Genomic DNA, 72,089 nt, shown 5'->3' with positions numbered 1-72,089 from the left:
TGCAACGAAGGTGGTGAACAGAACAATCGCTTCTTGAAACGAACGTACCGACGAACGTACCGTCGCAAACACACAGTAAAGCTTGTTTCACCAAACACTGATGGAAAATATGCGACAGACAGTATGATCACCGTTACTTGATGCCAAACAGCCCGTAATCCGTTCGTCCGTTCACAAACAAAAGCTGACAATGCTACACAAAACGCAAATGACCGCCGGCCGTCGCCTAGCTCTGCTGCCGATAGAGCCGCTGCGAACTGGCGCTGCTGGGGAGGGGGGGGGAGGTGATTCTTAAAAGGAAGAAGGAAATGAAAATGGAAATTGGGTGTGGAGTGCACGATAACTGTCTCTCAAGTGAGGACACCTCAACCGATCTGGCGCGAACTAGTGGAGGAAAAGGGGAAAGGGGGAGGAAGGAACAAGTATTCTGAAACAAGCCTCACCCTTCACTTGACCGAGCTGAGCTCAGCGTCACCATTCAACAGAAAAGACACAACGATTTTCACAAAGTGATCCCGCCTATTGCTCAATATTTAGTGAACATTCCTGCCAATAGGTGTGTCTGCCATCGACACTGAGTCAAGGTGGAGCGCCGAGTGAAAAGATGTTCTTGAATGCAGGGGTAAACCACTGATCTCCACTAGGAGCATGCGCTGGCATGCGCGCTTCGACAACACCCGCTTCGAGCCTCCGACTGCGCAGCATCAGTAGCATGCTTGCCTGGCTTGCCTGCGTTTGCTTCTGTTGTCGTTCGCTGTTGCGCGAGCGTTGCGCGGCCTTATAGCCTTAGCCGCCTGCTGATAGAAGCCCGCGTTACGGAACGAAACCAATTATTTTGAGGGCTTTGTTTTCTGCGTCTCTTCTTTCACTAAAGCGACAGTCACCGCTCTTTAGACATGCCGTTTTGGCGTCTTTGCGCTCGTGGACAAAACATCTGAAGAGTCATTTAAATAGTCGTTGCGCGCTCACTTTCCCCCACAATGTCTAAAAATGTCTCAAAGTAGACGTTGTGGACTTCTGTGGCAGACTACACTCTGGCTATGTCGTAGCTGTTGAAAACGGTAATAAACAGTACGCAGGCATATTTGAGAGGCGAGTGCTTTATTTTGCAAAAATGTCTATTCTTGATCTTCTCGTAAACCAAGACGTCTATAGCCGTCCGTAGCCGTTTCGAGACGTCTTTTAGAGGTTTTGTGTTACATGGGCTGTCGAGACGACGCGAGCGCCACCTCGTAACTCTGCTCAACCAATATATAGGGACGCTCGGAGCTTATCGCCTATCCTCGATGGAAAACTCTTGCGGAAAGATAAAATAATGTCACTGCCCTTAGTTTCATTCCGGTGACTTAGTGGCAGCACTATCAGCCTGAGAAGCTCGGCCAACGTTTATTGCTTCGCACGGTGGTGGTGCTATCGCGGTATCTTGTATCTTTAAGATACACGATACATTCTTCAATGTATCGGAAATACAGATACAGATATTTGTTTTGCGAGACGTATCGCGATACAGATACAAGATACTCAAAAAGTATCTAAGATAGTATCGAAGATACATCTTCGATACTGCCCAGCACTGGAGCGGAGGAGGCCAATACGGCCCCAACTCAATCACCTCTCTATAACCATTTAATGATTCATAATGTTTTGACCACCATGCACTTTCTTTTTTTTCTTCGAAAGCGCGGCTTGCATTCAATGTGATCGCGAGCGCGGGCAGTGGCGGCCAACGGTAACTATACGTAGCTCGTAATGCTCAAATCAGCCAATGGCCATGGACTTGGGGCTTATGGTGCGGTCATTTGGCTTTATGGCATCATTTGTAGAGAGAAGAAGGAATGATTTCTAGCCAACTTTGAGAATTATAAACTCCAGGCCGCGTGCTGAGCTGTAATGTTTTGCTCACATGCACTCAGGAGCCTCGACAACCGATCGGCATTGTTTTCTGACTACGCTGAAAAAGTGTTCTAAGGCCTCATTAAACAATATTGCTGCGTTCCATGCGCGTTCGTATTTTGACAACTTGATAGTACTGGACGCAAGATATCAGGTGTATCGCGTTCCACTGCCGACATCGACACATGTTTCACCTAATAACAAATCAGGTCAAACATGTGACAATGTCGACAGTAGAACGTGATACGCCTGATATCCAGCGTCCAGTACTATCAAGTTGTCAAAATACGAACCCCTTGCAGGGGCGTAGGTTTGGGGGGGGGGGGGGGGGCACGGACCCGGTGTGCCACCCCCTGGCTACGCCACTGACCCCTTGGTGTGACGAACGGGGAACGGGGGGGGAGGACGCTCTCGCCACCGTGCAGCGCTATTGCGGCTTACGTAGTAGGATTCGTTTTTAATTGAGACGTTGGGGCAGCCGTGGTGGTTTTGTTCATAATGTTGCTGCAGTTCCTGGAGCTGGACCTGGAACTGGTAATTGGTCAAAACTCGCCTCCAAAACAGTTTTTTCGCTGGCGATGGCGTCGCGGAAACCCCTTTCAGAACCACTGCATTAAGGAGACTCCTGCCATTACATGACATTCATATGTTTTTTTTTTCCCGAAGCAGTTCCAAGCAGTGACGTCGCTCTGTGGTAGAACACCTGCTCGCCACGGAGAAGGTCTGGGTTTGATTCTCACTCAAGCCGAAGATTTTTATTATTTATTTTATTTGCATCTTTCTCGATTTTTCGGTCGCGGACAACGCTGATTTTTCGCTCGCAACCAACGACACCGACGCCGACGACGGAATTTCTGCGAAACGAGCTCTTTAAAGGAGTACTGACACGAATTTTAAAATTTTTCGGACTGTTGCTCTAAATAAAAATGTTGGTGTCGAGAAACCTAAAACGAGTATTGTGGTGCCTGGGAATGCATCGAATATATTTTAATTACCGCTGCCTTAAAAAGACACTTTCGTTTTCGATATCGAGGGGGCGGCTTCTCAGTGACGTTTCATAGCAGTGTGACGTCACGGGTATACAGAAACTCGCGACGTACTGGCGGCAAAACCGTCATCTGCTCGTGGTGAACATAAACAACGATAAGTGAATTGCCGTCCAATGACCCTGACAGACGATTTAGGCTGCATGCAGGACGCAGAACTCGCAAACTCGGGGGAACTGTCATGATTCGTCGGGATAATGTCCATTGCAGTGGGGCTGGCTTGCAGATGCTCAGCGACGAAAACTTCGAAGTCAAATTAAAATATTTTATACGTGTTCTGCGACTACGGTGTGTGGACAGCGTTGACACTGCATACCAAGGAAACGAAAAATGTCCCTTTTGCGATGTCTCAAAATTGTGTCAGTACTCCTTTAACGCTGTCGCGTTAAAGAAACGCAAGCTCGGGCATAGGCCTTATCACGCTGGCCGTTGGCCGTGCATATGTGTGCATTTTGACTGTCATCGTCGACAGTCAAGTTAATTCAGTCTCTGTGCGCTCGAAAACGTTCAGCTTTTCCTTAAAGCTTATGCGTCGTCAACGGCATCGCCGCCGCTGCCGACCTGGGTATGGGGTTAGGTGTTCTGTGGTTGCACCACGACGAGACGCGTTATCCCCTTCTCCGTTAGCGTCACATTCGTCACTTCCTTGTCAAGGCTAGATTCAGTCTGAGGTAACAGAGAGGTCGCGTTCCCTGCGCACCGGTTTCCGTAAGTTTCTATATCGCCATTAAATTCGATTATGAATATCTGAAGTCACGTAAAACTTTTGTGATTGCTAAAAAAATGGGTATGTCATAAATTGTGGCGCACTACAACTTTCTTATATAAACTGCTCCCAAGTCAATTATTAAAAAGTGAATTGACGAATTCTTGTTAATTAGCCGCTTCAGTGTCATTTTAGCAGAGACAAAGTATTTCCGCCTCGACGTAAAGTTCGTGTTTGAAAACGACAGGAGCCTGACTTTCATAGGATTTTTATTTTTAAAATCTGTATTGTCTAGAAAAAACACCCTGTACTATACTTCGCAGTCTAACATGCTGTGATCCATGCTGCGTTAATATTGTTAACGATTATGCAGACATTGCTGAAAAATATAATGAATACTTTCATTCTGTTTAGAAGAACAGAGAGCTGAGCTAGTTGGTAAGTATTCATTCTAAAAAGACAGGGCGTGCAAACACGGGCACAATAAGGAAGTCAGGACACCACAAACGCCGTGTTTGCACGCCCTGTCTTTTTAGAATGATTTCACTCTGTGTTCGCTCCACCGGAACCAACTTCCACCGATATTGCTGAGATTCGCACTGATGATATGTTGCTTATGCCAGGCATTGTTTTCACAACGGAAGTACGTAATACTTGCGTTACTGCTTAACCTAATGGGCCGGCCCTGATATCCCAAATGAATTTTTAAAACGATATGCGGGATGGGTATCTAAGTATCTCTATCATTTTTAAGGCGTTTCTGGAGCAGCACAAACTACCATCTGATTGGCTGGCTGCCAGGATTATTCCTATTCATAAATCCGGCGACAGACATCAGCATTGAAAATAATAGTCCTATTTCTCTACGTGCTGCAAGAATATGAAACATGTGCTATTTTCAAAAAGCTTGTTTAATTACTTTGAAAATGCTAATAGTACTTTGTTCCTAACCATATGGCTGCAGACAAAAATTGTCTACGGTTACCCAGCTCATCGAAACTATACAAGATTTTTCTAGCTAGCGTACTAAACGAGAAGACTGGACTTCTCGAAAGCGTTCGACCACGTTCCACACCCACAACTTCTTGATAAATTGCTCAATCTTGGCGTTAACACTAATATTACCAAATTGATTAAATTATATTTAGTAAGAACACGGTTTGTACAAGTAAATGGTGCGAAATGGTGTAACGCCAGGAGTCCCTCAGGGATCGATTGCCCCAGGCACGTAGGCAAGGGGGGGGCCCGGGGGGCCCGGGCCCCCCCCGAAATTCGTCCGGCCTTCTATATTCCCGGGCAACTTTTTTTTTTTTTTGCCATGGAAATACTTTCTCTCGAACAATTAGGCCTTGGGCCCCCCCCGAAAAAAAATCCTGGCTACGTGCCTGGATTGCCCCGTCAGTTTCCTCAGTTATACATTGCTCACAAGATTAACCCCAATATTAAGGTCCGACTTTTTGCAGACGACTGCCTAATTTACACCACTGTAGCCATCCGCAATAACCAAATCGCTTTAAATTCTGCATTACAACGTATTAGTGACTGGTGCGATACGTTGAAAATGAAAATAAACTACAGTAAGACTATGTATATAACGGTTACCAATAAGATTACAAATATACACTCCTTCGATTACGAGATAGATGGCAAGGCTCTAAGCCGTGTAAATAATTTTAAGTACCTCGGACTTACTGTATCGAATGATCTCAACTGGAAAACACACACAAACAACATATGCTCTTCAGCTGAAAAAAAGCTCTGGTATTTGAGGCGAAAGTTAAAACTTGCTCCTGCACAAACTAAATTAACTGCGTACTTAAAGGTGCCCTGCGGCACTTTTCCAAGTAGCCATGGAATGGCTTCACTAAAGGAGCCTATTGCTTCACGAATCGACCACTGCAAAAATTTTTAGAATCCGTCCAGTACGAGCGGAGTTACAAAGATTTGTCGCACGCTGTAATTGCTATTTTCTCTCGTCCCGACGAACGCGCTGGAAGATATAAGTTGAAGCTAAGCAGGGAGGGCTCGTGTCACAGCGCTCGTGTCGTGTCTACTCTTCCTGGGTCCCTGTTATTTCGCGCTGTTTTGCCTCTACCAGTACGGTCCCTAGAATATACTACCGGTCGATTCCACGAAAGATAAAAAAAGGGTGTATATTTGATGTTTCCGATTTTCCTGATAATTTTGTATGTTGTGCACATATGACTGCACAGCACGAAATCGCAATTCGTTTTCAAATAAAAATTATTTTTCAACAGAGGAAAATTCGACAAGTGTCGCCGGTTGACGACGGCCATTTTACGAAGAGTGCGTTTTCGTAAATTCGCAGTCATGCTGGCAGCTACTGAAGCTATATATGACAAATATCTTTCTTTTTGGCAAAAGTAGAAGTAAAGAGGAAATAGCTCTTATCATTTCATGGAATTCTGAGCAAATTATGTATTTTTAAAAATTCACGAAAACACTGCGTTTTTGAAAATCAGTCAAATTTGGGACGCTATGGCTGCTTCTGTGAACATCTTAGCTTGTTCATATTTGCAGTATAAATAGCCCTTTATGTGAATAATGAACCTCTGCATTTGTATTTCTCTAATAATTTTCAAAGTAGTAAATTTTCATGCTCGAAACACCAAAAAGAGAAAAGTGCTCCTCAATTCGAAAATCTATAATAAAAAAACCCCAATCTCAATTTTCTTCAAAGTCCCCCAAAATGTTCTCAAAGGACTGCAGAATGATATTATGAAAAAACATGTTGCATCACTTTTATTAGAACAAAAGCAGAAAATGTCAAACATTGTGTTTCCAGAGCGTGGTGGCTACTGCGTAAAGGACATCTCTAGTAACAAAAAAAATACAGTAACACGTCTTTTTTCTTCTCTGAGCTTCGCTAAACAACAGTGTTGCAGGGCCCCTTTAAAGGGCCCCTGACAGCCGATTTCTTGTTTGTGACATTTATGTTGTAATAAGTAGGTCTATGTCTTGTAATCACGGAATGACACCGTAAATCCTCCAACGTGATGTCTAAATAATCCTTGCAACGTTAATTGTGGTCATTTTTAGTGCAGGTTCAAAACGCGCGCCGAAAGAGGATAAGAAACTAGCGCCGCGCCGCGGCGGTCGCGCCTCGGGGCACGCGTGATGACGTGCGCTCAGTATTGGGTGACGTCAGCCACGCGCTTCTTGAACTGCCAGTTGGAGAACACACACACGGACAGCTCACGCTGCCTGCCGACACGTACCGAAGAAGGAGAAGGTGGGAAAGCAAACATGCTTCGCAATATACCACAGTGCATGCACCGCGCATATTTCTGTCTGTGACGTCGACAACACTTGCTCTACCTCTGCAACGTCACAAGGGGCCTACGTCTACGTCATACCAGTGGTTATGTTGATAGGAGTTCAAAATTCAGATGAGCACTCAGGCTTACTTTAAAACCAAATTAAAATATCTTAAAGGCAACGCTCGTCACTCATAATCGGTCAGAAGTGCCCCCGCATGCAGGACTATCAAACAACACAAGCATCTCGAGTTTCCAAATTCGGTGTCAGGGGTCCTTTAAAAGCAATCTGATAGATAAAATTGGAAAAAAATTAAAAGAAGAGCACCAAGGCTCATCTTGTCAAAATATCGATCAAACGAGTCCGTAACTGAAATGATTGAGAAACTAAACCCACCTCTACTTTCTCAACGCAGAAGGATAGCTAGATTGAAAATTCTGTATCTGATTAATCGGAACTGGTTTAATTTTAATGCCCAAAAGTATATAAAACAGCGAGTGTCCCGAACAGTCAGAAGCAGCCACCAAGACCATATTCTACCAATTCCAGCACGAATAGATGTACACAAATACTCGTTTTTCCCCAGAACCATATAGGAGTTCAACTCACTGCCACATGAAGTGCTAACAATAGACAGTATATACATAAGCAAGTTTGAAACCGGGCTAACTAAACTTTTCACTTCGGCTGGACACACGTAGCTCGTGCGGATGTCAATTTACCCAATTAAAACTGTCATTCGTGGTTTTAGTACAACTGTTTTATCTAGCGGCCGTGGCAAAACTGATGACACCATGATGCACTTTTGTCTATGATTCTTCTTGCTTGTATTGTACCTATTCTATCATTGTATTGCGTGTCCTGCTGCATTGTGCCTTTTGCGTGCATTGTACCTCGGGTCCAACCTCGACTACGGCAGCACTAGTATTTTTTTTTTAATATATTGTCTCGCAACCGCCCTGTGACGGCTTTCGGTCAACATGCAGATTGATAAATAAATAAAAAGAAATAAGTGTTAATTTTCTTCTTTCATTTTAAAGCTGAATCGATGGAAATACATATGCAAACGCAGTGCACGAAAATGAACGTGTGTAAGCTGAAGTACAAGACGAAATTACTCTGCGTGCTGATTGCCAAGCTCTGCAACTGTTGTACATACAAGTACTTAGCACGCTGTAATTAAACTGTCCTAGGCACATCTGGATACTTGTTTTATTAAATTGATTTATCTATTCTTACCTATTTATACTATCAACTGCACAGAAATTGCTTACTTTCGTTTCGTCAATGAGCGGCATTGAGAGGGACAGAAGCGCTTCTGAGCCTGGAAGGCCAAGGTGGACAGTGACAGTCCCAGCCAGATGCCGAGGTAACCGCTCAGGTAGCCAAGGACCTCCACCCGCTGCACGATCGAGAGAGAGAAAGAGCGACATTCGTACGTGCACTCTGCCGCAAGTCTTTCATTAATTATTCCCACTGACTTAATCGTTCGGGGGGGGGGGGGGGTCTTGTGGGCATGATATGGGCAGTATCACCTGGGAGGTTGTGAACCCCAGTTTCAGTCTATTCACGCCTGATATACTTACACTACAGTTGAACAAAAAACGTCGTGCTATATATAAGCACATAATACATAATTAACTGACATTTAATAATAATAATAATAATAATAATAATAATAATAATAATGCCTTTTATTTCTTCAAATTTCGGTCCGCGTATCCCGTATCAATAGGGTGCAGCGCATGGTTACCCGAAGCCACCACTATGCGTTGCACTTCAAGTGCGGCAAGTGGAAAAACGAGTCTGCAGTGCCTTCGTGCACGTCGAACAACGGGCGGATGAGGATGATGTAGTCGGGGGTGCAGCCAGGCCTCAGGGAGAAGTCGAGATCAGGAGCCGGAGCTGATAACAGGAACGTTTATTTGCATGATGAGTTGGTAGCGTGTAGAAGCCTCGTGGTGGCTTCTAGTAGCCTGTCGTAGCACCGTCGTAGCATGCTTGGAGCGTGCCGACGCTCGCGTTATAAAGCCTGGGCCTTCCCAGGATTCCCTGCTGGAGGAAACAATCATGTCCAAGACAGTCCAATCAAACACGTTGTCTTCATCTCCGCCCACTAAACGAAAAGTAAGCACCGCCTCCTTCGCACTCCAGGAAAGAGTGAAGCGGCGCACCTGGACGACGGACGGTGGCTGGGAGGCGAACAAAAGACGCAATACACACAATGAACAGATTACTGCGGCGCACATTCCTGAAAATGGGCCGTGACGTCAGGTGTGCTGTCAGGTGCAGTCGTTCCTTGCCTCGGTAGCGCCATCGGCGCAGCGGACGGTCAGCTCCTAGTCGGGTCACCATGCCACAAAGGAACCATACACACAATGAACGGATACTGCGGCGCACATTCCTGAAAATTGGCCGTGACGTCAGGTGTGTTGACAGTTGCAAGTCTTTCCTTGCACATGAAACAGCGCGCTTAGACAGGACAGAAAGTTACAAGAAGCACACAGACACAGCGCTGACTAACAACTGAGGTTTATTTTCACGAAACGTGAAAAAGGGTTGGGGAGAAAAAGAAAAAGATAAAAAGAAAAAAGAACGAAAAAGAAAGGAAAAAGAAAAAGAAAAAGGAAAACCACGTCGCAGCATTAGCACGGCGAAGCGCCCCCCCCCCCCCAAAAAAAAAAAAACAGGTTCTTTACCCCAACTCCAGACTCAGCTCCCGAGAAAACTGAGTTCTTTTTGTGACAGGCCGACAGACGGAGAGCTGATACAACCCTCTCCTCGTTGGTGAATTTCGAAGGCTTCCCGGAGCTCTCTTCTCAGCTTGTCTGAATACCGGCCCAAGACTTTGCACTGTTCGAATGCAGGTCGGCAAGCGCACTCAGAAACGTGGGCGGCTAAGGTGCTCCCGGCGGAATTCCGGACGTCACACGCGTGTTCACGTAGGCGATCATTAAGGCATCGCCCCGTTTGCCCTACGTACGAGCGTCCGCAGGACAATGGAACCTCATACACCACCTCATCCTTACACGCAACAAACGGCTTCGCGTGCTTCTTGGTGCAAAGTCCCTGAGCGGGATGACTGCAATTCACTTGTCGGCAGAGCTTGCTTAGTTTGTTGGGGGCCGAAAAAACCAAATCAACGCCCGCTCGCCCTACTATTTTTTTGAGCCTGTGGCTAACACCATGAATGTAGGGGACAACTGCCATTTTCTTTTTTTCTCTGCGGGGCTCCTCTCCAGGTGGTCTTCGGAACTGTCTCAAAAGCTTGTAGCCTATGCTGCAAAGAAGCGAGTCCGGATAACCAGCCAGGCGCAGACGGCGTGTTTGTTCATCAAGGCTCTCTTGGACGCGGTGGAGGCAGGTTCTGCTCAACGAACTCTTGAGGGCAGACATGGCCACTCCCCGCTTGACAAGCTTTGAATGTGCCGATGTGTATGGCATGAAACCTTTTTGTGACCGAGGGGCATAACTCCAACACAAATGCTCAGCACTCAGATGTAGCCTCAGATCCAGGAACTGAAGTTTGTTGTCTGAGGGTAGCTCCTTCGTTAGCACAAAGTCCCCCAATTTTTCTGCGAAAACTCGAAGAATGTCGTCAGCATCTTGTCCATTCTCTTGCACCTTGTGGATGATAAGGTAGTCATCCACAAACCGGAATACCTTTTGCACTGTGCTGCCTTTCAAAGACGTATGAAGGTCTCTGTCATGGCGGGCTAGAACAAGGTCACTCAGCGTAGGTGCGATGCATGAGCCAATGCAGACTCCCTTGTTTTGGATGTACACTCCTTCTTCGAATTTTATGAACGTGGAGCGTAGGTAGAAGGACAGCAACTCCATAAAGCCTTCAACGTTGATCCCGCACTCATTTTGAAAACGGATGGCACCTGTGCTGTCAATAGCCTCCTCAACTGCTTCACAAATGGATGCATGTGGCAGTGAATAATATAGATCTTTCAAATCTATTGAAAAAGCACTCACCGCTTTGGGTTGCTCGGTTTCCAGGTAGGCGGAGACATCTTGCGCTTTCCTAACAAGGAACGGGTCATCGACGAATAGCAAGGCCAGCGACCGCTGCAGGAACCGCCCCACGCAGTGCTGCCAGGTGCCTCGCTCCGAAACTATAACTATGAATGGGTGTTCAAGCTTGTGGGTCTTGGCGGAGAAAAATACCTCGAGGCAAGAGTGCTGGCTTTTCTTGATCGACGCAGCAACCTTACATAACTTCAAGTTTTCGCACCTCTGCAAAGCTTCCTGGCTGAGGATGAACACAATACTTAGGCCCCAGGCTTAGGGCTTTTTTGGCTGGCGCCGGGACTTCCACGGTGTCGCCGGTGCAGGTGGCGGCCAGCCGCCGGCAGGGTCCCAAAGTCGCAACACCGTGTAATGTGGAAAAGGTGCCCGATGAGGAATCTCCGGCTCTCGGCCAATTGTTCGGTGCATCTCGCAGAAGCCTGAACAAAGCAGTGCACAAGCGACTGCCTCCTCCGAGCAGCCTGGACTGCAAATAGTTCCTCTTCAGGCCATAAAAGCGTCAAGCTCAGCCAAGCGTGTCCAAGGCGATTGACGAGGGGACTTGACAGCTTTGAAGGGTCCAGGACACTACGGCAGGGTCGCCGCCGCATCTGGTCCGTTTCGGGGAACGTTGAGGGCGAAGAAAGCAGGGCAGATGCCGCCATACCATTCCAACGGCCCAGCGGCGCGAAGCCGTGAAGTCCGATCATAACAAGGGATAATAACTTCTGATTAACAAGCATTTTTGCTCCAGCAGCGAAACTTATGGTCACGTTTGCATGAACGTGGTATATATGCGTCATAAGCCCACTCACCCACTCGATCCCTTCCACCCTACCCCTTCCCTTATTCCCTTTTCCCCTCCCTTGATTAATCAATAAAGCCTTTTCCATCCATCAATCAAAGTGACTATTATTTTGTAATAAAATAACTGTCGATTTCAGCACGATTTGTATTCTTCTTCAACGTTCATGTATATAAAGTCCAGTTTCTTTCTTTTCTTTTATGCAGAGGTTAATTGTGAGCTTTGGTTTCGCAGGCGGGGGTCAAGGGGAGGGTGGGTAACTAGCCTACGCCCAACCTAAGGTGGCAGGAGAGGCCCCGCCCAGATGACCGAAGCGCAACTGCTTATAAGCTCTGCGACTAAGTAATACCCCTGTCACACGGCAAATCTAACGTCATTTACAACGAATGGCATTACATTAAATTAATGTCATTTTACCTGCCTACTGTCACACGACGAAAACAAATATCGTTTTAAAATGATGACCGTGACCTTAGCACTCCTGAGCCGTGACTTTGGGAGAAATTAAAATCGATCAAAACTTGCATGTAAAATGCGTGTGTCCGCGACAATAGTTTTAGGTGGCTCTGCTCAGCCACGACCTCGCCGATCAATTGGGGGCAGTCTTGGGCAGTAACTAGTTACTAGTAACGCGCTACCGGTAACTAGTTACTTTTTTCAGTAACTTGTAACTGTAACTAGTTACTTTTAAGTTAAAGGAACTTGTAACTGTAACACTGTTACTTTTTTCGCAGTAACTGTAACGGAAAATACCGTTACAGTTACTTCTGTCTTTATGAAAAATTATCCAACAGCAACACTTTTTCGAACTTTCTTCTTTACCATATATCCTCTCCACCCCTCAACTTTCCAGAATAGGGCTCCCCTCGCAGTTTAGGAGAGGAGGTGACTAAGCGTATTATCTTCCCTGCAGAAGGCCGAGGTTGGAGGTCTGTCATTAACGCAACATGTAAATAAATCGTGGTTCAACTGAACAGCCTGCTAAGTTCGCGTCCGTTTTTTTTTTCAGCATATATATCCTTTTCGTCACTTGAGCATCTAGCTATGTTCTTGGTGTACAGGTGGAGGAGCATTAGGATGCCATGTTTATAGTCTCCCTCGTCTGAGGCTCCGAGCTAATCGTGTTTGACAGGTGGCTAGAAACAGCAGAACGCGAAACGGCTAAGGCCAGAAATTCCGTGAACTAGCGAAGCGATATTTTAGAACTTTTTTGTAACTGGTTGTAAAATGTTTACTCCGACTTAATGCAACAATTATTAACAAAATGACAGACGTTTCACCCCCAATGCAGGTGGCATCCTAAAAAAGAAAAAAAAAATGAGCCGAGGTCAACCAGTCCTCTAGTCACACATGTCCTTGTAAATGTCCAGTGGGGGGCCGCGGCTGTTTTTGCAAGCCGCGGCGAATGAACCACGATTCCAGGAGTTGCTTTTCCCCACCTTCGTTCACAAACCGGCGTCGTCGCATTGTTTAGGTCAAAGCTATGACCTGTCATCCAGCAGTGCTCAACAAGCTCGGTCTTCGAACGCGTTGCATGGGTTGCTTTAGCGACATTCCGCTTGAGTTCTTTAGGCCTCGTTGATCATTTCCTGCCCGTTTCGCCGATCCCCGCATCGCACTTTTAGTTACCGCCATGATCATCCGCAGTTGTGCAGTCTTAGGATTTCGTGAACACACGTTGTCATGTTCCAAGGTATAATAACGGGACTTAGAAACGGTTTGTATGCCCAGCGGACCGGAAGCTTTCCGAACAGTCTGACACACCTTAAACATATGGAGCAGACACAATGGACGTCGTAACCACTCGTGATGCACTCCCCGCTGCTCTTCGCATGTGCTTCTGGGTATAGTTAATAAACGTCTTAGGATATACTGTCGTCGTTCCAGTACATCAACCACGTTTTCCACTTCAAGTAAGAGGCGTTCAAAGTGATTACTGGTGTTGGGCCCCCTTTTATGTTTCCTTCGTCTAGGGTTTTACGACGTGCAACCCTTATTAAATAAATTCTATAATTTGATTTGTGATCTATTATTTTATACAGTAACGGAAAAGTAACGACGTTACTTTTGCACAGTAACTGTAACTGTAACAAGTTACTTTCGGAAACTCTGTAACTGTAACTGTAACAGAGTTACTTTTTTGGCTTAGGTAACTGTAACTGTAACACTGTTACTTTTTGCTGGTAACGTGCCCATGACTGATTGGGGGCCATCCAGCACGCCCAGGAAGCCGCCCGTGTCCGAGGACTCGAGGCCCTCACGGTTGCTTGTAGCACCACCCTGTTCAATACCGCCGGACATCTTCAGTAAAGTTTTTACTCACTTGAGTCATGAGCCGGCCGCCCGGCACATGACGTCAGTCTAGAGCGCGCGCCCGTTGGTGCAGGCGGACATTCATCCGCTTTTGAGGAGGAAACGCCGCTGACTTTTAATGTTGTACCCGACTAGCTGGTCTTCACTACCGAGGCTTCTCACAAGGGCTAAGTGAGGCCCGCCGTCGTACGTTGTACTTTATTATGCGTACTTTGTGCTGTTGAACTTGTTAATAACGAACACTGATATAGCGAAGTATCGGTTATAGCAAACTAAATACGAACTTTGGTTGGTCACGCATCACTTCAGTGACATTTAGTCTTTTTACTGGCCTCGAGATCTTGGAGTGGCGCCCTCTCGCGTGTGACGTCAGAGCGGGGACTCCGCTCTCAACCGCGCTGCTCCTGTATGCGGATCGTCTGCTTCAGGCGGCAACTTTGTCGAACGAACAGCCTCGCGACGGTCAACTAAAGCCTGCAACGAATGTTTTCGAGTGTATTCTTGAACTTGTTTTAGTTGCAGCCCAATCGACAGGGCCAAGAAATCCCCCGGATGGCCGACGAGCGTGTCGATACCACCGACCGCATTGCTGGTAAGAAAGTGAAACTATGTTTGAGTGTTCTCGCTCGTTATCTTGTTTCCGCCGTACGATACTAATTAGTTTGGGTGTTTCTTTCGATACTTCAGTAAGCGTGCCGTTCTCCAGCATCTACAAGCATGTAGATAAAGCTTGTGAAATGTCGCGGTGCCTCATCGAGGGCGAGGCGGTGTACGACGCAGGCCACGTTGTTGAATGCGCGGTCGAGGCCGTCAAGTGAGATTGCATCACCGTCGCAGCTCTCGTCCTGCAAACAAGTGCGCAAGTGCCGCCTTGTTGCACACCCCCCTACCTATGCCCATGATCGCAGTTTGTCCTGTAATGTTGATTCAGTGAGAACGATATTACGTCGTAGTTCATATTAACACCGCACAGGGCCGTCGCATGGGTATTAGAATATGACAAATAGTTAATTGCTGATTACACCACGCACAGGGCCACAGAGATTAACGTGGCAAAGGCAAGTTGGGTCGAGTTTCACGCCACGCAGCCTAACGAAAAGCTTAAAGAGCTCCGCTTTTAAAAAAGTGTCTGTGCTGCCTCAGGTGAAAACTGTTAGAGAATGTGCACTAAACAGCGGCAACAGGTTTCGCTTATGAATTTATGATAAGCAGTCCGCTAGGCGCGCGCTTTCCTTCATAAGTAAAATACGTATGTACACCATCCAAATGCAGCCGTAGTCTCAGATATCCTGCGCCGCTCAGCTGAGCTCACGAGGCGCGCTTTCCTGCGAGGCGATTCGGAGGCCGCGTCGTCGGCTCCTTGTCTAGGGGCCTTCGCGGCAGGTTATGGGACGACACCGCACCTGGTGTAGGTCGCCTATGCTTATAGCCTGCGTGCAATAAACGGCTTAAGTATCGGCGAGGCGCTTGAACGCGGTCACAAGCTTACCTAAGAGTGACGCGTACGGTGGGTAGCAGAAGTCATTGACCGCGAAGTGCTTGCTGCACGTCTGTCGATGGAGGCGTGGGGCGATTTCCCATTCTGAATTTGACTATCCACTTCTTCTTCAGCTTCGGGTCCTTTGGATAGTTGTGAAAGCTAACGCCTTTTTCACGAGCGGACGAATTACACTGAGGCACAGAGCAGTACTTCACCATTGCGCAGCACTCGCCGCGGAGACAAGCGGCCGCAGTTCTAAGAAACAAAGAGCTGTAGTTCTTAATGAACGTTAATAGCAGACCCACGGTTGTTCGAACAGCATCAGTAGCCACCATACGCAAGATAACCAATTGAACTGCTTTTTTGTTGAGATTTACCGCAACGGTGGTTTAAACACGGCGCTGGGCCTACGTAGCAGACGAAACGCGCGAATCCCCGCTCTGACGTCATACATGATGATGATGATGATGTGGTGCCGTTCCCTTTATAACGGGTCGCCGCGTGTATGGCTGCTTGGCAATAAAAAAAAATACAGGAGTATAAAAACCCCAACTAAGGGAAAAAGAAAAAAAAAGGAAAACGATTAAGGAGGATGTGAAGGACGACCTACTCCATGAAAAAAAAAGATGGAGGGGGGGGGCTCCGTTCACTTCGCGACCCTCTGGAGAGATAGGATTCTCCATCTCTCCAGGCGCCGCTTAGTGCGCTCCACCGCTCCTCTGTTCATCTCCCCACCATCACCCTCGAATCCCAGTGCGGAATGCAACGGAGTGTCTCCTCTACATTGGGGTTCGATCTCCCTGCACTGCACCACAATGTGTTCCATAGTTTCATCCGCACACTCACAGACCCTACACAACACATCCCGCTGCTATAACGCCTCGTGCACCGCCTATAGAGGCGCCACTGATAGCCACCTAGCGGGCGCCGCCGACAATACGTGCGGGAAGCCGAGCAGACGACAGCGCTTTGTACAGCTTTGCTGTGAGATGAATGAAGTTCGCGGCTGTTATTTCCCCTTCGTGCGGGTGCCACCCAACTAATTCTGCACTGGCAGCTGCAGGAAAGGCGCGGGCCTCTACGAAAGTGGACTTGTGCACGATGTTTGTCACGAACGAGCGCTTAACTAAGCGCACGTCGGCGATTTCGAACGATGGCATGAAAGCCATGGCGCCGACGGTTCGTGCGCGACAGAGCGCGCGCATCGAAAAAAACAATTATGAAAAGGCACCGGGAGCGCGCCCGCGCGCCTCTTACCCTCTCCGCAGAAGACGCCACCGACACAGCCAACGAACGCGAAAGATCGGGATATTCGAGAAAGCAAGCCGAGCTAGCCGAGCCAGCCGAGCCAGCGGCGCCGTCTGATTCCGCAGACGAATCGGTGAGAGGATCTCGCATCTCGCCCTTTCTCTAGCTTTCTCTGTGCTACGCACAGACGAATCACACGCACCTTCCCGAACCCAGGCCGCCCAGGCGCGAGCCGATACAGGCAATTGATGCAAGCTAAGTGTTCTGTGTGCAAGCGCAGCAAGCGCGCGTGGTCAGAGTCAGTCAGTGAGGAGTTAGTCAGCGATGAAGTTATGTCGTTCTAGTGATAGCATCGTTCGCTCGACCGCAGATGACGTGTTGTTTGATGATCTAGTGCTGTAAGTTAAGTATCAAGAGATGACAGTGACAAGTTTTGAAGAGGGTCGCCGAAAAGACATGTGATGACCGACTGCGGAGGAGAACAAACGTCCGCGTGGAGTGAATCGTCATGCCGGTGAATATCAAAGGTGCGTCGCGCAGACCAGCGTAACAAGATCCAGCTATGAGGTGCAGCTCGTGGTGAACATCCGCTTTGTTTTGTTTACAAAGGTGACGTCTCAATCACTTCTTGTTCTTTTTGAAGTCAACTATTGCTGCGTTTCTGTAAATAATAAATATAGAACTTAGCTTGTAATAGCGCGCCATGTACCGCGCTAGTACAAGCTAAGTTCATGGATGACCAGCTCGCCCGAACTACAACACTTCTGAAATATAGAACGTTTGAGCGAAGTGCCCTGCACGGCGCTCGAACCGAACCAACGCATGCTCAGGCTGATAACTTTGGTCGTCTACCAGTGTCAACATGATCGAGTGCATCCAGCGAGCACCGATATGGCAGAACGAAAGCATTAGAACAAGAAGCGACGTTTTAACCCGCACAATGACGAAGCGGCTCGTCTTTGACAATAAACAGCGGCGATCCATTGCTTCCGTCGCTCTTGCTCAGGAGGCCTTGCGGTAAGTGAGTAAAACCGTGTTCCGAGCGCGTTTTTGTAGGTGTTTGAGCACTCCACTCCACAGCAATTGTTATTCGACATCCCTTGAAGTTTCGGCCACCACATATACGACGAACGTTGCTTATTTCACTACGGAAACGTGAACAACGCGGAAACACACGTAGGCGACGTAGGAAACCACGGCGGCCGTCTTGCTTTCCCGAAAGCAATGATTGAGTTCGCCGCCTATGGCGCTTCCGTCAGCGCGCACTAGGCGTTCCAAGGTGCGCAGGGCCCCAGCTCGCGCCTCGAAGAGCAGGCTGCTTCCAAGGCTATTGTCATATATGAACACCGCGCCAATAGTCCGCTTGTGCTGTCCATCCAAGGTCACAGAGCTCTTGCCCCCTATCCCCTGCAGCCACAGCGCCGCCATCGGTCGCACGCCAGGCCAATAACGAAACTGACAACGCTAGAGCCGCCGCGATATTGGCTTTAACGAATAAGTATTTAGATCGCGCGAGGCCTATAACTCAAAGGTAGCATAAAAATCAAAAATATCGAAAGACAATTCACATTTTTTAAAGATGTGGTGTAGCATAAAAAATATGGTTTAAAAAGTTTCGGAAATTTTTGTCATCCATCGAAGGCGCTGAAGTAAAAAAGGCCCTCTCGTGTATGGACACTGTGGAAATTTCATTCTGCGCAGTGCTGTGAAAAGCAACCAGACCATGGTCACATCTTTCTTCAAATAAATGTGATAAATGCCTGTACTGTCAAAAGAACGTTGTTCTGTAATCTTACCTTTTATGTTCGGGTCTATTTAGTTTGAAATGCCAACGAGGCGAGTAAGGATTATCTCGTTTATAGTGGGTTTGAACCCTAGAATCATGCGTCGTTGTATCTAGGGTTTTCGCGCGAGCCAGACTGCCGATTTGTTAAGTGTATTTTTATCCCTAATGATCTTAACACGAAAGTGTTTTATGCCGGGGTCCACCACGGCTCCACTGACGCATTTCCGTCACGGATATGACGTTGTAAAATATAAAGACTAACATATGGCAAAGAAAAACTAGAAGAAAAAGTTCCGTCACCTGGAATCGAACTCGCGACCTCTCGTTCCCCAGCGCGCAGCGCGAAACGACTCCGCCACAAACGGCACGTTCTTCGTCATACTAACGGCGTGCTATTTATATACACCATTTGCCAGTGGCGGTACTCAGAGATCACGGTACATCAGCGTGTTTTCGTTATCACTAGCGAGATGGCGCGAAGGGCTCGAAGCGCGCGCTTTAAATGTCGTCGCCCCCCGCGTTGAGATGAGCGTGTGTCTCTACAGGGCGTGGTCGCTCCTGCGCGCGCGCTGATCTTGTACGTCTTGCGCTCTCACCGCTAGTTTCCGTTCAAGTTAGAGAGAGCGCGATGGTCATTTCGCTCACCGCAGCGGCCGCTTTTACGAAAGGAGCGCGCTGCTCACAAACAAATAAGTTACAACTGTGACCGTTCGCGCTCATCCTGTGTGTACTTGTGCGTTCGTTTCGTGTGTCCTCCTTTGTATTTGACCAGCGCGCTTTAACTGTCGAGCTGTGACAGTTATTAGTTCGCGCTCATCTTGTGTATGTTCGTTCCGTGCGTCCTTTCTGCTTGAGCAACGCGTTGGAAGTTTCGAGCTGCTTGCCGTTCTTCGTGTGACATACAACTTGTTGCTATAGCATTCATTCCTTCGCCCTCGGGGCGAAACAATGCACAACAAACGCTCAACTACGTCTGTGAAGACGCGTTTTACTTTCGAGTTATACCGATTCCTATGACAGAGGGATCAACCATGTTTTTATCCCTAAATAAACGTTTTTGTTGTCAGTATATATAGCGTCAGTGTGTGTGTCCTTCTTCCCTTCACTGTAAACGAAAATTAGCCGAGATGGGAGCTTTTCCAGCATATGAGCCCCTAAAACCCCCATGCCCCAATCATTTACTCCGTGGTAGCGGGGTGAAGTCGGCACTTGTCGTCGTAAAACGCCCCTTGCTTAATGAGGGAGTTTATGAACGACATGACCTTGTTAAACTCCCCACGGAGTTTTAGATCACGTGGTTAGAAACTCCCTATGGGAGGTTTAAAAAGTATTTTGGTCGTGACGTGCGTGTCACGTGGTTAGAAACTCCCTATGGGAGTTTTAGAAACAATTTTTGGTCGTGATGTGCGTGCGTGTGTGAATGTGCGTGTGTGTACGGGCATCTGTTTGCAGCGACGATTTGCAGCGAGGATTTGCAACGGCCAGTTGGTTTGTGTAGACGTGTATGACTATTTTCTCCACTGAACCGTTCTGGTCAGAGACAAGTTCAACTCGCGCCAGCGTCCGACCGCGAACACATCGAGCTGGCTGTCCCGTGTTTATTCTCCCGTCAAGCGGCAGTGCCCATGCACACGAGTGCAAGCCTCCGACACGCCACGGATACCTCGCTTCAACGTGCCGAGTTACGAGGAACTGCGAAGAATAATTTCATCGGTAACAAAAGTAAGCTGTTGCGATCGTCAGCGGGTTGTTTCTGAAGTTTCACTGGCTAAAACTTCGAAGCAGTAAAAAGTAGGCTTCGCTACGTCGTCGGCATCAAGCCGGCCGGCGGCCGGTGAGAGAGCCGCGCCGGCGAAGCGCTCCCCCCGACCACCGGCAACGCTTGCTTCTCGGAGTGTCACCGAACCGATGTTTCACCGGCTGCAACTTCTAAGCGGTAAGAAGGCTTCGCTACGTCGTCGGTACCAAGCCGGCGGCGCGTAGCAAACTCGCACAGCCACACCGGTCGCCATGGCGAGTTCTATATACGAGCTCGCACCGGCCACCGGGGAAGCAAAGGATATGTTTCACAGAAAATAAAAGCTGCTAGAATGAGTAAGTTTAAATTGTCTCTTTGTGCCATGCAACCACCGTTGTCAAACGTATAGCGAGAAGGCGAGCGCCGATACGAGATAGATTGAACCAACATGCGGCCGCCGCTGCACTGCGAGCAACAGGAACCGCGACTACGAGCCGTCTCGTTCGTTGTAAGTGCATCGCTCCGTAGCTTAAAGCGGATAGCGGACACCTGTTTTTTTTATTGTGTGTGTACAATAACGGCGACGAAAACTGCACAGCAGCAAGCATTTTGTGATCGCGAGCTGCCGTTCGTCGTATAGCCGTGCCGTACTCCTGCGAGAGGCCTAGCGACGCCGTCGGCAACAACGAGGTATACCGGCGGGGCGGCGCAGTTCTTCGCCGGTGTTGCTGAATGTGTGCTGCTGAAGCGTTCGTGCACGGCCGCTCGTGGTTCGTGTACGATTAGGTGCATTTTACAGACTCACGCACTGTATTGCTAAGGCGGATACATCCCATGCGACACAGTGCCAGCTGATAATCAAAATTCGCTAATTAGAAAGGCGTTGAATGTTAGGCGGATTTATAGTAAAAGACGGGTGTACCTCAGTAGTATCTATAAGCCCACCACAAATATACACGTACGCCATGAATGTTTGGTGCATAATTACGCGGAAAAGGAGCGTCCCATCCGAGCTACATTGGAGGTCAAGATGTGGTGCCTATATATACTCGGTGACCAAAGTTTGGTTGTGAAGCGTGGGTGACGAGCGGTTGTCAGTGTGAGTGTTGTATTACTTTGCGAATGTTGTGTGCATGTTTGTGTACGTGTGATCGAGTTTGCGTGTTTCGATGCTAATTTAATTAAAGATTCTTTGGTGCATGGTGCGACAGCGAAAAGCATTTTTTTTTCGATGGTTATAAAAATTTACTCCCATACTTACCTGGAAAAGCTCCCCTATGGATGTAAACAAATACTCCCCTCAGTCCATCCAAAACCTCCGTCCTTAAGGGGGGTAAATTTTTTACTCCCCTGGACGGAGTATATAAAACCCCCATCGGGGCGTGCGCTAGAGGACAAGTCCATTTACTCCCATCTCGGCTTTTTTTTGCTTACAGTGTTCGTCCTTGTTTTTTCGCGCCCACATCCAAGAATTATCCCTACCGTTACAACGAATATCGGATATAACGAAATAAATTATACTTCCTATGCTACTTCGTCATAAAACGGTTTGAATGCAACGAAGGTCTCTTCGCTCGCTGCAGCGGCCGCGTTTCCTTAGGCCAGCGTTTTGTTGAGTAACGCGCCGAATGCTAAAGGAAGTTAGCTGCTAGTCCTTCTTATAACATTCATATTTGTTGCTATAGCATTCAATTGCTTCTCTCTTGCGGCGAAACTGTGACATGTTTGCAAAGCTTGCCCGTGCAGGCGCTCGGCGTGTCATCAGCTCCTGCAAAAGACCTGTCTGTTATTGTTGCAGCTTTCTTGCATTACACGTCCTCACAAGCGCTCGCCGTGCCATCTATTCTTCCGCAAGGGCTGCCCCTTCGTGCGGCATTTTTTTTTTTTTCGCATAACGTGTCCGTACACGGATCAGAAGACATCGGTATAAGCACCTCGGTGTCGCGCTACTAAGCTCGAGGGCGCGTATTCGATCCCTGGCCACGGTGGCCGCATTTCGATGGGGGCGAAATGCAAATAACGCCCGTGTACTTGGATTTAGGTGCGCCTTAAAGAACTCCAGATGGTAGAAATTTCCAGAGCGTCTCTTATAATCATACCGTGGTTTTGAGACATAAAACCCCACCAATTATTATATTAAACAATGCTTCGCATTAAAACGATGACGTGGTTGTGATGCGTCTCTGTGTACCTAATGAAGGGAAAACATCAGATGCGGTAATGTATACTTGTACGCGCTACTTATCGCTTTACTGCGCTACATGTATGGAGAATCATGCACCGTCCTTTTCGCTTTCTTGAATTGGTGCTGGTAGAGCATACGTAAAATTTGTGGTGCATTTTTGTATAAGCCATTGCCTTGCGGCGCAGTGAGTGACCGTAAAGAGACGGACAAATAATTCCTGCTTTGATGTATACGGTTGGAGGGAAACACTCACGGTGATCACTGGTACGTACTGGACCACTTGCTGAACGTCGGAGCTGAACTTGACCTCGAGGCCGACACTGCTCCTGAAAGTATTCACGTGCTCACGTTCTCACTTCTTTTGTATGCGTAATGGTATTTATCAAGCTGTCGCTGCATGTGCTAGGCAAGATAACCACAAACACTCGCACGTACACGTACATATGGTGGTGCACGGTCCTTGTCGGGGCCTTCATCACTTCATGCATCCGGTGGGCTATAGTGTCATTTTTGGTATCTATACGCAATGAGCGATAAGGATTGTCACTCTATGTCGCAACTGTATGGTCTAGCGATTGGTGCTTTGGTTGAGCAGCGATCGTCGAGGTATTTCAATAAAAGTCTAGTGTAGAGGAAATATATGGTATTGTTTCAACAATGAGGAGTCTGTATATCGATGCAGTTTTCACAACGTACAAACTATGGAATACAGCAGCGATTGCACCCCAAAGGGAACCAAGCTCTGCACATGTACAGAAGAGGTTTACACACATACACGCAAACAGGAGTCGCACGGAGCAAGAAATACTTCTTTCTCCGTGCCCAGTCGGCTCTCCCGGCTATTCCTTTTTCCTGCTATTCCTAGCTTGGCGTCCTCCCGAAATGCCTCGCTGAATAGGGCACAGCAAAACGGCTTACAGCTCTAAACTTTCTCGCATAAAAAAAAAGTGCCAGTGAGGGCTTTAGTGTTCCGCAAAATAAAAATATTCAGTGAACAGCACAAGACGCGTACGTCTGATGTCAGTTCATAGCAACTATATATTAAATTACTTCTTTGAGTTTCTTAGAATAACGTGCGATATTTGTTGGTTTCCTTGGTTTTGATATACTTTATGTTTTATATACCAAGCATTCTTGGCCCACTGGGGTATCTGCACACAATCACAGAATGTGTGTACACTCTCGTAGTGCAGCACTTCTGTGGCATAATATGCTGGCGTAAAATACTAAAGCTTCAAAGCGGACTTGATCCGCCGCCGCCGCTGAATTGACTGCATTCGTCCAGTTTGGAGGTGCGAAAAGTTCCATTCAGCTAGAATATAGGCTCGTGTGAAGAGGGATTACGCCACACGTTTACGCCACAGATGCGTTGGGTGTAGAGCCGTGTATTCAGGTGAAATGAAGGAATAACTTGACGGCCACTTGTTGCGGTATACATGGTCTCTCTTTTTTTTTGCTGAAACCCGTAATCTGACGTTTATGATAATTTTCTTCCACTTTCCGATATAACCGTGCCGTAAGGTTTGTAGTACTAAAAAATTATTGTAGCTAATGAATGGATTGCGTTGGTTTTTCTTGCAAACGATGTCCGACAGGGCAGATCATTAATCTGTAATTGAATGACATCATTCGATTAAACCAGCTTGAATTTATTTCAAAAATAAATTCTGTTGTTAATTTCGCGCTAATGTAGTTCTTGTGTAGGTCTTGGTGTATACCTCTAAACCTCGCGCTAAATCCTGCACTATTGTCCTTGTTGTGTATACTATAGGTCTTGACGTAATTCTAAATCGTGCGCCTAATGCAGCTCCACTACCGTGAAACCTGAGAAAGTGCGTAGCACGGGCAAACCAGTGATTCCCTTGGCAATCGCGCGCTTGCCGAGGCGGTGGCGCCCTCCTGCGCGGCGCGAGTATCAGCCGGATGCTTCAGAAGCGTTTTTATAGTGATTTTAGGTAAATCATTGCGATTAATTTTTGGTTATTTCTGTAGTTATATTATTTTAGACCTTGTTAGTTAATTTTGCACTGGTTTTGAGATTGTTAACCTTGTTTTATGCCCGTATTGACCACTGCGTGACTACCGCATGCGTCATGAGACAGTGGATGGACGACAAGACGGGCCCCTAAAGTGCTACGCACTTAATATCTATCTATCTATCTATCTATCTATCTATCTATCTATCTATCTATCTATCTATCTATCTATCTATCTATCTATCTATCTATCTATCTATCTATCTATCTATCTATCTATCTATCTATCTATCTATCTATCTATCTATCTATCTATCTATCTACAATTTAAGCGGTCGATAAAGATTTCACGGTGCTATCTGTGAATGCCGCATACGCATTATCTGTAAATCAGTGACGTTACGTACCTGCAACAAAGGAAACAGATAAAATTATGGCTTATACGAACTTTGGGCCGTGCTTGAAGCCATCCTCTTCGGTGATGCCTGCAAGCTTCACGTCGTACACAATTTCTCTGAAAATGAAATGCACCTTACTTCGTGTGGGGAAACATATACAGTGTGTCCCAGCTATCACGCAGCATGATTTAAAAAAAGAGGAATGGCGTCACGCGAATAAAACCTACAGCATATTGTTCCTAGTACACTAGCGTAGCCACTGCTATTTTTTTCGTTAATGAGGCTTAATTAATTAGTCATAATTATATTTCTAACTCGACAAGTACTCGCCTAATAGTCAAAATGTCAATGAGGCGTATGTAGCATGTTAAAATAGCATCTAACTGCGCTACTTTCAACAACGTGCTAATTGCGCGCTCATTTTTTCCGCTTGATGAACAAAGCCCGCGAAATATGAAAAGTGACACGTGACTAGAGTGTTGCGCGCGTTAGCGCGCGTCGGGAACCAGCGCCCTCAAACAGGCTCCCTATGAGGCAGACAGTATCAAGGAAAAAATGCAGAAAGAAAATAAAAACGCATCGTCCTATCTGCCACTCCCCGGCCTAGAAACGCACCGCTTGGTTTTACAGAGTCAGGCCGTAATCGGAACACCTGCCGCGTTATCAATGAGAACAGTCGGCCGTGAGATATGGATGATTGCGGCGTACTATCGAACGGAATGAATCCCAGCGCAATTGCACGCATATCGCTGGCGTCCGACCTGTACCCTTGCCAAAATGCGGAACGCTAGCTTTCGCAACAGGCAACAGGCAAAGCGGTTGTTTGCAGTAAGCTTATTTGAGGGCGCTGGTTTCCTTTGCGGGTGGGAGCGTAGTCACGTGTTATTTTTCATATTTAGCGGGCTTTCTTTATCAGCCGGAAAAAATGAGCGCGCAATTAGCACGTTGTTGAAAGTAGCGCAGTTAGATGCCATATGAACATGCCTACATACGCCTCATTGACATTTTGACAATTAGGCGAGTACTTCTTGAGTTAGAAATATAATTATGAATAATTAATTAACCTAATTAACGAAAAAATAGCAGTGGCTACTCTAGTGTACTAGGAACAATATGCTGTAGGTTTGATTCGCGTAACGCCGTTCCTCTTTTTTTAAATCGTGCTGCGTGATAGCTGGGACACCCTGTATATAGCGAACGAGAGCACTCACGCCTCGTTTGCCGCTCATGGCGCCCTTCGTAAAAAAAAGAAACAAGAAGAAAAAAAATCTCACTCTCACAAATTACACTTCTCGAGAAACATGGATTTCGACATATATATTTTGCTTAGATTATTTTGTTAAACTTTTCTTTACCATTCTCAGTGATGCGACAGCCGCATAGTATAGGACTGAGCGGCCGCATCCTGCGATAAACAACTTAGGACTGCTATATCATTGTAAATGGAAGTTTCCTTTAGAGGGTGCAAAGAAAATGAACATTTCAGTGAAATGTGCTTATCTTCGATATATTCTACAGAAACTTAAGTGGCCCGCCTCCAGCGTAAGGTCTGCAAGGAGCAGTACAAACAAGACTGTATTATAGTGGAAAGAAAACAGCGCACAAGACGGAACACCAGAAAAAAAGGAGGACACAAACAGCAGCTACCTTTTTCTGGTGCTCCGTATTTTGTGTTTCCCTTCCGCTATGTCGTACCAACACGCCCAAGCATCCACTTTATCTGAATTATAGGATTTCTCGTTGTACAAGCAGCTGGAAATAACGTATGGTGCTGACAACTGCGTGCAGGAGAATTCTTAGCATATCCGTTCAACCTTTTACGGTGCTCGACCACACACATCACGAGTGCATGCGTTCGTAGAACGTTTCCAGAACTTTTCACCGTCATTTCAACTAAGGTATATGAGCTTCCATGCGATGCTTGCAGAACAACGAGCAACGAGGCCGAATTTGCGCTCCCTCCCCATTCCCACTTCCCTCCTGGAGGTACGGCCCCTGGCTACCCCACTGAGCACGCCTTTGGTCTCAAAGAAAACCTTACTCGCAGGGCAGACTGCAACGACGCTCGCAGCTCGTGTACGCTCCACTTGCGTTCAGCGCATGGAAACAAGCACCTGGAATGTGAAAGAAGACGATAAAAAAATTAGGGAATCGTCTCTGTCCCCGCAGGAGGCCAGAAAGAAAATCGGGGGGGGGGGGGGGCTTATGAGTCAACTCAATCATTTTAGCCTAATATGCGCACGGATTCTCTCTGAGCTGCTAATGTGCATTGTTGTCTGTACGTATTTAACTACGAAATAAACATGCTCCAACTTGTCTCGCTCGCACACACCTACATCAGTTTTATTTCTGCCACGATGAAATGTATTTCGTATCATGATAGACGGTGTTCGAATAACGAGCTGTACCTTGACTCATCATAGTATACCACGTTGCAGGAACGGAGGTGCCTGCGCTCGACATCTTCGTGAACATAGAGAAGAGAGCATCTTGCTGAGCCAGTGTTTTCTCACCGGCTAATCATCAATGATTTTCGCGCCACAAGTGTGTGTCGTCTTCCGTGGTGCACTCTGAAAAATTTTTTGGCAGCGCGAATCTAGATAACGAACACGATGATAGTGACGGCCATCGATGTGAATTTTGATGTCACCAAAACGATTAATGTTGGAATTGAATGAACTTAGCGATATTCGAATCGTGCTTCGAAACGCAAAATATCAAGCAAAGCTTGCCTTCTTTCTTTTTTTTTTATCAACACTTCCATATACCGTGGCTTGTTGCATACGTGGACACACACACAACGCTTTACCATAATAACAAATAGAAATTTGTTTTTTTGAGAGCATTTGTAAGTGCGCTTGACACAAACAGCTAATACTGGAAACTATTAAACAATGAAGTGATCGCGCGGTTTATTGCAAATAATAATAGGTAATAACAGCAATACATCAGGTAGCACTGGCTTCAATTATCCAGCGAAAGTAATTCGCACTAATTACTTGACAGGGACAAAAACGCCATGCTGAGGAAATTGACACCACGTTTAAATATTTCTTGCGCCTCAATCATTTATTTGGTAAGGGCTGCCTTTATCCTTTACAGATACAAACTCCTTGATAGATAAAAGAGGCCGGTAACCAAAATTGTGACAATGTCAGGTCCCAAATGCTCGCTCTAAGGGTACTTTATAGGAATTATAACTGCTGCGGAAGCCATTCATTCACTAAGACATCAGCCTCCTAGGCTGATGTCTTATACCCCTGTCACACGAACTGTTTTAACCGCGGTTAAGCTAACTACGGTTGCGGTTAACCGCGGTTAGTGGTAGCTACACGGCGGACGTAACCGCAGTTAGTCTCCTAACCGTACTTATCGCAAACCGAGCTAGGCCAACGCCTCCTATGCTAGGCAAGCACGGTTTACCCTTACAAACCGAGAAGCTGACAAGATGGCGGAGCTGTGAGTGCACCAGCCGTGAACAGGCGCACGAAAAAAAGCTTCGCGGAGGATTTTCACGGAACGCGTCTCCAGTTGGCGAACAATAGCCAAGCAAAACTAGTTGAAAACTAGTTTTGCTTGGCAAAACGAGGCTCGCCGTGGAAAGGCCAACAACAAAGATTATTCCGTCCACGGCGTGTTTGCGAGAGGGTTATCGCTACAGGTTTCTTAAAGGGGCCCTGCAACACTTTTTGAGCAGGGTCAAAAAGCGCTGCCAATCGGTAGTCGAGGCTCCCGAGAACACGCGAGCCAAATATAGCGAAGCGAGCGGCCTGGAATTTACAATAAATTCTCAAAGTCAGCTGAAAATCGCTCCCTGTTCTCTCGACAAATGATGTATTAGTCCGCAATATATGACGCGATTGTCGGCAGTTCCACCATTGGCTGATGTTATATTCACGACAACACCCTCATTATTACCTTAATTGTTAATTTTGAGTTCAATAAGTAGATAATATGTATGTTTATATTGTGTTATGCCGTTAAAACACCGAACAAACGTTAATATTAGCACTTCCGGTCTCACCGACAGCTCGTCTGCTCGTAATTGCGTTAGGGTCCCTAGTTGCGTGGTTGCGTTTTCTTCACCATGTGCAGTGCCGAAATCGTGAATATTTCTGTGCTTTTGACCATCGCCGGTTGCCGTTGAGAGTGGCAGCTGTTCGAGTGTTGCCTCGTCAGCTGGAAACTGCATCGTCGGCACGTTCTCACGACCAGGGTGTCGGAACGGAACGAAAACCGAAAACGAAAAACGAAAAAAAAAACGATATTTTGGACCGGAACGAAAACGTAACCGAAACTTTATCTATTATTTCGTTCAGGAGTGAAAACGAAATTTTTTCAATCGTTTTTCGGTTCACGAGAAAACTTCGCAATCCGGAGCAACTGAGCTCGCACAATGTGAGCATATCTTATGGTACGGTATTAGCGCGTACCTCTGGCAGGAATTCCAAAGCAAAGATATGTTGAAATTGTGCGAAAAACGAAAACAGTGGCAACTAGAGATGTTTATATTAATGCAAGTGGATTTTTGCGCGCCTGTCACGCAGGCCAGCGTAGAGAGGGCATTGTCGGCGCCGAAGTTTGTTACAGCGAAAGCTGTTATGAGATCACAACAGCTGATTTTGGCGCCATAATTGTCCACCGCCGCCGGTGTCCATGACCGCTAACGCGTGATATAAAAAAATAAATGAGAAACAAATTTCTAGGATCGGATGGCATTTCAACCAGCGCCCACTGCGTGGCAGTCGGGTCTTCCACAGGAGCGCTTGACAAGCGTGAGTGCTGACGAGCAGTGCGGCCCAGTGTTCCGTATGCGATGCGAAGGCACAAATAGGTGCCCGAGCGGTGCACTGTTCCAACTAATAGCAGCAGATCTAGAGGGTCTTATTCCTCATTCACCAAATCTTATTTTTCTCCATATTCACAACCGCTCCAGACGCGTGCCAAAACTGCTTAGTTTTCTTGAATACTACTTTTGTCAGAATAAACATAGGCTACGTCATCATTTTACCATTAACACATTTAAGCATAAACAATATTAAAACACCACCATTCGTTCAAACATGCTGACCATGCAAATACTAGAGGTAGCGGGAGAACTGCCCCTATGGGAATTAGTAGGGTGGTTGTACTACACGAGATATGTAACCAAGCTACTATCCCTCGATCTCGGTAACCTGTTTTGCGTACTCTTGCAGTTCTTAATGCATCTGATGACATCAGCTTTATGGGGCGTTCATTCTTAACTCGATAAAACTATCAAGATGCCTTTCTTACGTGGAGGAATTACATTGATGGAATTGAACTGCCCGGCCATTCCCAGAGTCCGAATGCGCCAAGTTTTTTTCATTCCGAGGAATTGAAAGGAATGGAATTGCGGCAAGTTCTAATTTCCCGCAATGGAATGGAGGCGCCCATTCCGCCACACTGCTTCCCACCCACTGCAAAGTGCTCAGCCATAATTCTTTATCATCATCAGTCACAGCGCAAAGTGCACATAATGCCTTACATATGTGTAGCGTGTACAACGAGAGTCCGAAGAATGACGAAAAATGGCATAGTGGGAACTTCTCTACTTCAGAAGAATTGGGATGATTTATGGCGTAGTGGGTACCTTGCATGTGTACTTGTATTATTGCCCCAAGAGACTCTCCAGCGGGCTCTACAAAGTCCGCTCTTCCAGCTTTCGTTGTCATTGTGCTGCGTGTGTCGCGCAGGCCTGGCGATCTCTTTATCAGAACAGCGGTCTCGCACATCAGAGAGTACACTCAATGACGCGCTGCGTCTGAGATCGTACTCACTCCCTTGACACAAAGCACTGAGCCCACTGAAAAATTCGTATTTGTCTTTTGAGAAAATAAATACTATGACTTTGAAATTAATACTGGTTTGTGCTAGTTGGTAGAAATCGTGGTACAGTTCTTCCGCTCCTCTGAAGAACGTATTTTACCCTTGTCCCACTTTCCTAAGAGCAGGGCAAGTAACTACATCACAAATCCAATGTTCGTAATGATTACCTTAACTTCAAATTTTTCCATAAAAAATACCGTTACGAACCGTTACGGAACATTTTTTTTTCGTTCCGGAACAGAAACGGAACGGAACTTTTTGCGGTGGAACGAAACTAAAACCGAAACGAAAAACATTTCGTTCCGACACCCTGCTCACGACCGACCGAGGCAGCGGTGCAGCACTTCTCCGATAACGATGCTGGCGCCGGCTAGCTTAGGATACCTGTGTTCGCTGTATGGCGAGAGTCCCGTTCGCTGTCTGTTCAGTATGTCATCGAGCCGTACCTCGGCGTATCCTCCCCGTAGTCTCAGGTTCCCGAGAAACCGCGACACAGCAACCAAGCAGACTCGCATTTTCACGGTAGCTGCAGACAGCCGGGGGATGGGTCCGCGCGGGCCCGATGCCCCACGATCCTTTCTTCTAGTCTTTAGTTCTTTGTTGTCAGCCCGCACTCGCTGTGCGCCCGCATTCGAAGAGCAAACAGCATCGAAGTACCGCCACTGGGAGAAGGGTGCACGCAGCTTTGCCGTGTTGAATACGATTCAAGCGCGAGCAGTGCGACGAGGCGGTGTATCGGAGTGTGGGTCGAAACCCATCTCAGCTGTCATTCGTTCCAAACGCGCACGCAAGTTTGCGTCCATGGTTGGCAGAGCGATGAAAACACTACGGCAGTTCGAGGTGCACACCCAACATTACCAAACCGACTCGCAGTTTTCAAGCACGCGCGATACACGGTGCCATGGACTCCGCCGCTCGACGACGACCGCGCGAGCCGACCGGAAGTGGCGCCACAGACCACGTGGTTCAGCCGAGACGCCAGAGAGAAAAAAATGAAAAAAATGCCGCCGGCGCTGACGTCTCCTCCTCGCACCTCCGCCCTCCCTCCCTCCCTTCACGCCGCGCGCAGCTTTCCGCGCGCTCGCTGCGTTGAGTTGAGGGCGAAAGCTGCGTAACGTGATCTCTATAATTTGGTAACACCACTTAGACTTGACGGATTCGAAAAATTTTTGCGGCATATGACTCGTGAAGAGTCATGCGTCAATAATGAGACTATTCCAATATAACTAAGAATGGTGTTGCAGGGCCCCTTTAAGGGGAAGTGCTTTTTGCATTGTTCGTGTCTAGCCGCCTCACAGAGCTGCAAACACTGAATATCTAGTCGAATGTGGAACGATTCACTACACTGTCGTTGGGGTTAGCGGAGGTGTATCGTACCACGAAACTTGCCGACGGTGTGCCCAAACTTCTTGCTGACCATACGAGCAGCACCTGGTTTCGTCAATGGCAAACCCGCGTTCGCGTTAACTGCGGTTAATCCTGTAACCACGGTTAAGCATAACCGCAGTTAAAGCTGCCCGTGTGACAGAGGTATTAGTGAATCAGCGAGAATCAGCCTGTTAGGCTGATTCTCGCCTATCCCGCCCTACAGCTTCTTATTTAGGTGTCACATAATAAATAAACTCGCTTCGGCTGCAACCTTTTAAATCTTTTCGTCATTGCACCTAATCTTTTCAACCATATATAGCGCATTTTCTTTACAAGCTGGTTCAGCTAACTCGTACCAAGCCGCAGCATAAGATAAAAAATTCGGCAGATTCGGCAGATCCCACGCGTTGCGGGAATCGCTTTCATGCGAAGCAGTCAGCGAGTACTTCTATGCTGTATTTTATGGCTTTGAGCCAAGCGTTACCAGGTGGATCGATGTGTTTTTGTAAGTGTCGTAGCTGTGTGCACATAGTGAGCTTACCAGGCACGTCGACAACACTGGCGTTTAAAGGTAACTTATGGTGCGACGTAACGTTAGCCCTCACATTAGAGTACATACGTCAGTATTATCGAAACTAAGTGCACTTCATGGTGCAATCATGTGCATATCATATGTAATTTTCGTTAATGTATTCCTCCGGGTTCGAGAAATGCTTCAATATAGCTTGCTGAATCATAAGAATGCAAATGTAATGTTTATTAGACTGCTATAAAAGCGGAGCCAACACTGGAACCACAGACTTTAATCTGATATGACGCCTTTATCGTAAGAGTACATATGTAGTTTTTATTGCTCTCTTGTAAAATTAGATAGCCAGCACCACAACCACAATTGACGTTTCACCACATTACGCCTGCATGGGCTGTTTTTCCAAACTAGTTCATAGACCTGGCATGGCTCTGTGGTAGAATACCTCATTGCCACGCAGAATGCTTGGGTTCGATTCCTGCTGGGATCCTAATTTTCAGTCTTTCTATTCGTTGGGTCAACGCTGCCGATGTCGGTTTTTCTTAACGCTCTCGCATTTAAATTACCAATGTCTCTTCTCGCCGTTCCTGGGTACATATAAACCGTCAATCACCTGTGGCGCACACCCGTACACCACGGCCCATGGTAAACGGGTATGTGCCACACGTGTCTGGAACAAAGGGCTTGACGACGTACGCGACAGTATTCTCACGTTATTCATGTCATGACCCGACAGTCATATTCGTCAAATCCTCTTACCCTCCCATGCCAATGTTAGTCTACTTCAAGTTAAGGAGGCGATCATGAGAGCACACAGGCGTAGGCGGCTAGATAAATAGATGGATACGTAGATAGAAACGCTCAAAGTGCCAATGGTTCGCTAAGAAATGCTTCGCATTTAATAAATATATGTGTATACGCTATGCGAATGCAATCGACTCGTCATTTCCTGAGCAACTCAAAGTGCATATAACTATTAACTCACATTTAATTAGTTAACAGACATTTGCCCAGTTTTGATGTATTTATTTAAATGCAAATACTCCACAAATTCTAGAGCACATTGAGTAACATCCAAATTACTTCCATGGAGATATCCATGGAGGTAGCTATATATTGTGGTTTTATTATCAGCATTTTTAAGCTTTAAGTAGCCTGTGTCACAGGAATTCCGGTGTTCGCATCGGCGGCGTTGGCTGTGAGCGAGAAATCGGGGTCGTCGGTGAGCAAAAAATCGCGATGAATGCAAAATAAATATAACGGGTACCGGCCGGAACTGCACCCACACCTTCTGCATGGCAGTCAATGTGCTCTACCACAGAGTCACGCCAGTGCTTGAAACTGTCTCGAAAAAAAACAAAAAAAAAACAAGAAAACTATGCAGGCGTCATGTAGTGCGAGGAGTCGCGTTAAAACGTGTAATATTACGTGGCAGAAGCATAAAATCCCACCATGCGTCACACCACGTGAACTAAGTAACGAGTGCGTGGTTGAAAGCTGCCAGTGGGTACTTCGCTAATTCGCAAAATGGTGAATTATGGCGTAGTGGGCACTTTGCAACTGTACTTGTAATAGGCATGCATTCTAGGAGAGTTTAAAACGGCCAATTTACACGCGCATAGACGTCCCTTTCCTCGCAGCACGGTTGAGTGTTTTATGCCGGGGTCCACCAAGATTTCAGTGACGTACTTCCGTCACGGATATGACGTTGATAAAATGGACGCCAACGGTTGAGAAAGAAAAAAAACCAAGAAAATGATTATCCGCTGGGAATCGAACACACGACCTTGCGGCCGCGACGATATGCGCTCGACACTCAACCGACTAAGCTACCGAACGCGCTTCACGAATGCGCCTTATATCTTTCACGCATTCTCTCTCGCACGGTGCTCTCTGTTGGTTGTGTAGGTAGGCGGGGCGGAGTGGGGCGGGTCGGTGCTGCCGTCTGTGAGAGGTGAAAAGAAGCAATGCATCACGATCGACACTTACTATTAGCCCCGAGAAGTTGGGGTGGCGCCGCCTGGCGGGAGGCGTGGATGACGTCACGGCAAGGACTATTCGACGCCCGCCGTGACGCGCCGGCGTATCACGCGCTTGCTTCGCGCGCTGTTCCGCTGTTTATGTTTGCTTTTTGCCTGTCTCAAGCTTCAGATAAATGACGAAAACAGCATCGATAATGTTCCTAGTAAAACGACAAAAAAGTTATATGCATTTTTTTCTTCACAGCCCTCAACGATGGCCGCGCGCCGTCGTGCACACTTTGAAAGGTGTGATCAGGTTTGTTGTTCTGTCGTGCTGCTAACTTCGAGGATGGGTCTGATTTCCGACCACAGCAGCAGCACTCCGACGGGTGTGAGAAGCAACATTCCTCTGCTTAGATACAGGAGCACGTTAAAGAATTCGAGGCGGTCAAAATTAATCTGCAGCGTGTCTCACACTCATGTCGTGGTCTTGACACGCAAGACACCTTATTCACGTTATTAGGTTGCGTTGTTCAAGGGCGATTCCTTTAAAAAATATGATGGCTTCGGCCACGGGCGTCGGCAGGATTTTGCCTTGGCGGGTGCAAACCCGTGTTACATCGCGGCTGGGGGAGGGGGGGGGGGAGAGCTGGCATAGCTTGGGTGGGGCGCAAGTGCCGGCATGGCTTGAGGGGGGCAAGTGCCCTTTTTGCACCCTCCTGCCTATGCCCATGGCTTCGGCTCCACAAGTGTTATTGCATCGGACGCATCCGCGATCGGCGGACAGCGTTTTTGCCGGTGTGCCAAGCCCCGCGCACGATTACGAAAGCGCATGCAGTATTGAGCTTCGCAAAATATCTCGAAAGCGCTCGCCCGAGAATACTGCCGCAGTTGTTGTGTTTGTTTTCCTTGTGTACTTGCTCACTCATCATGTTTAGTTTCACGTTTTTCTCGCAATAATTTCGGGACTTCATTTCACAACATAAAATAGTTGAGGTTAATTGCGGAAACTCCTTATTGCTGTCAGATTGTGTCTTCATGCAGAATCGTAGCAACGGCGCTGTTACACTTGTATAAGTACTAGTTTAGGTAGCCAGCTCATAAATTAATTTTTTTTTGCATTTGATACACCCCTGCGCATCATGAACCTTTATGTGGACATGACGTGCGATACCATTCATTGACTCATTGAGGCGAAGGACGTTTAATTAATACGTGGGCCACGTCACTGAGAGTGCCATCGAAACGGTTAAAAACGCTTTTCGACTTTCAGGCGTTTTTTTTTTTCGCAGGCGATTGTTATCAACAGTGTTCCCACGAGAATTTAACATTACCGCTCGTGACCCGGTGGTTGATCGGACCAGCAGTTCATGCAAATCGGGGTATACGGCCACATAATCCCAGACGAGTGTTGAGAAGAAATGTTTACATAATCCAAGTACACTAACACCTCAGAATTTCCGAACCCATTGTGTGCGTGGCAGTATTATTTTGTTTAATTTCCCGGATGTATTAAGTGATTCTTTACGATAGACAGATTCATCTAAAGTATTCTGTAGCAGAAAGCGCAATTCTGTCAAATGACCTAGATAATCTGTAAAGGCAGACATAACTTGTACGATAAGCCGCAATGTAGTTGGTGAATTGAAAACGTCCTAATTTAATTTGTAATCATCGAGACGCGTGTTCTAACCGTGGAGTCTACGCCAAGTTGTACTGAAGTTAGAACCATTAGCGTAAATTTTATTAGCACCGATGTCTTGGAGTACGCGGTGAAAACAACGAATGTCTTGCTCTCGTGCATCACCGTTTTCACGGTGAAGCTTCCGTTCGGACGGCAATTCGCCCATTATAAGCTCTATTATCCAAACTTTCTACAGCTTACTAAACTTTCGCTAGTAGTGTAATCTCCCGTGGGAGATTTGCGTCGCAAGAATGAGCAGTAATCACCACCGTACCGCGAAAGAGCGGGTACGCGGCGGGCGCAGAAAAAGGCGATCCTCGGCCGCGGAGCAAGCGAGTCCTTGCCGTGACGTCACATCGCCGCGACTGCCGCTCCGCCAGTGTTCGTTCTCGGGGCTAATAGCGCTTACTCCGAGATTGCGCGCGATCTCAGAGGTCATGGTTAAAGCATATAGATACCAGCGAGGGACACTGGCCGCGCTGGTGTCGCGGAAGCACCCTAGAAGCAGTTACGCGTTACGTTCTTTGCCTTTCGCTTGGTGTTAGCGTGTGCCGGCTCATCGGATTAGTGCAGCTTCCACATGCACCAACGTGATTTCTCCGCCGCTGACTGCTTCGATTGCGAGAGCATCGACTAACAAAACTGCTGCAATACGCGTTGCAGAAAGGACACGGTTTCGACGGGCGAATGTCAAGACAGAGCGGAACGCGCTCGTTTGCGGCTCAAGCTATGAACCTCTGCCTGCCGAGTTGCTGAAGCGCAGTGTGGTAGTGTATGTATGAGCACAGGCGTCGGTTACACATTACTAGAAAGTGCACACCGTGCCGTTTCGCTCCTTAATTGACGACGTTTTGAAAAGGTGCATATTGAGTACCAGTGTTGATTATGAGCTTGTTAATGTCATCTTTACGCGGGATTCACGATTCGCTGTGTCCAAATATATGTTAAACTTCAGTTAGCAGAAAGATTTAATCTTGATCATGGGCGTTAGTCGTGTCGATGGAAACATGCCACTAGGCGTCAACATGGGTACATCCACGTCAAACGGTGCTATAGCTGCTGAACACGAATAGACATTGTACAAGCTATCATATATCACTACACAATAAGCACTACTTCTGTGAAGACGTTTCACTTTCCTGTTATACCGATTCCTATGACGGAGGTATCAGCCTGTTTTTTTCTGGAGGGGGGGGGGGGTGCTTTAAAGAAAGCGTGGAAAGAAAAAAAAAAAAAAAACACCAGTGACAAGGAACCTGCGCACAGCGGCAGTATACTGTATACTGCCCTCAATCATGGTTCAAACGAGCGATAAATTTTCTACGCAGACAGGTGTATAGCAAAAGGTGCGTTAAACCCCAGATATTGTTATTAGGTTTATAGCAAAAGGCCGTGAGCGACAGAGCTAACTCTGGCGCTGAGGCAAAAACCAGTCAAGAAGACGCCGGTCAAGGGATAGAAGTGACACACATACCAGTCGTTGTGTGTGTCGCTTCTATCCCTTGTCCGGCGTCTTCTTGACTGGTTTTTGCCTCGGCGTCATGTACCGACTGACCCAGACTTCGACCTTAATGCTAACTCTGGGTTCCACTTGGCCACAACACATTGCCTGCTAGAGCGATAGAGAGCTAATAGATCCATGAGATACAGCGATAAAGAGCGCGGATATATGGCAGCTTTTCAAGCTCTGTCAGCATTGTTGTCGTTGACAAATTTCGAGGAGGTTTCTGTGGCAAATGGAGATGTATCCTGGCCGTGGCCTGTATGTATCAACCACAATTTCCGCTTGCTGCGCGCCTCCTGCGCGCAGCATCTTGCGCGCTTCCTTTGGAGCCCCGAAAAACTTGCACATTACGACAACGAACTTTTTGAAAGGCAATCGTTTCACTATTCCTCAGTACGCTCATGCAGTTCTCCAGTGATGATTTTTTGCGTTGATACACGTCACTTAATAGTTGTTAAACTCCGCTTAATTGTTTTAATTAATTACTTCAGCTCATAGTAAACATACGCAGACTCGCTCATGAGGACAGTTGAGGGAATTCAGAGTCAGCTGCTCATTTGGTGCATAGCTGCAGATAAATTCACACTTCGCATATCTCTAAACGTTCAGTCACCATTGACCGGACGGACTGGGTATGCGTGCGTATACCGGAAAATTAACGCGCATAACTTTACGGATTCACACTATCGTCACTAAAGTCACCAACAGAAACATCGGTGTTGCTCTGCGCTGTATGGACCGATGGACTTATTCACGAACCTGAGACAGGGCAACATTGACAAATGTGCCGATTTCAAGCTACAAATGTGGTCGCTGCATGCCAGCTAAGAGTTTTTGTTTCTGTTCTGTATCTAGCTCAGCGATTAACCAACTTGTGCACTTCGTGGTCCTGTGTTAAAAATGGCACTGACCGGCCTCCTGAATGTTGCAGTTGGCCCATCCCACGGCGCCTGCAAACTCGTGCTGAGGACGCACGCAACCGCACCGCTCACGCTCCAGCTTCATATCGCAGTGTTGCACGCAGGACTGCCCGCCGGAACACGGGGTCAGCAATGTGCACCAGGAACAAACCATGCAGTCATTTCGTCTGTGTGAGGAGCTCCGCTATTGGCTCAAACATTACATGATGCAACAAGTATAGCAGGCTCAACTATCGCCACGAGCTTCTCGACACACGGGCTCCTGTCGATTCAATGCATAGTGACACCAACACGCACGTTGTGCTACAGTTTTAAGCAAAAGCATGCCCCGCAGAGGGCATAGGCGTGCGCAGGTTCTCCATTAGAGAGGAGCAAGGGCGCCCTACAACTTTACAATATACATGACTGCCCTCAAGTTGATAATAAGTTAATAAACAAGTTTTTGCTAATTATTCTTATAAAAGTAACTTTAGTTGCGGCAAGGCTTTTCCGCCTCGACGTAGAGTTCGTATGCGAAGAGGGGCGCAGCTTTCTTTATTTTAATAATATTATAAACACCCTGTATAATGTAACGTATGCTTTTCAGCATTAAAAAATCACACTCTTCGGAGCCTTGTTCTCAAACAATATTTGTCACCTACTTTGCATGTACTTTCTTTGTTGGAAAACATACTGTATGCGCTCCTTTCTTTCCTGTCAAGAACGTTATGTCAAGATAGCGCACGCCTTTCGAGACTTGGAAGTTTACCGGGAGCTGAGCGTTAAAGAAAGGAAATGCGTACAAAATAGACAGCCATTGTCCTTAATGAACAAGACAAGCGCCAAACGGAGCATCCCCCCCCCCCTTAAAGCAGTGACGGGAGAAGGAGAAGCTTATTCAAAACAGGGAAATGCGATCTTCTATTGTTGAACATCTTGAATGCACAACATTGCGTTGCAAATCTGCATGCGTGAACATGGCGTCTAGCAGAAAGGCTCAAGTCTTCGACTCACGTCATAGTTCAGGTATCCTTCAAAAGCAGGGTAGACGCCGCGTGCGATGTAGTCGGAACAGTGAGACTTGTATGGAGACGGAAGACGTTCGACGCGCCGCTGTCCAACACATAAGTGGCATGGAAACAGAAGAAAGATATGAGAGTACTTGGTTTGCAAACACAATTGTTGAAACACAATTGTTGTTTTTCACAAGTGTGCAACACAACTCTTACAATGAACATGGATCCATTGAGCCACTGTATAGAGATCAGTGCTTTGGTTTCAGCTAATTGCCACCCGCTACGCTCTCACAGCTCATGTGCTCAGTTTGACCAGAGCGTTGAGTACTAGAGCTTTCACTTGCGAATGTTATAGAACACAAGTAAACTTTTAGACGATAAAAAAAAGAACGTTGCCATATTCCGTTCCGCTGACCAGGTTAGCGGCGATGCCGGCTATCCAATGCTAAGCTCGGCTATGTGTTTTGAGTGCACGCACTTGCGTTACTGGTGGGCCAAGTGCAGTGTATGTTATCTGCATTGACGCTCAGCCAGCTAATAGTTTAGTTGCATAGCAGATAATGAGCTAACGACAAGACAAAACAAAAACAAAGCCAGTTCGATCCACCCCAAGCGAAAGCTGTACGAACTGCGGAGCACTGATTCGCCTGTGTTTCCCTTGTACGGTAAAAGCTCGTTGATTCGGATTTCACGGGACCGGAAAAAATGCCCGAATTAACCCAATGCCGAATTATCGAAAGTATTAAGAAAGCAATAAACAAACATCTGTTACATCAATACACTTCCGTTTCCAGATGAATGTGTAAATCCTGCATTTATTTTTCATAAGAGCAGTGTAAAAGCAGAAATTTTCGTCATCCCGCAACTTCGTTCACGATGCGAGCACGGCGCCAGGCACCCGTGTTCAATTATCCCGAAACGTGATCGGCACCTTTCCCTTATTACGTATACCGCCACAACCACCCCCGCCACGCGCACGCGACGATAATTTTTTCGCAGGCAAAATGGCCGGCAAATGACAGTTCGTCCATCGCGATGTAGCAAACAAGTTTTATGCCAGCAGGCCGACCGCGGTTGAAAAGCTCTTCATCTTCAACAGCTTCGGCCACGTTTGAGTTTTGTGACATTGCGTGCGCATTGCATCAAGTTAAAACGAAGCTGCTGATTGCCGGATCCTCATGTGGACAACATCGTGGTCACCAACTGATGAAGATAGCGATGCGGACAGCGCCGCCTCGTTTCGGCTGTCAGCAAACGCCGTTTTCGCTCTTTTTCGTCGCACATTTGCGGTTACGCGCTCGGTGCGCTCCGAGGATCGCCCGAATTAACCGTGTTGCGGCCAAATATGACCGAATTAACAAGAGCTTGATACTAAACAACGCATATGCTGGCCGGGACCAGGAAACACGTCCGAATTTATCAAATTTTCCGAATTACCGAGGCTCGAATCAACGAGCTTTTACTGTATTTGATTATCTGCTCTTTTCTGTTCTTTTCGTGTGATTATGTGATATTTTGTATCCTTTTCTGTTCTTTTCTTGTGATTATATGATTAGTTTTGCGATTATCTATTCTATGTTCTATGGTCTCCTTTCTGCTGTTTTTCCACAGTTTACTGCTCCGAGCGACGGGCGTCTAATTCCCGGCGCTGGCGGGACAGACCAATTAGCGCTGCGGCGACGCTGGCGTTCACTGTGCTAGCAAGCGCTGACGTTCCGAACCTGCAGCCTGCTCGGCTTTCAAACGTGGGACCTGAGTGACGCCAACGCGAGACATGAGACGACGACAGGGCGATCTCTTATACCGGTCTCTCACGGCCTAATTGATCACGATCGCATCTGATCCCGGTTGAATTTCACGATCGCGATTGGCTCCCTTACGCAAACTGCAGAAGGGAGCCAATCACTGTCGAGAAATTTGATCCTGATCGGGCTCTATCGCGATCAGCAGTGCACCGTGTGACACCGGTATTAAACTGCTCCACAGTTAAAAAACAACAACAAAAAAGAAAACATCTGTAGACCTGTGGTAATTGCACCCCGTGTATATATTGCTGATGTATACAGCTGTGGAGCGCCTTCTACTTGTGCATTTTACACTTCTTGCGAGCTCTTTTTTTTTTTTAAGGTCGCGGGATCGAATCCCGGCCGCGGCGGCTGCATTTTCGATGGAGGCGAAAATGTTTGAGGCCCGTGTACTTAGATTTAGGTGCACGTTAAAGAACCCCAGGTGGTCTAAATATCTGGAGCCCTCCACTACGGCATCTCTGATAATCCTATCGTGGTTTTGGGACGTTAAACCTTTAAACGTTTGGGACCTATTATTATTATTATTATTATTATTATTATTATTATTATTATTATTATTATTATTATTATTATTATTTGCGAGCTCTTTTTCAAACGAATGCTTTACGACTAATTCGGGCTTGACGTGGAATTTATGCAAGTGTTTTATTTATCTATGCGTGCCTTTCCTCGCATCACTGATCTTTGAAACTCAGAGCCTTTGGCGGCACCATCCTGCAAAACGAAAGGACCTCTGCTAAGGCAACCAACGTAACTGCACAGATTACCTCATGCCGTCTTTTGTCGGTATTGGTGTCTTTTTTCTGAATAATTTGTCCTAGCCTGACGAACCTGAGACAGTTTGCGACGTGTGCAGCGCATTTCATAACATAGACTTTTTTTCTTTAAATACATAGGCAGCATGAACTTATTGCTATCTTATCACGTGTATCAATTATTGCGTCAAGTGCTGAGACGATCGACCCCCTGCATGTCATCATAATATACCCCAAAGCGTTACTTTCATTAACTGCATTAAGGCACACTTTTGCATTTGCATCGTCGTATTTCCTATATCTTGCAATTCGACACGCCTTCCTGCCTCCAGTGCAAAAAAAAAAAAAAAGAAAAATAGCGCTGCTTACACTAAGTCGCGCAAGGCTGGGTCACAGCAGAGCTGGTGGGCACCTAACTGGTCCTGGCCTGGCTAGGCCTTTACCCTCTCACCTCTCTCTCTGTACCACCCCTTGCTATACTATACTATACATGGCTATGCTTGCTCACTCTCTCTCTCTCTCTCTTTATCATTTTTTTGTGTGTCTCTATCTCTTCCTATCTATGTCTATTTGTTTCTCTTTCTATCTTTTTCTGTCTTTCTCTTCTCTCTCTGTAGTCGTTCTCTCGCCTTCTATCTTTTTCACTCTTTCTTTCCTTTCTATCTATTTCTCGATTTTTCTTTCCTTCTGTCTTTCTTTTTCTCTCTCTCCCTGTACTCGTTCTTTCCGCATCCTCACCTTCAAATCTGCTCTCCTCACACTCATTTCCCTTTCCCACCCCTTTGCTATACCATACTATACTATGCTGTACTATACTATACTGTACTATACTATACTATACTATACTATACTATACTATACTATACTATACTATACAAGGATGTGATATGCTCTGCTAGCGTGCCTGGATAGCCGAGTAAATACGACACTCGCCTTCTGGCCGTTGGGACGCAGGTTCGAGCCGCGCCTCGCCACGAACTTTTTTCCCCCAAGAATTTCTCTGTCTTTCTGTCTCTTTATTTATCTCTCTCTTTCTCTTTCTTTCGCTCTCTCTGTACTCGTTCTCTCGCCCATTATAGTTACAGCAGGCCATGCCGGACAATCGGCACACGTATATGTGTTCTGGGAGCGAAGAAGGCGAAGGCGATGGAGGACGAAGAGAGCGAGTGCCGGTTTATAATAATCATAATTTTCTATCTACGACACACGGCAAAATGGACCATAACAGCTCTGCTGTAAAAAAAAGCACAATCGCGTTGTCCCGCGGCATTTTTCAGCCCGCGCAGCACAACCGAAAACACGCGCAAAGGGTGTGAGACGAAAGTACACGGACTGGTAGTTGCATTGCACATGCGGCAATATGCAGGTATTATACTATATTGCTAATACTCTATACTGCTATACACAAAGACACGAGGTATACGAACTCGATACCTGACTCACGGCAACGGTAAGAAGCTTCCCCGGCTGGAGTGACACGGCGGTCAGCTTGTCGGCGGGACAGGTGCGCGCCTGGTGCACAACGGTGGCCAGAGATCCCGTGTCGAAGAACACCATGGTACGCTGCGGGTCCCACGAGGCGCCCAGCCGCAGCTCTATTAGATTGATTGATTGGTTGGTTTATTGATTTTTTCGATTGCGAGCGGAGCGATGGGTGACTAAAGCTAGCGTACCCCATGTCCATGGCGAGGGACACTGCAGGAAATGCGAATCGTTCCATGCATCCACTGTGTAGCACTGCTGTGTCAAGGGCCGGAAATAAGTTCGCTTCATGCTGCGTAGACAGCAAAATAGAATACAGTAGAATTACTCCGATGGCCGCGTATCCTGGTTGTCCTCGCACGCACTGTGGCACGTGCCGTAAAGTCATATGCAACCAGTGGAGTAACAGCTAGGGAGCTGTGATTCCTGAATTGTTAGGGGATTCAGCACAAACCCAGGTAGCACAAAACGGATGACGTTTTATAAACGTTTATCCGAGACGATAAAAACGTTTAGAAAACGTCACGGAAAAGAAGCTAAAGGTCTAAAAAACGTTTTATATCTCGTCTAATGTCCGGCTAGAATCCGTTTTTAAGACCATCTAGAAAACGTTTTTAAGACGATCTAAAAAACGTTTTTAAGACGATCTAGAAAACGTTTTAAAAACGTCGCAAAAAATCCCATTTTTAAAACAGATAAAAATATCCCATTGCATCGTCTTTGAAAAGACGTTTTCTAAACGTTTTTAAGACGTCATGCAGGATCTCTTTTCTTTTAGCTGTTTTGTTTTTGCGCATGCAATTAGAATAGTGCACGTTTGTAGGAAGCCCTCTCTGTTATAGTAATTGCAGTTACTTTATTCGGTAATTACTATTACAGAGTGAGAGCTCAGTCGATTCACAGACAAAAGTGGTCATGTCATCATTTATTATGTAAAACGGCAACGACTCATGTACAGCATAAAAACGTAAAAACCACGAAATGAGATATAGCATGCGACTATATAACATTATTCAGAAGCGGCAAAAGAACGCAAAATATCGCGGTGATGAAAGTGCAGCTATATAGTATCCAACCTTCAAGAACACTTTTTGTTGCACGATTCATCATTCGCAGAATTGTTGTCAAACAACTAACAGTGCAATATGACAAAATTTAGGATCTGGCACAGCCATTCTGCAATATGTAAGCGTCGTTTCATTAGCTTTACTTAATCAAACGCAAGGATGAAGTGAAGAGAAATTGTCGAAAAGGGAATGTCGCTGAAGCCAACGACTCGACAAGGGGACTAGTTTCCGTCAGGCAGGGGCGTAGCCAGAAATTTTTTTTTGGGGGGGGGGGGAGGGGGGTTCAACCATACTTTATGTATGTTCGTGCGTACGTTTGTATGTGTGCGTGTATACAAACGCGAGCAACATTGAAAATTTTCGGGGGAAGTTTGAACCCCCCCCCCCCCTGGCTACGCCCCTGCCGTCAGGGCCCTGACGAAGACAAGCATTCATGATGAAACGTTTCCTCAACGCTTCATCTTCCGCTGAACGTTTTTCTTGTAGGAAGGAGAGAGAGAGAAGGAACAGAGGATAGGCATGGAGGTTAACTAGCGTCCAGTTTGCTACCCTACTCACGGGAGGAGAATGAGGGAGTAAAAATAAAGAGAAAGAGACACATTTCACAACACACACACAGAGGAGCGTATCACTGGTGGTCACTCAATTTTGTTGCCTTGAAGTGCTGCAGGAGGGCTCGTATGGTTTTCTGGGCTGATGTGCTATGAAGACAGACTCCCAAGACCTTTCCTTCGGGAAAAGGCCGACCGTCAAGTCTCCTGAAGGCACACTGGCACACTGGAGAGTCCGGCGATGTGTTTAAAATAGCATACAGCGGCACAAATGATGATCGAAAGTCTCTACACAGTTGCAGTTATCGCACATTGATGAATCTGCCCTACCAATCCGATAGGCGAATGAGTTAGAAGACCCTACACCGAGCCACAGCAACACAACAAAAAGACGTGGACAGTAGAAATGGACAGGGCAGCGCTTACTCCTGTCCACGTTTTTTTTTTTTCAGTGTGCTTCAACCTAATTTTCCAAACATGAACGTAAACCAACGGGCCCAACTCGCCATCTTGCTCCAACACAGCATTCAAAGCAGTCAAGGAGGCATGAATCAAGCACCTGGTGTGTGTCTCCCTTCGTTTCAAAACAATCGTGCAGAGCGCTACTTAAGACCACAGTTAGAGCTAGGAAATCGACTCCAATGTGTTGAAATCACTACTACCAAAACAAAACTGCAAAATAATATTTGGCCCACCCAGCCAAGAATGCGTAATGAAAGAAGAACGTAAATTGCTAGCAAAATCACTGTTGCTGAACTGTATTGCTCACAAAACGAAACTTTTAGGAACGTTCTTACAACATGCTTCTGTTGGAACATTTCTCACTGAAAAAAATGTTGGCAAAAAACTCTGGCATCATTACAGAACTAAGACTAGACGTTGGGAACAAAAGGCGCCATTTTAGACGTTAGCTAAAAATATTTGTGGATGCAGCATCCGTGTTTCAAACGGCGCCCACTAAAGAAGTAACGGTTTCAGGCTTCGAAATGCAGCGTACAAAACTTATCCCAGAAATCATGGTCTGACATCCCTAGAGAGCACACAGTTAAGCTTAAATGTGCCATGGCTAGCAGAAAATATGAACACTGTAAATTACAGCGACATATAACAAAAAGTACAACTAAACCAATTGTAGCGCGAAAACAAAATGTATGAACAGAAAACTAATCCAAACGACCACAAAAATTACAATGAATGAGCCACTTACTAAAATGAATAAATAAAAATTAGGAATATGAAAATGCCAGCCTGATAAAAAAACATCTTTCTTTTATGATGCCCAGTATTAGAAAATGTCAGGCTAAAAGAACAAATTAATATAATGATAAGACACATCAGCTAAAGAAATTGGGACTCTTCCCCATTTTTTACTCAAAAAGCACACAGCTGTAAACTCAGGATTGTCAGAGGCAGATCATGGTATTGCACTTAGTACATCACATTGCTCAGTGTCAAAATATCACAATGCGTGGCAAGTCAGTCAGAACACATGGCTTCATGACAGGTACTTGATGGATATCACTAGGCACATCCGGAAGTCTGCAAAGAACACTACAAATAGCATACACACGAAAGTTTTGCCATTAGCAGCATGGGGCAGCGTTTCATGTCAAATATATTTTAGCACAATAGCCCTAGTTCGGTTTCTTGAAGATGCCGACAAACACAGACGCTCAAAAAGGTTAACTGCTTTACAAACTGTGACCTTTTGTTTTTGAAAGTTTTTAAGGGAAAGAGAAAAATGTCAATCTCTTGACATCCATCTTTTTTCATACTAAAACCTGTCAGTCAGCCCATCAAAAAGAAGAAAGTAATAATTTAGTTGGTGTAGCCTTTGTTTCTAAACATCTAGGGCAAATACCATCTGCAATAAATAGGAGAAAAGATCATTTCAGTATTTGTTATTATACCTATAGGACGGTGTGAAAAGATGAAAACTCGATAACACCGTACGGCGACAGAGAGCGAGCCTGCTATATTTAACCAGGCACAAGAGACGCGCAAGAGAACCTCTTGGTTCTGCTAAGAGCTGCAGGCTTTACCGAGAAAGAAGGAGGTTAACAGAGTAGGGGAAACAAATGACAAGTCCGAAAGCGCATCGAGATAGTCAAGGCAGCACTGAGAAAAAATGCCGAACTCCTCCCCGTGAAACGCGCCTTTGACTCTCATGCCCTCAGAAATTCGCAACTAACAGAAAAGCGTGCTTAGCCTCTCGTTACATGTAGCTATTACTGTGGAAGGAACCATGAACCAGTACGCTGTCGCTGCAAAAATTCTCTCATCCACAAACTTCAGTGACACAATAAAACAGATGACACATGCCGTAACTTCCAACAATGCAGTTTTAAAATTGGGTGCGCGAAGCTCTGCGTTCGTTCATCGCCATCGCAAAAGTGGCTACTCCGCATGCGTCGTACGCCATCCTCTTGCGTACTCATGTTAAGTGGCGGAAATAGCGTATGCGCCCAACGAACGCTATCTTTGCGTACCCTATTCTAAAACTGCTTCTTGAAACTCATCAAGCGGCCAAGAAAAGACAGTCGTTTTATTGAAATTAGGTTAACAAATATAAATATGGTTTTTGCCGATGTTCGTTCGAGCATGAACGGAAACCACGACGTGCATTTACGTTTAGAGAGCTTCATCATGTATGCTGAATAATTTCCGCAGTAACGTACTGCTGAAACATGTCGCACATGCAGCCCGTGATGCAATGGAACACGCTTTTTCATTTGCCATAGTTCTGAAATACTGAGCGCAAATGCAGTAAAAATGAACTTACCTTCAAAAATGACAGAAGCCCGTGGTTTACAGTATCCGCAAATCCACAGAAAACTAATCGCACATCAAAGTAACCGCGCCCGTCCCTCGAGCATAGAAGAAAGGAAGTTGCGAGAGCGTCCCGCGCGCAAGCTGATGAGTGAATTTTTCCGCAGAGAATCTTACGGGACTCTAACCGTCAGTCAGCGTAACAGTCGCTCCACAGAGACATACTTGCATTCGGGTCCACAAGTTTAACACGCAGCGAAGTAGTTTCTTCACAGCTGCGTTTATAGCCTCCACGAACCACGACACAAGCACGAAATATAGCAAAAGAGTGCATGACCGGTGAGCTCGAACTTAACTGACATTGCAGAAGCAACGGCCGCGCGGATGGATACAGTCAGCGCTAAGGCCTTCATGCGGAAATGAGACGGTTATCGCTGCGAGTAAATTACAGCAAATGACGTAAAGTTTACTGGTTAACGAACTTTGAAGTGTTCATTATTGCTGATGCAATGTAGACACCATACGCCTTTATCCTTTTGCGCGCTACTTTCTTTATCGCAATGAGAGATGGCGTGCGCAGGCTCGAGTTCAAATTTCAATTCGCGGTGGTTCATGCATGCCCATGCATGCATGGGCCAAGTGGCGCGCGGTCCGCTGCTGGGCGACAAAACGTCTTATAAAGTGCGTCTTCTAGACGTCACAAACAAGACGTTTTTAAAACGTCGAAATTGGTTTAGGATCGAACAAACGTCTTGACATATACGTTCCAGACCAGAATGGTTTTTAAAAATACGTTTTCTAGACGTTATCAAAAACGGATATAATACGGATTTTCTGTGACGTTTCTAAAACGTCGAAATTGGTTTAGAATCGAACAAACGTCTTCAAATATACGTTGCAGACCAAAGTGGTCTTAAAAAATGCGTTTTCTATCCGTTATCAAAAACGGATATAATACGCATTTTCTATGACGTTTTTAAAACGTCGAAATTGGTTTAGAATCCGTTTTATCCGTTTCATCCCTAAAAAAAAACGTTTTCTAGACCATGTGTGCTACCTGGGAAGGCACAAAGGAAAAGACGCTCGATCTGGACATCAACTCTCTTGTCCACCTTTCTTGTCCGCTGTGCATTTATGCTAAAGTGGTTGCGCACTGAAACACCGCCCCAACTCCAGCTTGGCTCAATTGGCTTTGTTGCCTGTGACTTTAGGAGACTTACCAATAGAGAGAGCAGCCTTCGGGACGTAAAACCCCAGATATTATTATTAGTAGAGAGAGCAGCCAAGAAAGTGCGCATCCTCAGTTCTCGCCTAGCAAGGGTGAGAATTTACGCAAGGGGAAGCATCTTCATCCGCCTCGAATACCATCAAATGTGAGGCCAGGTATACGAAAGGATTCTATTAAGAACTAATAAACTATTAAAGCTATTAAAAGACACAATCGCTCATGTGCATCTGAAAACAGAACAGCTGGTTTATTTGCATTGGCAGTGGTTTTACTTTTTCAAGAATCCGATTTCTTGCTGCAGCATAGAGACTCGCGCTGTGCATCTTTCACGAGTTCTTGCGTTACAATTCAAGCGCTTTCACTAGAGCAGCAGTTCTCTTTTTTTCTCTAAATGTCCGACAACTCCAACCATTCCTGCTTCTTCGTCTGCAATTCCTCCTTCCATCCGATGTTAGCACCACGAACCATGTCAATCATCATGTCCGCAAGATCAACTTCTGCCACACGGCTGCAGACACTTCATCATAGGCTAACCCATCTGCTATGAATGACTCTTCTTTCATGTTTTCCACGTGACATTCTCTTTCAATATGCACCAACCAGCCCAGTCAAGCACACTGCTACATTCCTTGTTTATTGAAAATTCTTGCGCCTCAGAGAAATTTCCACGGGAAAGGCAAAGTACCATCTTCACATAGCAGTAGTTCTTTATGAGCACTTGCACAGAGTTCAACCCACAGTGTTTCCAAGTGCTGCATTGTGTGAATGCACACACGCTTGTGCACGGCTGCTTGAGTACACTTGCACATATGAACGGCTTGCCGTCAATGCTTGTAGGCCCGTAAGCCAGTCGTGCTCGATGAGCACGTTCAGAGCTACGACTACATGTGACGCACCATCTAGCTTTGATAGCAACATCCGTGATTCCGTGCAGGATTCACGGAGGATGGCGTATATCCATCGTTTACGTGCCCTTCTATGGATACGAAGCGTATATATATATATATATATATATATATATATATATATATAGCGCGCGTGTGTGGTGTGAACGAGAAGAGGAGGAATGGGATGGTGGGACCCGATTTGTGGTGTTGCAGTGTGAGGGCTAGGCGGGCTAGGCATGAAGGCTGAGAGGCGTTGTAAACGAGAAGAACGCGCTTTATTCCAACATGAAGAAAACGTGCCAACCGCGCCGGTGGCGGGAGCGAGATTAAAAACGCGTCCCGGCCCTCGCTTGGGCCTGGAGTTGATCTGCCGTAATGGCGCCGCAGGTGGCGCTACTGATTAGATAGGCCGCTACGCTACCGCGCATGCGGGCGCTCACAGCAGAGGCTTATTCGTGGCGAGCTCGCTTACTTCATTCTTTCTGCAGTTAATTACCGTGGGCTCATTCGGTGACCTCACCTGGACAGGCAGTCGAATGATTCACAGCGAGCGTCGGACGAGGCAAGCTGACACTGGAAGATTTCCTGCGGCGAGTACGCACCGTGTATACGAAGGTCCGGACTGAACTGCGGATGGAACACTCCATACGTGATAGTCTGCAATATAAGACGCGCAGTAAGTTGAATGCATGCATAGCTATAGACTCCACGCAGGAAACTTTTCGTGACCCTATAAATGCGAAATGTGTCCAATAGTTCGAGCAGTACGCTAAACAAATATTTTACAAACTCTCCGATACACCAATGTGGAGGCGATGTATTGTTGCAATGCACCGATTCCACCTTTTGGAAGAGGCAGAACTGCCATTGTTGAAAGAGCCTATGTAAGTCCACTTTGGTTAAGCACTTCAGTGTAGCCACATCGTTTTCTTTGGAATAGTCAATTTCCTAAAGTGCCACTTCTGGAGCATCACTTTGCATTTGGTAAACGATGACAAAAAATTAAGGCAGTTTCGCAGTAGTGGTGCCAAGCCTGAAGGAAGTGCGGAGCTGGGCGGCCTGCTTTGTTTTTTCTCTTCGGTTTTCTTTTTCTTTCTTCCCCTCTTTCTTTCTTTTTCTCTCTCTTTTTTCCTTGTAATTTTTTTCTGTGTTTATTTCTTTCTCTTTCTTCCTTTTCTCTCTCCCCTCCTCATTTCCCTCCTCTTCACCCTCACTTCCCTTTCCCACCCATTGCTATACTATACTATACTATACTCGGCGACAACTTTTCTTGACAGCACTGTGGAAGCCACAGAACCGAAGCGCACGCCTACTACCGCCCCAAGAAATAGTACTTAAGTTTAATGATAATTTTATCGCTGGCCTTGCTGAAATAAATGCTGCTTTATTTATTATGAGACTCAAGCAGTTGCCGGAAGTTGTAGATAAATTACAGTTATTGTTCACCTTACAAGAATACCTTCCTTTTCTTTCCATTTCTTAGACATCACCGCCTTTTCAGCACGCCTGTTTTCCAAGGTAAACATGACGTCCATGACGTAGTGGGTCAGTGTGCGGCCGCAAACGTTCTCCAAGGAAAATATACCCCTAATGTGACGCTAAAATGTACACTGATCAATCGAAATGTTTCTCCCATTCACATTTTTCCTGTATGTAGTTTTCTAAAAGCGTTCACAATGCGAGCGAGCAAAACCGAAATCAGCCCCAAGCTGCCGTACTACTTGCGGAGCAACACGAATGTGTGGAAGCCCCACCTCCGTAGCCTTCACTCCAATGTCAAGCTGAGTTGTCGCCGAGTATATACTATACTATACTATACTATACTATACTATACTATACTATACTATACTATACTATAAAAGGCTATGCTATGCTCTGCTAGCGTGCCTGGGGAGCCGAGTGGTTACGATGCTCGCCTTCGGATCGTGGGACCGCGGGTTCGCATCACGCCTCGCCAAGAATTTTGCCGTTTCTTTTCTTCTTTCTTTCTTTCTTTCTCTCTCTCTTTCTTTCTCTCTCCGTGTACTCGTTCTCTCGCCCATCAGGTTATTGTATCCCAGGACGGAGAAATCGGCGCACGTGTTCTGGGAGCGAAGCAGAAGATGAAGACGACGACGATGAGACTTAGAGGTGTGTACGGGCTCCGGGTAGCCCGAAAGCCCGAGCCCGACCCGGCCCGCGGGCCGGGCTCGGGCGGGCCGACGTATTTTCGCCTCGGGCCCGGGCCGGGCTCAGGCTACTTGGAGTTTTATCGGGCCGGGCTCGGGTCGGCGTAAAGCCCGACTCAAGCCCGAAATATAGAGAATGAGCGGGAATTGTTTTCCAGCACGCATGCAGCGCCTTTTCGGTGACCGCCCTTTACCGCTTTTCTTTTCCATTCGCTACTTTAAACAAAAGGGTAGCAGGTAAAGCAATGCCTCTGTTGCACTCCGACAAACAGAGAAGTAACACCAGCTGAGCTAGTCACGGCGCCACGCGACTGTTCGCGTTAGATTTAAGACCACATCCCATATGAGTGAAAATGCACGCGACAGCGACGAACGAACCGGCGTAGATCGCCTTCGTGCAAGCTGACGCTTGCATGGGCATACCCCTCCCAAGCTTGCCAGACTGGCAAAAAAGATATTAGCAATTCCGGCAAAGAGTGCAAGCAGCTAACGTAACTTCAGTTCGGCGGCCTACACAATGCAAATGCTCCGCACTTCGTTGAAGCCGGAATCGTTGGACTGCTTGCTGTTTTTGCACGACAATTTGTAGTCTATGTAATAGCGACTGTTCGTCGTGTGTCGTTTGATCATATTTTATATGCTCAATAAAATTCCAAATTACCGGAAAGCGATGTTTTGTTTTCGCAGCGAACCTTCAAAAAGCCGGGCCGGGCCGTGCCGGGCCGGGCCCGGGATAGTATTTTCGTACATCGAGCCGGGCCGGGCGGGCTCGCAGCCCTTTGCCGTCGGGCTCGGGCGGGCCTTCGATAATGTCAGCGGGCCCAGGCCGGGCTCGGGCTCGGAAATACGGCCCGTGCACAGCTCTAATGAGACTACGACTGGTAACACGCGAGGCGGAGAAAGGTTCCGCAGGGCTGGTTTGCCGGTAACCATGCTTCGACATGTCGATTAATGTGCTCGCGGTGCGATGTGCTGGCTGGGACCCTGGTTAGTATGGTAGAGCGACCGTCCCAGAAAGGTGATTCTCCACGTTCGAATGCCGGACCAGGACGAACTTTTCGCCGACCAGGAAGTATATGCACTTCTATATAGGCGTGCGCATGGTTCCCCATTAGGAAGGGGGGGGGGGGGGCGAAGTCTCACCGCAGCGTCTCGTTGGTCGATTTGAAAAGAAAACAAACTTCGTAGTGATTGCAAAAATGAAAATGAAGCTATGACGTGGTTCCCACAGCGGCCTGCCTTTGGTCCCCGGCTTTCCTGAGGTAAAAATGGGAAGTAAACAGCCCTTGGTATGCAACATCAGTGGTCCTCGGACACCGTTATCGCCAAAAACCTGCATGGCCGCAACCTCGCACTTTAAACAATGACGCCACAGGTCCGACTGAATAAAGGTGTGGGGAATTAAGACTGGGCGTCCCCCTAAGACGATTAGTAAGGTGCGGCCGCAGCCCCCCCCCCCCCTCCCTCCCCTGCCGCCGTCGTGCGCACGCCTGTGCACTTCTAGAAGATGAGATAAGCGATCCTTTCACGGATGTCGGACTCACTCACCATGTCTTTTTTGGAGCAGTTGCCGTGCGTATACTTGCACAGGCGGTCAGTGCTCATCCTGCGGGAAAAAAACAAACAGGGGTCTGCATGAAGATGGTGCTCTACGATGATGATAATGATCAAAACTTTATTTCTATCAAAAGAGGGGACCGACTGAGAGGTCGGTTACGCTGCTTAGAGGAGGTCGGCGGGAATCCCTTGGGACGCCGCGGCCTCCAATGCACGTGAGATTACCCGGCGTTGCTGTGCCGAGTCGGTGGTACCACGGCCGCTCGATCTGTGGTGGTACGCAGGAGGGACTCCCACGTATCTATATACTGTGTGTGAAGCGTCAGCGTACTGGGGGCATGTCCATGCCATGTTTATGAGGGTGGCTAACTGTGAGCAATATCTGCAGTATGGTGTCACGAGGTGTGGGTATACCTTGCTATGAAGCCACGGGTTGGGAAAGACACCCGTCTGAAGCTTGCGCCACAGGACGGCATCACGTCGGGGGAGGTCTTTATGAGCTGGAGGATAGTGGAGACGGCCTAGTCTGTAAGTAACCAGAGGGGTTAGTTCCTCGCGGGCCTGGGAGGGCGAAGAATGGGGAGTGTGAGGCGTAAGGAACTCCGCCCTACGAGACACGCAGGCTTGCCGCGATGCGCACACGCAGCACACATATGTAGTCAGTGTGCACTGGCTACCTGCTTATCAAGGCGAATAAGGCGAAAGGCTTAGATGCCTCATCAAGCGCGAAAATTGACCGCCGCCGGCGTCAACACGAGCGATGCAAACAATCATTATCACGTGATGACGCCATCATGACGTCATCACGTCGCATCGTCGCTTGGCCAAAGGTGTGCCGAGCACTGAAGCACTGAAGCAGTGCAAAACCAGGCGAGGTGCAGAAAGCTTGCAATGTTCTTTCGCTTCGCGATACCCACAGAACCCGCCACGGTGCTCTTGTGGTTACGGTGCTCGACTGCTGACCCAAAGGTCGCAGTATCGAATACCGGCCGCGGCGGACACATTTTCGATGGAGGCGAAAATGCTTGAGACCTGTGTACTTAGATTTAGGCGCTCGTTGAAGAACTCCAGGTGGTCGAAATTTCCGGAGCCCTCCACTACGATGTCTTCCTAATCACATCGTGGTTTTGGGACGTAAAATCCCAACAATTATTATACCCCATGAAGGAAGACCATAACGGGGCGCACAACGGCCGACGCCTATCGAAAACACATTTCCCAGGCCATTTGGCGTCGAGGCCTCGGAAGAAAGAATAAATGCTCATGCACACTGGCAGCAGAGTGAGGTCAAGCGACCGCTTGGGTCGACAAAGAAGCAACACACGCCGACCGATGTTCACACCGGCTAGTGCGACCTGCCCGTCGCGCACGCCCCTCGTGATTGGTGTCGGTCCCATCTGCTCGCACCGCCATCGCTGATTAAAATAAAGATCTGATTAAAGCACAAAATTTGCGACTGAAAAGTCGAGCAGCGAGTGACTGACCCAGAACGAACAATCACTCGCTGTTCCGGCTATACAGTACAGATCCATATGGAACTCCTCAACTACTTTATCTAATCCATATTAGTGATATTGCCTTCCTTTTCTCTTAGAGCATACATCTGGTTTTTGCCTATGCCCAGTTTTCTCTTAACCGCTTTTAGGCTTCGTCCGTTCTTTATAGCATGTTCAATTCTCTCCATATAAAAGTTTTTTATATCGGCTACCTTAGTAACCTTACACCTATTGATTAACTTGGAGAGCTCTGTCAGTTCTTTTTTGTCTGTTGGGTTCGAGGCTTTCGTGCATTGACGTTTCTTAAAGGGACCCTGAAACAATTTCTGAAATTTTGTCAGCTGCCATTAGGCTACAGCATCATCAAATCATTCGCACCATAAATTAAGCGAGTGGTTGGGATCTGCTCTGCCAGGTTACGCAACACTACCAGTGGTTCCCATTTTAACGTGATAACGTTAATGAGCTTGTTTCGCAGAAATTCCGGTGTCGGCGTCTTTGGTTGTGAGCGAAAAATCAGCGTTGTTCGTGAGCGAAAATTCGAGGCAGATGCAAATAAAGAAATAACAAAAAACTTCGGTACGAGTGGGACCGGGGATCCAAACCTGCGACCCCTCGCTCCGTGGCGCGATGCGTTTAGCCGCTCGGCCACCATGCATACATCATCTAGCATACTAACGGCGATCTATTTATATACACCGTTTAGCGTTGGTGGTATACGCACACATCGGAGGTTCTTCAGCGGCTTGACTATCACCCGCGAGATGGCGCAAGGGGCCCACGGAACGAACGGAACGGGCACCAGAGCCGTCGATGGGGAGAGTCTGGCGAATGGGCGGGGCAGTGACCTCGCGGCGCGGCGATGACGCTGTTCACGTCACCGCCACGCCTCCGCTCCGGCGGCGTCCGCCATATATAGTCTTTCCGCGCTACGGGCGCATGGCTGAGGCTATGTACGCGCTGTTCATTCGTGAAATCTAGCGCTCCTAAACAAATTGCGAAAGCGAAATTGTGCAAGAACATTGTTATACAAATTTAATGAAGAATATGGAGTCAATTAGACGTGTCAAAATCATCGTGAAACTGAGTTGTGCACGCCGATTCGAGCCACGACGTTCTACGATACGCGCTGTGCTTTTAGAGCGCAGCTCTCTGTTCCTGCGTTGTTCGACATCGCCGTTGGCGTCGTCGGCGTAACCGATAGAGCGAACGAGGACAAAAGACAGCGAACGTCTATTCTGTCGATATCACGAGCCACTGGCCTCTAACATCGCTTTCTTCCTCCGTCATGCGTGCTCGCCCTTCGGTCGGAGCTCGTGCGCATGCAGGGCTGGTGGGTGCGCTGCTACTGTCTCGCTTGTCGTGACGGGGATGTCGATGACGCCTGCAATGCACAGAGTGGCGTGCGTAGCACTCGTACACTGGCAGTTTCTGTGGCAATATGTAACGAATGTTCCAATGCGGATAGCCAGAAATTCAAACACAGTTCGCGTTGCCTCAACACAAAGCTGCGCTCAGAATTCGCATGAGGGAGTATCGTGATCATCGGTGACTTTTCGAGCTATTAAGACCTGTGGGTTTACGTCTATCTTGGTTTTTTTTTTAAATGAGAAGCATTTCTTCGCGAACTTCTGCGACTTTGAGCGTATCTATCTGTCTATCTATCTATCTAGCCGCCTACGAATTTGTGCTCTCCTGGCCGTTTCGTTCATGGGGTGTATACCAAAATTGGTATGGCATAAGGTGACTCTATTACAAACATAAATGATTGGTCATAACATGAAAATCATGACATGCATGTCATGTACAGCATGATTTACATGCCACAGTCTTGGTGCTCTTGCGGCCGTTTCGTTCATTTGATATATACCAAAATTGGTATGGCTTGAATAACAGGAGTTGTTATGAAAATCATGACACGCATGTCATGTACAGCACGACTTACGTGCCACGCTCATGGTGCGCTGGCGGACGTTTCGCAAGCTTGATATACACCGGAATTGGTATTGCGCGAAATGACTGTGTGACGAACATAAATAACGGGAGCTAATACGAAAATCCTAGAGAGAGAGAGAGAAGAGGGAGAGGCGCCACTGATATCCACCTAGCGGGCGCCGCCCACAGTACGTGCGGGAAGCCGAGCAGACGACAGCGCTTTGTACAGCTTTGCTGTGAGGAGATGAATGAAGTTCGCGGCTGCTATTTCCCCTTCGTGCGGGTGCCAGCCAACTAATTCTGCACTGGCAGCTGCAGGAAAGGCGCGGGCCTCTACGAAAGTGGACTTGTGCACGATGTTCGTCACGAACGAGCGCTTAACTAAGCGCACGTCGCCGATTTCGAACGACGGCATGAAAGCCTGGCGCCGACGGTTCGTGCGCGACAGAGCGCGCGCATCGAAAAAACAAGTATAAAAAGGCGCCGGGAGCGCGCCCGCGCGCCTCTTACCCTCTCCGCGGAAGACGCCACCGACACAGCCAACGAACGCGAAAGATCGGGATATTCGAGAAAGCAAAGCCGAGCTAGCCGAGCCAGCGGCGCCGTCTGATTCTGCAGACGAATCGGTGAGAGGATCTCGCCCTTTCTCTAGCTTTCTCTGTGCTACGCACAGACGAATCACACGCACCTTCCCGAACCCAGGCGCGAGCCGACACAGGCAATTGATGCAAGCGCAGCAAGCGCGCGGGGTCAGAGTCAGTGAGGAGTTCGTCGGCGATGAAGTTATGTCGTTCTAGTGATAGCATCGTTCGCTCGACCGCAGAAGACGTGTTGTTTGATGATCTAGTGCTGCGAGTTAAGTGTCAAGAGATGACAGTGACAAGTTTTGAAGAGGGTCGCCAAAAAGACATGTGATGACCTACTGCGGAGGAGAACGAACGTCCGCGTGGAGTGAATCGTCATGCCGGTGAATATCAAAGGTGCGTCGCGCAGACCAGCGTAACAAGACCCAGCTACGAGGTACAGCTCGTGGTGAAAATCCGCTTTGTTTTGTGTACAAAGGTGACGTCTCAATCACTTCTTGTTCTTTCTGAAGTCAACCATTGCTGCATTTCTGTTTCTGTAAATAATATAGAACTTAGCTTGTAATAGCGCGGTACATGTACCGCGCTAGTACAAGCTGAGTTCATGGATGACCAACTCGCCCGAACTACAACACTTCTGAAATATAGAACGTTTGAGCGAAGTGCCCTGCACGGCGCTCGAACCGAAACAACGCATGCTCAGGCTGATAACTTTGGTCGTCTACCAGTGTCAACATGATCGAATGCATCCAGCGAGCACCGATATGACAGAACGAAAGCATTAGAACAAGAAGCGACGTGTTAACCCGCACAATGACGAAGCGGCTCGTCTTTGACAATAAACAGCGGCGATCCATTGCTTCCGTCGCTCTTGCTCAGGAGGCCTTGCGGTAAGTGAGTAAAACCGTGTTCCGAGCGCGTTTTTGTAGGTGTTTGAGCACTCCACTCCACAGCAATTGTTATTCGACATCCCTTGAAGTTTCGGCCACCACACATACGACGAACGTTGCTTATTTCACTACGGAAACGTGAACAACGCGGAAACACGTACGGCGACGTAGGAAACCACGGCGGCCGTCTTGCTTTCCCGAAAGCAATGATTGAGTTCGCCGCCTATGGCGCTTCCGTCGGCGCGCACTAGGCGTTACGTGCCACGCTCATGGTGCGCTGGCGGCCGTTTCCCTAGCTTGATATGCACCAAAATTGGTAGTGCGCGACATGACTGTATGATACATACATGACGGGAGTTAATATGAAATCATGACACGCATGTCATGTATAACATGACATACGTGCCACGCTCATGGTGCGCTGACGGCCGTTTCGCTAGCTTGATATACACCAAAATTGGTATTGCGCGACGTGACTGTCTGGCGAACATAAATAACAGGATTTAATATGACAGTCATGACGCGCATGTAATGTAGGGCATGATTTAGACGCCACGCTCCTGGTGCGTCATTTTTTTTCTTCAGTTGATGTATAGTTCCTCACGCCCCTTCCCCCTCCCCCCCCCCCTCGAAAGCTTTGTGACCTAACATTGTTTTGCACTGCCTCCAAGATCGGAGGCACTGCAATCTTTCTACACCACATCTAGTCATGTGCTGAGGTCACCGTGTGAAGTCACGTTATTCGACGTCATGATGACGTCACAATCTTTCAATGTATGGTCACGTCATTACGTGATGATTTTTGACATCCCTCGTGTTGACGCCGCCGACGCGGGACGCCGACACCGCGGTCAATTTTTTCGTTTGCTGAGGCATCTAAGGTTTTTGTCAGAGCAGGTGCAGGGCCCCCAGTATAGGCGCGTGTTAAATGAAAACAATACCTCGTTCGGCTAGTTTGATAGCGGACATCCTGTTGGTTTACTTTACAAAATCATATTTCTGCTCAACTTCTTCGCGCTCTATACTTCCCAATCACGAAATTTCATCTAGCACATAAGGGCTCCTTGCTATAGTGGAAGAGCTTCCTGCACGAGCACAGACATCGTGCACCATACGTGCATGACTAAAAAGCGCAAGGCACATTCGCTTAGCACAGAGGCGCGGATTAATTTACATGCGCGAATTAAAAGTGAAACTGGTAGCATGTACACAAGCGGCAACACAGCGGTAAATGACACCATAGGCTGACCAGTCACAGAAACGCAGACCACATAACGTACAACACATGCCAGGTAACCGCCGCAGCTGACGCGCGGCGGCACTAACCTGCGATATCGAAATAAATCTTCCCCTCACAACATCATGGTAACATCCCAAGCTCGTTCTCAGAACGCGCGATAAATTACGTCAACGCAACAGATCACGCATGAAACTTATAGCGTGATCGCTGCAAAATTTCAGTCTGCCCAAGCGTTCGAAACGCAAACCATAAAACTCCTTCTTTCAGCGTGATAAAATTATTTTTAAAGTTCGTGCGCCTGAAAGGGCCTCTTTGCACAACGAATAATAAGTTTGTGTTAATGGTACACTGCTTACAACGCCAGCAATATTCAAGCGACATACTCAACTATGTACCTTGCATAACACGGAGCAGTCGGTCGGGGTCCATTTGCTGCGTCTGATGTTTCTGATCCAAAGGCGTCGTCACTTCTTTTCCTTCGGAAGCCTAAAAAGGCAGAAACCCTGCGCGCTGCTGTTTGGACAGCCAACCGCGCTACTGGAGCCCATCGCACGCAACAAATTCACACTTGAATGCGAGGAGCAGTTGCCATGAATACGCGCGGCTTCGCACAAGAGCTTCGTAACCTACGTAAATAAATGTTATTTCTCTCTCTCTCGTAACCTACGCGCGCTCCTCAGCGATCGTGTAAGTGCGGCGCGCCGGCGTCACTCCGTCACGGCTGTGCTGCGCCGCACTCCGCGCCACGCTGTCAACGCTGTCGCCACTGCCGCCCGCCGCCGCCGGCGAGGAAAGAGGGTTTACGTCACGAGAAGAGGGCGGCGCTGGGGCGGAGCTCGGAGAGCGGCGAGATGAAAGAATCGCCAAACTCTCCCGAAGGGTATATATGGCTCTGACGGGCGCGAAAGTCCCTGAAAAATTAACGGCCGCTAGAGTGCCTCGATGCCCTCCTCGCCCGCCCCTCGGTGGGAAGCGAAGCCAGGCTAGAGATTGAGAAGGCGATACGAACACGGTCCGATTACGCTATCGCGTTCTACTCTTGACAGTGAAACTCAAGCGTCATCCAAGTTTTTATTCTCCCGTACGCCGACAATCTGCAAACGCAATGCGGACAAACAAAAAGTATTTGAGAAAGATCGCCGATAATTGTAAACTCGGGCAATGTGATTGTGTCTTCAGGAGTAAGGATACAGCCGCAGACGCATGGATCGTGTCCAACGAGCTGAAGCGACTCCGCTCGCCAGTTCCCTTACATGCCTTGCACGATGGCGCAGCTTTATACCCCTGTCACACGGGCACCCGTGAACTCCGTTTAACTCCCTCGTAATTTCCTCGAGGGAGATGGGGTTCATGTCACACGGTCACCATTTCGCTGAGGAAGTTAAATGGAGCTTTTGGTGGAGGGCGTTTGGTAAAGACCATTTCGGCTCGATGGAGTACTCTCGTTCCCAGCCAGCTACTGCTACGCTGAAAACCGCACTAGCAAAGTCGTCCTAATGAGCTCAATTATAATTTTAAGAACTATGCTATGTTTTTGCGTAGCATTTCACGCCACGTAGTGTAAGTTTTAGTTGAATTTTTTCGGACATCAGCGCTTGTACTCTCCACACCAACGTCTCGCCAAGCCGCCGCTGTGAAGCGTCGCGCCATATTTGTTTCTGCACGTGTGAGGCGCACGCACAAGCACTGTGACAGCAATGGTGATTCCGAGCACTTCACCAACATACAAAAACACGTTTTTGTTGCTTTAAAGGCGACTGCACAGGCGAAAAATTGGACGTTTCAGACGAGCGCAGCAGCGCTGTTTCTGCACCATGCGGCAACCGTCGAAAGCTTGCAGCGAGCCGTGTAGCACGGCCGCAACTCCATTCTGGTTAAGCTCCATTAAGTAGTTCAATGCGGAACGGAGATAAACGGAGTTCGGTGTTGGCCGTACAAGTCACCAGTCGCTAGATTTGCAGCACACAGCGCAGCCAGGACAATTTATGATGTCCAAGAAATGAAACCTCGAGACAAACACTTTCGCGCAGCTCACATGAACACGGAGCACATTGTAACACAGGCAGACGACGTTCGCTGTCCACCGGAGATTCAGTGACGTAGACTGAAAATATTCAATCAGAACGGTCGCCGGTGCTGCGTATAATGTTACAATTCTATGTAGAATGGAAGCTGGAAATTGAAAACTTGTCCAGTTGAGCCGCTACGATCTGTAGCGATTCGCATGTTTGTATTTTAACAAATTACGCACTTGACGCAGATAGCTTAAGTCGGTCTGCAAATGATCCTTAGGTCTTGCTTTACCAGCTCGGCGCATCGTACAATATCGTCAAAGTCGTTAGTTGTTAGATGCGAATCAGCTTATGAACGAGGCCTGTCCCTCCTGTCCCCCCGGCGTAGCCAGTGCGCCGCTAGTACTCGGAGCGCCCACTAGATGGCTCTGCGGTAGAGCGCTCGCGCATTGTTTTCTCTTTTTTTTTTTTCGTCATCTGGCCCGTTACAAAGGGAACGGCACTACACCATCATCATCATCGCTCCACTCCGGCGCGCGCTCTAGTTTGAGTGGAGACCGCTAGCGGCTCTGCTACGCCGCTAGCAACCATGAGTTGCGGAGACGCTGACGCTCAGGCCAATTCTTGTATTTTTCGATCGTGCCGCTGCAGCGATCTGGATTGACACTAGTCATTCACAGCAGGGGCGTAGCCAGGGGGGGGGGGGCTTATGGGGCTTCAGCCCTCCCCCCCCCGAAATTTTTCGTGCTCTCATACACCACCGACTAGGGGCGTAGCCAGAAATTTTTTTCGGGGGGGGGGTTCAACCGTACTTTATGTTCGTGCGTGCGTTTGTATGTGTACGTGCCTATATACGCAAGCAAAACTGAAAAATTTCGGGGGGGGGGGGGGTTGAACCCCCCCAACCCCTCCTTGGCTACGCCCCTGAGGGGCGTCACCCAGGGGGTGGGATTTATTGGGCTTCAGCCTCCTCGCTACCTCCCCCCCCCCCTTGAAATTTTTAATTTTTTTCGTTCTATTATACACCGCCGTCCGAAATAATCATTTTCACCGAAAACCAACCAGGATGTCGTCTAAAATGTGTTTTTTTTTCGAGCACGACAATGGCGTGGACAGTTGAAGGGTTCCGGAAGGTGGCTTTTCTGCAATATTTTTTTCAACCATGCAGTTTGTGAAACAGGGTATCACTCTTATTTCTTTTTTGAACAATAAAAAGAAAATTGACTCAGGTACGATTATTCCTCTTTTTACCTTACTTTCACGCAGCCGGCGTCTGCCATTGTGTTCTTCCTAACCTAGAAGGTCTACAAGCGACGCACGTTTAAGTACATTATTTTTTTAAGGACTAACGTCCCCGGGTCTAACATTTACTCTCCGTGCAGTTACTTCTACAAAGCAAGGTGTGGGAGCGGGATAGTTGGTATTCCGTACTGCTAAAACTTTAGCGCAAAAAGTGCACAGCGGACAAAGAAACGACGAGTACAAGCGCTAACTTCCAACTATCATTTCTTAAAGCAACACACAGATATATACCTGTCGCATGTGATTACAACGATATCAGTCAACGCACAAGAGGAAAACCTAAACAAAAAACAGCAAAACTACGCGGCACCAACACGTGCGGGTGAATTTAAGTAATCTAGTTCCTTTTTTGTTAGTGCGATGGATGGCTTGCTGACGCAGCTTCCATTAGCAATCGCTGCCGCCTCAATGATGATTCTGGTGCTATCCTTAGGGTGAGTTGCCAACACTGTTGTACTGTTAAATAAAGGCACGCATTTGCATTCCGCGCAATGAGCCGCCAAGAAACCATCACAACCTTTTTTCACTGTCTGATTGTGTTCGAGCAATCTCACATTCAGGCATCTGCCTGTCTGTCCGACGTAACTTTGACCGCAGGACAAAGGTATGTTATACACTACGCCATTCACACATTCAACAAATTCATTTCGGTGCCTAATTTTACAGCTGTTGGAAGGCCTTCCTACCGGACTGGTTCTGGCACATAACTGCAACAACTTATTAGGCGCAGAAAACGCAACTGAAATACCCGCTCTCAGACGAATCTTTTTGAGATTGTGTGATATACCATGCAGGCAGTGCTGGGCAGTATCGAAGATACATGTATCTTAGATACTATCTTAGATACTCTTTGGGTATCTTGTATCTGTATCGCGATACGTTTCACAAAACGAGTATCTGTATCTGTATTTCCGATACATTCAATAATGTATCGTGTATCTAAAGATACAAGATACTGCTATAGAAACACCACCGTTCGAAACAATAAACGTTGGCTGAACTCCGCTTCTCACTGTGATACTGCCGCCACTGTGCCACCTGAATAAAACTAACAGCAGTGACAATCTTTTATCTTTCTGCCAGAATGCTCCAGCGAGCACAGGCGACTAGGTCTATGCGTCGCTATTCGTGGAGCAGACTCACATGATGGCATTCGAGCCACCTCGACAAGAACAGGCGCGCGAACGTCTACGCGCAGCCGACGTTTTATTCTCGATGTTTTCTTTCTTTTTAATTCTGTCGGTTCCATGAGACTTGTTCGTAGCCACTGTACTGTGCTGAGTACTCCAATGCGTGCGACGTCCTTCGCTCAAATTCTGATGCCGCTACTAATGCCGCTATTCGCAATGCCCACGAACTATAGGTGGCGCGCCGTGCTTCTCAAGATGGCGCCAGGAGGAGGGTCAACCCGTTTGTTAGCATATAGGAACAGATAGTACGTGTGGACGTACGGCCGTGCCACTTTCACCGGATAAAGTCATGAGCCGCACTGAATTGGATATGAGGCTAAAATACGTTCCCAAACCATGGAAAGTGCTAAGTACTCGCCACCTAATTATTTGCTGCGGTGTGAAAGGTTATATTTCAGCTCCGTTACCGTGCATAACGATGCTTTGCGAAACCCTGTGCGTGCTACATAAAACTGCATGAACTAAAATTGACGTATGAGTTGAACGGCACACCGAGGTAGTACGTACCGAGCCCACCGAGCCTGCCTGACGGATTTGCCGCAGTAGTAGCTAGGCCGCCAGCGAGTAGCGTCATCGCTGCTGCACGGGACCGCACGTTTAACTTGGTGATGGCTTGCAAACATAATACGCCGTCGTCATTACTTGCGCAGTCGGGAACGCGGTATTACGTCTTCAACGAAACACGAGCATTTAACATCCCATTCAGTAGCGCTTGTGTCACAGCCATGCTGAGACTCTAGCCGAGTGCAATTCACTTCACTCGCATGTTGCAGATTCGGTCAGCACGATCCAAACATGAATATCGAAAAGAATGCACACGTATCAGGGGCGTAGCCAAAGGGGGGGTTTGGGGGGGTTCAACCCCCCCCCCCCCCGAAATTTTTCAGTTTTGCTTGCGTATATAGGCACGCACACATACAAACGCACGCACGAACATACATAAAGTATGGTTGAACCCCCCCCCGAAAAAAATTTCTGGCTACGCCCCTGACACGTGTGCTTTTCGCAACATCGAAGAAGTTAGCCGAGAGGCGTGGATTGTGGCCGTGACTGCACGTTCCATCGCTCTAACCATTTCGCTTCGCTGGTCGAGCTCGAGCGTATTTGCGATGCGGCGCTCCATAATATCCACAATAATTGTGATACATGCAATGCACAAGAGGAACTATGCTTTTATTGTGATCTCGCTCAAGGATAGTATACGTTAAATACAATCAAAGTGACTTACGAGCGTGAAAGAACATTAACGCACGAGGGGATGTGAAGTGCAACTCGCTCCTCGTGAGTTCAGCTCTGTGGCGGATCCAGGGGGGGGGGGGGGCGATTGGGCGATCGCCCCCCCCAAAGCTATAAGCCAACCCAACCACCCCCCCCCCCGCTTTTCACCTCACCGAAGGCCATTTTTCAGAACGTAGAATTTTTTCAGGTGGTCGCTGTGTCCATCCCAATCCGAGACTAGGGAAGCACCCCTCACACAGCCCAGCGCTTTTGTTAAGAGCGAAACAGGCTTTCTAGAAAAGATTTCTTCTGCGTCCTGCATCTTTCAAATAGGCACCGACGAGCACAAGCCTCAACTATTTTGCTAAAGCAACTGCTGCCTTTATGGAAGCGAGCTAAAGTTTCCTCCCCACTCCCAGGGCCATCAGCTCTTCAGCAAAGCGAGGGGTCTTCAAATTCTCCCATCTTTTTCTCAGAGACAGGAGTCTGTTCTGTGTCATTCAAACTGGCATCTTTCGTCCCACCACGGCCGGGCTAGACTGCACGTGAGCGCTTGAGCGCGCACGTGCAGTCTAGCCCGGCCGTGGTCCCACAAATCGTGCAGAACAAGTTACCTTTTAGTCAACCTTCAGCGGCTGGTAAAAAAAAAAAGAAGGAAGGCAGGAAGTGGTGCTGTGAATTATATTCGCCGAAGTACCGAGCAAGCCTCCGAGAGCACGTGCGCGGGGTATAATCGAGCGCGACTCCGAAAGCTCCGTTTGACCGCCCTTAGGCTGCGGAGATAGAAAGGGCATTTTCTGGCAACACGACCGACCAGAAAAAAAGGCAATGGGGAGGAGGGGGCGGGGTAACAAAGGGAGGCTTACTCCGAAACTACGTTCAAGGAATACTAGAGCTCGCCGTTGTGGGAATACTCATTTATCGAGCAGGTGGCCTGCCCTTCCCTCTTTCACCCTCCTCTTACCAACAACACTGATACGTGTTACCCAATGTTTAGCGGAAATATGCGTTTTCTTCTTCATCAAACCAATACTGTTCATTCATTAAGTGGCAGCGCCAACCCAAGACAATGAACGAGAATGGAATGCAAGGGACCAGACAAGCGCCGACTCGTTGCTCAGTTTACTGCGGAAAGGCAGTTACATGAATATGCAAACTCTAGTAGCGCACGTGAGCAAGGCCATACAAAAAAAAGGTATCACATTGTACAACCAATTTGCAAAATAAAGTATTTTGTCTACAAAAACCACAAAATAATCACGTGACACTGCCACGGGAAAATTCTTCGTTAGTAAGCTTTACGGCTCGCTTACGCAGTTATCTGAACGTCTCCTGATATGTAAGGCTTCTGTTATATTTCGTGCAATTTTGTTTCTGTAAGCAAAGAACATCTTTGAATCAGGCCAAACTGGCTCACAAATTTGACACTCTTTTGCAATGATCAGCTAAGTGTGAGTAATTAATTATTTTTGCCTGGTGGTTGTCCATGCTGTTTCAACCGGCTGTTATTATACCAGCCGGTCTAAACGATGTAACCATTATCGTAAGTTGGTGGCTACATGTAAACTACATCCAGCTGAATATCTTTTGTTTTAAGACGCACAATTTTCGTTGTTTCTTTTGTCGTTTTTTTATCGCCCGCACGGCAGATTCGTTTAAAGGTATCGGGGGCATTAAAAACAAACGTTAATGCCGAAACGGCTGCTTGCGTGCTTAACTCCGTGGAAAATGAGATGTATACATGTGCAGCCAGCGTCAAAAGTTTGTGGACCATGAAACATATGTAAAAGCTGAATATTCCGATTGCTTTGGCAGGCACCGTTGAATTTAGATTTCCGCAGTGTTAAAAATGTGCTAACAACATGTACTGTGTATTTCGACCGAATGCACTCACAAATCACTAAATTCAAAGTTTTGTCAGATGCAGACTTAGTCGTCTCTAAACTTTTGACGCCGACTGTATATGAGGCGAACAGTGACGCGCTTACGTTGCGTATCGCTTCTTACACTAGAGTGCTCTGGTTCAGCAGTTTTTATTATCTTATCAATCCAGCCTATTTGAATCTGTTAATTTAACGTGAAAATGCTAGATGCATTTTGCGATAGCTGGGGTGACGATGGACAACGCCCCGAAAGGTTGATCTCGCTTCTAGGCGTATTATCACTGCTAGTAAAAAGAAGGCGGCTTTGTGCATTAATGTCGCATGACATGTTTTGTATAAAACCATGGTGATGCCACTAAAAAAAAGGGAAAATAGACGACAGACTGCAGAAGGTTAAGCATCACGCTGTGGAATTACTTAAGTTGATCACTTCAGAACGTCTGTACTCTTCGGTTAAGAAAACAAGAAATATGCACCTTGAAGAGCCGCCGCAATGGCTTAATGGTTATGGTGGAAGGCTACTAACCCGAACGACGCAGATTCAACCACGGCCGGGCTCGCATTTCTATGGAGGCAATTAAACAGCTAGAGACCCGTATACTGTGCGATTTCTGCACATATTAAAGAGCTCCAGGCGGTCGAAATTATCCGAAGCTCTCCACTAAGGCATCTCTCATACCTTCAGTCGCTTTCGGAAGTTAAACCCCATAAACCAATGAAAACATTCATATTGAACTTGAAGTGTAATTTTCTTGCAAAAAGCGCAAAAACAAGGCCATTTAGAGCCACTTTTACTCAAAGAACCACGTGGCGACAAAAGAACCACGTGGCGACAACATATAGCACGCTTTATTCAGAATCAGCTTTCGAGGCTAAAGATCTGCGACCCACTTGTCATACCGAATTCTGAAGTGGTCGTCAGGCATTTCAGAGAAAAAAATCCAGTGGGTTGTGGTGTTTTCACTATACATGCACTTCTACTACTCGATTCTTCACACTAGCTAACAGCTGCATATTGAGTATCTGTGATGATAATGATAAAGACAAGTTCGGAAATAATGGCACAAGATCTGCTAAAACATTGTTTGAAATTGTAGCTTCCGATGTAAAATATATATTTATCAGATACGAAAGCGCCACGTATGTGCAGAATTATGGGTTATGTACTGGCTCGACGTTTGCCTCAATGTTCAGGGCTATTTGCTTGGCCAGAGTTTACAGAAAGATTGGAAATGGTTTACTTAAAACGTTTTTCGGTTTTTAGATGATTATTTGATTATTTATGTCAAAGCTGTACGAGGGTGCATTGTTCTTGATGCGTTAAAAGTGTTCCGCGATAATGGCATCGACTTTAGTTTCGCAAATGAACTTGCACAGCATAAAGAATTACATCTCCTTTACTTGTCACCACAGCTAACCTCCAAACACCGTTGTTGCTCATATGAATTAACACCAATAAAATCACTTCTTAAACATAACTCAGGCCATTATAAAAGTATAAAAAAACGTAATTGGAGCCTCGTGCTGCAATTATATTTTTTGTTCTTTGTTAAAAATCGTGCCCTTATAAAATGCATCTAGCATTTTCACGTCAAATTAACCCACTCAAAGCGGCTTGATTAGCGGAAAACATTACTTGTGAGTGGCTTAAAGAATAATTGAGATAATGAAACCTGTTGCACCACAGCACAATAGTGTAAGAAACGACACGCAAGCCGCAACGTAAACGCATCACTGCTCTGCCTTATGTATACATCGCTTTTTCCACGGACGCAAGCAGCCGTTTCGGCATTAATGCCCCCGATACCTTTAATGTTTTTAATGCCCCCGATACCTTTAAACGAATCTGCCGTGCGGGCGATAAAAAACGACAAAAGAAACAACGAAAATTCTGCGTCTTAAAACAAAAGATATTCAGCTGGATGTAGTTTACATGTAGCCACCAACTTACGATAATGTTTACATCGTTTAGACCGGCTGGTATAATAACAGCCGGTTGAAACAGCATGGACAACCACCAGGCAAAAATAATTAATTACTCACACTTAGCTGATCATTGCAAAAGAGTGTCAAATTTGTGAGCCAGTTTGGCCTGATTCAAAGATGTTCTTTGCTTACAGAAACAAAATTGCACGTAATATAACAGATGCCTTACATATCAGGAGACGTTCAGATAACTGCGTAAGCGAGCCGTAAAGCTTACTAACGAAGAATTTTCCTGTGGCAGTGTCACGTGATTATTTTGTGGTTTTTGTAGACAAAATACTTTATTTTGCAAATTGGTTGTACAATGTGATACCTTTTTTTTTGTATGGCCTTGCTCACGTGCGCTACTAGAGTTTGCATATTCATGTAACTGCCTTTCCGCAGTAAACTGAGCAACGAGTCGGCGCTTGTCTGGTCCCTTGCATTCCATTCTCGTTCATTGTCTTGGGTTGGCGCTGCCACTTAATGAATGAACAATTGGTTTGATGATGAAGAAAACGCATATTTCCGCTAAACACTGGGGAACACGTATCAGTGTTGTTGGTAAGAGGAGGGTGAAAGAGGGAAGGGCAGGCCACCTGCTCGATAAATGAGTATTCCCACAACGGCGAGCTCTAGTATTCCTTGAACGTAGTTTCGGAGTAAGCCTCCCTTTGTTACCCCGCCCCCTCCTCCCCATTGCCTTTTTTTTTTTTTGAGGAGACTGGAATGTTGGGCTTCTTGGTATCATTGGAAGAAAAAATGTGCACAAGAAACGGGGAGCCCGAAGACGAGGCGACGGCACCGGCGCTAACTGGCAACTGACATTTTTTTATTCATCCCAGAGCACATGAAAAAAAAAACGCTTTTGACCTCTCGTGGCTAGCCCTTACACGTGGCGGTCATTTTAGTAAGCACCAAGATAATCCATCCCTACTTTATCCGAAGTTAACGACCGCTGGGCAACTTACTTATCCACTTTAAGAATGAAGAAGACTTCTGCGATCTAATGGTCCTACCACCTGTTTTTTCTCTTTTTTTTTCTCGGAAACGTTTCTGGCCGGTCGTGTTGCCAGAAAATGCCCTTTCTATCTCCGCAGCCTAAGGACGGTCAAACGGAGCTTTCGGAGTCGCGCTCGATTATACCCCGCACACTTGCAAAAAGGTCCTCCCAAGTACACGGTTATACATGCACCGAGGGGGAATTGACGAATGCCTGCTGAATTTTGTTGAATGGACTGATTCGACACGCTCAATTGCTCTCGCAAGCTTGCTCGGCGGCACCTGCCTTGGACCAGTATTTAAGCAGCAGCGTAATACTGTCAGAGGGTACTCTCAGTGAGGACTCTCAGGTGCCACTGTAGAGTGTCAGCTCAGAAGTCCCATTTTTCGTCTCCGCCCAATCTCCATCGTGGTCTTCGGGCACCCATGGAAGGAACCGTTACTCCGGCCTACTAGCACTTGGAAGATTGAACCGCCGGTGACCAGCTTTTTATCCGAGTTTCCTGGGTGCCTACTGCGGCGACCAATGCGTAAGTTTTTCAAAATTTTGTTATTATTAATCCTTGCGTATGAAATGCTGCGGGTAAAATGTATGGCGCTGTCCTTTGTGTGTCACCTAGCAAGGTTTTAATGAAGTGAAAGCCATATTTTGCGTTTATCAGGTATCAAATATTGATCATCCCTTCACATCACTTTACTTCACTTTATTTTTCTTACAAACGTCACATTTGAGGTATTACATGAGAAGTGGGGTTTACAAAGTTCTTCAAATTCGTGGCTCCATACATTTATTAAGTGGTGCTAGATCTTAGTTTTATTGTAAATGTTGTTGAACGGGTGATTTCGGCAATGTCGCAGGGCAGGCCGTTCCGATCAGTCGTAGTCTAAATTCCATGGCTGTGCCGTACGAACATAGGTCGGCAAACTCACTCATGAGTCGACTCACTCAGACTCACTCAGACTCATATCGAGACGTGAGTCTGAGTCTCAGTGACTCCGGGTGAGTAGAGTTTTTGTGAGTCTGAGTCCGAGTGAGTTCGGTCGGGAAAAATTTTGGTGAGTCTGAGTCCGAGTGAGTCCGGTAGAAAAAAATTTTGGCGAGTCTGAGTCCGAGTGAGCCCAAAGGCCAAAATATATTGCATGAGTGAGTCTGAGTGAGCTCCACATTTTTTGCCGACCTATGCTCCTGTCTACTCAACTTCAGCATTGCTATCAGCCTTATGTCGTCTCACGTTTATACTCACGTATAGTCCCACATACTTCAACGCGCTACCGTTCATAGGTCAGCTCAATATTTATTGATCAGATGCGTGAGTTGAGGAGGGAGAGGGGGAGGAGTCGCCTTGACCTCTCCCCCCAAACTTTTTCACGGGAAGTTACTGATAAAAATATCTCGCGTTTTAGTCATCTCATTCAATAAAA

Source organism: Rhipicephalus sanguineus, chromosome 1 (assembly GCF_013339695.2).
Source record: "Rhipicephalus sanguineus isolate Rsan-2018 chromosome 1, BIME_Rsan_1.4, whole genome shotgun sequence".
Taxonomy (NCBI): Eukaryota; Metazoa; Arthropoda; class Arachnida; order Ixodida; family Ixodidae; genus Rhipicephalus; species Rhipicephalus sanguineus.
Note: the sequence above shows the minus strand (reverse complement) of the source record.